This window comes from Amia ocellicauda, chromosome 12, assembly GCF_036373705.1.
Source record: "Amia ocellicauda isolate fAmiCal2 chromosome 12, fAmiCal2.hap1, whole genome shotgun sequence".
In the NCBI taxonomy this organism is placed as follows: Eukaryota; Metazoa; Chordata; class Actinopteri; order Amiiformes; family Amiidae; genus Amia; species Amia ocellicauda.
In genome coordinates this window covers 4,076,477-4,148,565 of record NC_089861.1, presented here as the reverse complement: position 1 = coordinate 4,148,565, position 72,089 = coordinate 4,076,477, and the positions used below count along the sequence as shown (strand labels likewise).

The 72,089-nt window shown below is 40.9% G+C and overlaps 2 protein-coding genes and 2 non-coding genes across 7 annotated transcripts; 3 read left to right on the top strand and 1 right to left on the bottom strand.

Moving 5' to 3' along the window:
* The first annotated feature begins 14,005 nt into the window (after positions 1-14,005).
* Positions 14,006-40,611, top strand: fam193a (family with sequence similarity 193 member A). 4 transcript variants are annotated; one of them, XM_066718122.1, is made up of 23 exons: positions 14,006-14,407; positions 22,472-22,537; positions 23,642-23,887; positions 25,179-25,345; positions 27,845-28,012; positions 30,287-30,515; positions 31,137-31,261; positions 31,425-31,572; positions 31,702-31,776; positions 32,016-32,093; positions 32,664-32,779; positions 33,436-33,678; positions 33,816-33,969; positions 34,228-34,407; positions 34,498-34,749; positions 34,943-35,150; positions 35,805-36,035; positions 36,988-37,270; positions 37,519-37,705; positions 37,910-38,140; positions 38,318-39,194; positions 39,333-39,414; positions 39,619-40,611. In XM_066718122.1, exons 1-23 carry the CDS (start codon positions 14,177-14,179, stop codon positions 39,713-39,715), a joined length of 4,674 nt encoding a protein of 1,557 aa, XP_066574219.1. In that variant the 5' UTR covers positions 14,006-14,176; the 3' UTR covers positions 39,716-40,611. The 4 variants fall into 4 exon arrangements, with proteins under 4 accessions (XP_066574219.1, XP_066574217.1, XP_066574218.1 ...); XM_066718120.1 differs by having other exon boundaries at positions 35,805-36,080; XM_066718121.1 differs by having other exon boundaries at positions 34,210-34,407.
* A 13,505-nt stretch (positions 40,612-54,116) lies between these two features.
* tnip2 (TNFAIP3 interacting protein 2) lies at positions 54,117-60,385 on the bottom strand. The gene is made up of 6 exons (XM_066718117.1): positions 59,568-60,385; positions 57,518-57,820; positions 56,972-57,061; positions 56,388-56,648; positions 55,935-56,051; positions 54,117-55,507 (listed from the first exon to the last, which is right to left on the bottom strand). Exons 1-6 carry the CDS (start codon positions 59,874-59,876, stop codon positions 55,232-55,234), a joined length of 1,356 nt encoding a protein of 451 aa, XP_066574214.1. The 5' UTR covers positions 59,877-60,385; the 3' UTR covers positions 54,117-55,231.
* A 4,149-nt stretch (positions 60,386-64,534) lies between these two features.
* On the top strand, positions 64,535-64,647 carry trnal-caa (transfer RNA leucine (anticodon CAA)). The gene is made up of 2 exons: positions 64,535-64,572; positions 64,602-64,647. It is a non-coding gene; the product is annotated as a tRNA-Leu (tRNA).
* A 3,077-nt stretch (positions 64,648-67,724) lies between these two features.
* On the top strand, positions 67,725-67,835 carry trnal-caa (transfer RNA leucine (anticodon CAA)). Its single transcript has 2 exons — positions 67,725-67,762; positions 67,790-67,835. It is a non-coding gene; the product is annotated as a tRNA-Leu (tRNA).
* The last annotated feature ends 4,254 nt before the right edge of the window (positions 67,836-72,089 follow it).

Below are 72,089 nucleotides of genomic sequence, written 5' to 3'. Positions count from 1 at the left end.
GGTTCTCACCCTAGATTTGATGGTACATGGCCCCGTCCATCGTCCCTTTGATGCGGTGCAGTTGTCCTGTCCCCTTAGCAGAAAAACACCCCCAAAGCATAATGTTTCCACCTCAATGTTTGACGGTGGGGATGGTGTTCTTGGGGTCATTCCTCCTCCTCCAAACATGGCGAGTTGAGTTGATGCCAAAGAGCTCGATTTTGGTCTCATCTGACCACAACACTTTCACCTAGTTCTCCTCTGAATCATTCAGATGTTGGCAAACTTCAGACTGGCCTGTACATGTGCTTTCTTGAACAGGGGGACCTTGCGGGCGCTGCAGGATTTCAGTGCTTCACGGCATAGTGTGTAACCAATTGTTTTCTTGGTGACTATGGTCCCAGCTGCCTTGAGATCATTAACAAGATCCTCCCGTGTAGTTCTGGGCTGATTCCTCACCGTTCTCATGATCATTGAAACTCCACGAGGTGAGATCTTGCATGGAAACCCAGACCGAGGGAGACTGACAGTTATTTTGTGTTTCTTCCATTTGCAAATAATCGCACCAGCTGTTGTCACCTTCTCACCAAGCTGCTTGGCGATGGTCTTGTAGCCCATTCCAGCCTTGTGTAGGTCTACAATCTTGTCCCCGACATCCTTGGACAGCTCTTTGGTCTTGGCCATGGTGGAGAGTTTGGAATCTGATTGATTGATTGCTTCTGTGGACAGGTGTCTTTTATACAGGTAACGAGCTGAGATTAGGAGCACTCCCTAATCTCAGCTCGTTACCTGTATAAAAGACACCTGGGAGCCAGAAATCCTGTTGATTGATAGGGGATCAAATACTTATTTCCCTCATTAACATGCAAATCAATGTTTAACTTTTTTGAAATGCGTTTTTCTGGATTTTTTTGCTGTTATTCTGTCTCTCACTGTTAAAATACATCTACCATTAAAATTATAGACTGATAATTTCTTTGTCAGTGGGCAAACGTACAAAATTAGCAGGGGATCAAATACTTTTTTCCCTCACTGTACCATGAATGCTTATTACATTAAGTACATTGTAATAATGCATACAACCTCTGTTCTTATGTTCTACTGTGTATATACACTGTAACTGGGGAGAATTATTGTAAAATGTTACCAATAAAAAATAGTAGTAAATAGTAGTACATTTACAAAGGCTTGTCCTACAGTTTGTATAACATTAACATTGATAAATACAGTACCCTTGACATAGTGAGAGGCATGTAATATCCAATAGTTGTATGATTTTTATTTTTCCAAAAACTTTTGCTGCATGACAGCTCTGCAAAAAGGGCTGTGTGCCCAAATTTAGCAGGCTACCTTTGCACAGTAATTTGGCAGTTGTACCACGGTTCAGTATACCTGTCTAGCCTTTACCTTAATTTTAAATTATTTCCATACACTTACCCTCAAATGCTTAGCAATGCATCTACATTTGAGTCTAGACTGATAAGTTCAGTAGATCTGAAGTTATTTTAAGGCATTCATGCCGTCTCCTCTCAGTGTCTCATTCGCAGTGTCTTGATGGAATAAAAATAATAATAATAATAATAATAAATTCAATGTACCTTTTATATGCTTCAGGAAGATGTTTCTAAACAGTTTACATCAAGAAGGCTGTGACAATATTTTCAGGTCCTGCTTTTCTCACAGGGTGTTTGTATGTGACTGGTTTTTGGATTAAAGAGAAAAGACGACCTCATCTGTAATCATCCAGGTAAATCGCCATGTTCGCATTTGTGTCAGTGGCGACGATCTAGAACAGGGATGTTTACAGGGGAGACTTGACACAAGCATTCAGTATTCTAATAGGATCTGACTACTACGTTAACCCAATTCATTTTATTCGTGATCCACAGGTGCACAGGGACAAAGAGGACGCAAGTGGCAGTGGAGAGGCATGAATGTTGGAAGTGAAAACAGGGAACACTTGACCCAGAGGGTCTGGAGCAAATTATGCAGCAGTGTTGCTGAAGCAGACACCCTTGGATCATATATTAAAGAGCTGGATGAAAGCCTCGGATCACTTAGGTATTAGCAAAGCAAGCAAATGAGCCAGATGGACCAAGAGCCCTTGTAACCTTGCTTGTGTTCTTTTGTAATCTGTCACTGACAGGTCTGGCCTAGCTTTAATGCTAACCTTGGACTCCTGTCACTAGTCTGTCTCTGAATGTCTCCCTCTCAGCAGGCTGGCTTTCTGGAAGGCGAATGTTTGCAGGTGGCTGAATCAATCCCCCTGCATGTTTGCATTCAAGCTTTCCTTCCTTTCTGGTGTCTGTCGAAGTCTCTACTTAGCCAAACTAATGCCACCATAGCCTGTTCAACGGCACCTGGTTACAGATACATTTTTAAGGAATTTCATCAATTTAAAAGCAGCAGCATCGAATAGCAACCCTAGCAAGTCTATGTTTTTAGTACCATGGCCCATAATGAAGAGATCATATAATACACACACAAACACACCAAACACACTGTCAAAACACACAGTCCTAACAAGATTAACAGCAAGGTTAACATTTACATACATGGAGAATCCTACGGTGTTTTATCACACAGAGGCCCACAGAGCTTCAGTGCTTCGGGCCTGGAGTCATTAAGACCATGGGCTCCACAAATAAATCTCCATCTCAGACTCATCCATCTGCAAATGATCATATAGTTCCCTGTGCATACATTCAGTTGATCATCAATCACACTTTTGTTGTGCCTCTCAAATTAAATGTATTGCAGGCGAGAAGTCATTTATGTTTTGGTGTATATTGTTGATCTCACAATAAGCTGCCATTCATATTTGAGATGAGAAGTATTTTTCCCCCAAGAAACGCAGGAATTGTCTTGGGAGAGTTCTAACAATTCCTCGATAGTATTTTAACGCTAAAGGATGCATTTGTCTGCAGCAGGCCTCAACCCACTACTTACTGCAGGATTTTCACTTTGATTATAATTCGGTTTCTTTATATTTGTTCAGAGAGAGTTCCCCCTCTCCTGTGCAGTACAAACCTAGTTTCTATTAATTAGATAACGTAATGAAACTTTGGTGGTGTAAGCCCCCTGGGTCCCCAGTGAAGAAGGGTCTCTCCACAGAGAGAGCCGAGGAGAGAATACTCGGCTCCACAAGCAGGAGCGCAGAGATAACATGGGAAAAAAATTAATTTAAAAAAAGCAGAGAGTGGAGAAAACATGAAAGAGAACGAAGCAAAGTCAACCAGACCTCACTGCCTCCTCTTGCCTCCACTGATCGCTGGTTGTTTGTGTTCATTCTTTTTGTAGTGGATCTTAAATAGATTTTTACCACTTGTTTTTATACTTTTTCTAATAAACAATAATGATTTTTCTTATCCGTCTAGCTGCTCTCTCCTACAACAGTGTTTAGATGAATGCTTTCAGTAGCCACCTCACCGGGTCCCTTGTGCTGCACGTCACTGATACATAATAAGGGAAAAAAATAGAATAACCTTACAGTCCAATTCTCTTTTTAATTTCATTTTCTTCATCCAGTGTGGCCTGCTACATATATGAAAACATGCACACAGCACATACATACATGTATGCATTCAGATATAAAGACGTTGCCTTGTGTTTTTTAAACATCCTTTCCTAATGGAAGACATGAGAGAAAAATAAACAAATATATAACTTATTAAACAAAAGGAAACAGTCCAGGCAACTTTTGGATAAAAATGCCGGAGGCGTTGTTTTGCCAGTGTTTTGTGTTCTTACCCATTTGTTAACTTGTAAAATTGAAGGGCACCATAGTTATTACATTGTTATTACATTCCATGGCAAATTCAAGTTAATTTGTATACTTTTTTGTTATATTGCAATTTTGTTCCGCCCAGTAGTTTTGTGTCTGTCTAATGTGGAGAATCTGCTACATGCATTTCTCTCCCTCTGATACAACTGATTACTGGAATGACATCATCACATGTTCCTAACAGGTTATACTGTGTATAAATCCATCTGTGTGCTTCCTGTCTGTATCACAGTCCTATCACCATATAACTACACTTTTTGCTTCCTTACATTAAATTCAGCATTGATTTTACCATTCTGCTTAAGCAATTGAACCCGTCGATGTGGCTTTAACATTTGATAGATGACCGTGACTGGAGGTATGTGTCCTGAGCCAGGCCAGGGCGCTAACGAAAGTCAAGGTCATCTGTCAAACATTACAGCCCGTATCGAGAGAGCTCCATTGCTATTAGAAAACGATCTATGTGTTTATTTTTTAATTTAGAAACTTGAAAATCTATATTTACTTTGATGTTCTGATATTCTGTCCTGTAACCTTCCATTGAGAAAAATGAGAAAAACGACATACACAAACAGAAAATTGTTATTTTTATTTGGATAAAATATATCCTTATACATTTTAATGACTATTATGTCATTCATCTTTCTTATGGTTGATCTGGACATCACCAGAGAAAGTAACATTACAGTTATTGTAGTCCCTGTATTATCTGTCGGAATGTGTTGCTGGGGGCGGGGCTTCACTCAATCGTCTGGAAGCGGATTGGCTGGAGCTGAAATGGTGCTGCAGGATGACTGGCTGCTTTTGAGGCAGACTGGCTTTTGGATCCTGCTGTGTTTAAAACTGTGGACCGACTTTGTCTTTCCTGTGGATTTGCTGTCCAGTAGTTGCAAATTAAGCTTTCATTGAGGTGTCCTGTTGAATCAAAGTCATGGGAAATTGTGACTACTACTACTCATTGATTTAAGGATTTTTTTATATATGCAACTTGATGACAGATACCGTATTTATTTATTCATTGATTCATTTACTGGAATGGATATTGATCAATCTCCACTGATTTGTTTTCTGTTTTTGTTAGTATTCTGTTGTAAAATACATTGTTTGTTTTATGTATTGCATATATTGTTGTGCTTGTATTTATTATGTTGAAAACTCAAAAACTGGCAAATAAATACCATACTTAAATGAATACATACAGTGAGGGAAAAAAGTATTTGAACCCCTGCTGATTTTGTACGTTTGCCCACTGACAAAGAAATGATCAGTCTATAATTTTAATGGTAGGTGTATTTTAACAGTGAGAGACAGAATAACAACAAAAATATCCAGAAAAACGCATTTCAAAAAAGTTATAAATTGATTTGCATGTTAATGAGTGAAATAAGTATTTGATCCCCTATCAATCAGCAAGATTTCTTGCTCCCAGGTGTCTTTTATACAGGTAACGAGCTGAGATTAGGAGCACTCTCTTAAAGGGAATTGCTCCTAATCTCAGCTCGTTACCTGTATACAAGACACCTGTCCACAGAAGCAATCAATCAATCAGATTCCAAACTCTCCACCATGGCCAAGACCAAAGAGCTGTCCAAGGATGTCAGGGACAAGATTGTAGACCTACACAAGGCTGGAATGGGCTACAAGACCATCGCCAAACAGCTTGGTGAGAAGGTGACAACAGTCGGTGCGATTATTCGCAAATGGAAGAAACACAAAATAACTGTCAGTCTCCCTCGGTCTGGGGCTCCATGCAAGATCTCACCTCGTGGAGTTTCAATGATCATGAGAACGGTGAGGAATCAGCCCAGAACTACACGGGAGGATCTTGTTAATGATCTCAAGGCAGCTGGGACCATAATCACCAAGAAAACAATTGGTAACACACTACGCCGTGAAGCACTGAAATCCTGCAGCGCCCACAAGGTCCCCCTGCTCAAGAAAGCACATGTACAGGCCCGTCTGAAGTTTGCCAACATCTGAATGATTCAGAGGAGAACTGGGTGAAAGTGTTGTGGTCAGATGAGACCAAAATTGAGCTCTTTGGCATCAACTCAACTCGCCGTGTTTGGAGGAGGAGGAATGACCCCAAGAACACCATCCCCACCGTCAAACATTGAGGTGGAAACATTATGCTTTGGGGGTGTTTTTCTGCTAAGGGGACAGGACAACTGCACCGCATCAAAGGGACGATGGACGGGGCCATGTACCATCAAATCTTGGGTGAGAACCTCCTTCCCTCAGCCAGGGCATTGAAAATGGGTCGTGGATGAGTATTCCAGCATGACAATGACCCAAAACACACAGCCAAGGCAACAAAGGAGTGGCTCAAGAAGAAGCACATTAAGGTCCTGGAGTGGCCTAGCCAGTCTCCAGACCTTAATCCCATAGAAAATCTGTGGAGGGAGCTGAAGGTTCGAGTTGCCAAATGTCAGCCTCGAAACCTTAATGACTTGGAGAGGATCTGCAAAGAGGAGTGGGACAAAATCCCTCCTGAGATGTGTGCAAACCTGGTGGCCAACTACAAGAAACGTCTGACCTCTGTGATTGCCAACAAGGGTTTTGCCACCAAGTCGAAGGGGTCAAATACTTATTTCCCTCATTAACATGCAAATCAATTTATAACTTTTTTGAAATGCGTTTTTCTGGATTTTGTTGTTGTTATTCTGTCTCTCACTGTTAAAATACACCTACCATTAAAATTATAGACTGATCATTTCTTTGTCAGTGGGCAAACGTACAAAATCAGCAGGGGATCAAATACTTTTTTCCCTCACTGTATTATAAATAATGATGAAAAAAATATGTCAGCATTCAGAAATTCAAGAGAAGAGAAGATGTATTATAGAGATCCCAGACTGAATCGCAGATCTCATTACAAATGTTACTGTATATATTCAGTCTACTTTCTAACTCAGAGGAGGGCATTTTTGTAAAAATATGTTGTCACTGTATCACACAGAACCAACAGAATACATTAATGTTGGTTCATTGGTTTGGTCTTCATTGTCTATGACACAATTGAGCATTGAGAACTTAGTTGGTTTCCTTAACGTCGTTTGAAAAGAAACACAAAGGAGCATTCCTCTCAAAACTCACTCTTGCACTTTTCAGACCTACAATTCAGACTTGATGTATTGGTTGCTAACTTTTAAGTGTTGCTGAAGCAGCACTCAACTTAATGTTTGAAGTTAGATACTTTCAAGCATCCTTAATTCCCCTCCAGACTCCATTGTTGACAGCTAAAGCATTCTGTATTATGCTGTTAGTGGAGGATGAGAGGAGATAACAAACACCGAAACTGAACAAATAAACTGTAATCCTGTAAGATGAATTTGTAAGGCGTAGACAAACAGTGTTTTTCTTGGTTTGTTTTTTAATAACGTGGTCTTAAACCCAGAGCCCATACAACAGAGATGGTAAGGACCTTTGTCATAACTCTGCCTTACCAATTTAAAATATGTCACATTTGCCATGACTGTCTATTCCCAGATAGACTACAATAATGTTCAGAACAGATGACAAATTACTGTCAATGGGTCCTTACAAATAATAAGGGGGTCATTTCCACAATATGATCAGTTATTAAGATCAGTTATAATAATAATAATAATAATAATAATAATAATAATAATAATAATAATAATGACAACAACAACAAGAATAATAGTTGATAACATTGATAACCATTTTAAAAATAAAGAAGAAAGAAAACCTTTGTTTTAGTGGACAAGTGTCATTAGTGTCTGTGTTAGTGTTGCCAGAAAATGAATTGAATTGATTAACTTATTTGTGTATGTAAGTATTTATGTATTTACTTACTCATTTATACATATATATATATTGTTCATGTTTTATACAAGGGATTTGCTTGTATATTTTTGTATTCCTTTCCAGAGATGTGGTGCCTCTGCTTGGTTGATAGCATGATGGCCTCTCACATTATACAATTGGTAATTTTAGAGAATGCTAAAACTCCCTACACATTTACTTTCCTGTATTTCCCTGATAATTTTCCACTCTGAGTCTGACACATCCAATTTGAAAGCCTTGGCTTTGGCAGACACTGCTCTTCCACACCTTTCAAATGCAATTATTATAATAATTACTGGTGTTCGGGAGAAAGCTGCAACCTGGTGCCTGGAAACCAAAAAAATCCCAGATTGAACTGTAATAATTTATTCTGCATTGCTATGTTTAAGGAACACAAGAGAGAGAAAGAGATAGAAACAGAAAGAAAGAAAGAAAGAAAGAAAGAAAGAAAGAAAGAAAGAAAGAAAGAAAGAAAGAAAGAAGGAAAAACACATGGAGATATTATTTAACAGATATTTTGTAATGCTCATACATTCATTTTATACTTACCAAATGTATAACTATTTTATGTTGGCTTTGTAAAGTGTTTAGTTATATATATGGAAATCTTTTTTATGAAATGTGGATGAAAGAACCATTACAGTTTGTGCATCCTTGTTTTATCTTCCCCCACTTCACTTCAGTGAGAACTGAGAGCAAGAGCGAGCGCAACGCTGGCCAGTTGTGACATTGAAGAAAATCGTTCACAGAGAACCTAATTATTGTAGCGAGTGAGATAGAAAGTCTGGAAGGAGAAAGCAGAAGAAGAAAAACATCAATGAAAGTTTGGGTCAATACAATGTCGGGGTTTCTTCCTGATTTCATGTTTTATTAATTACTACTGAGCAGTGTGGATACCGAGCTCCAAGGGAAAATTATGTTCAGGAACAATTCAATCTTGCGCCTCGTTTTTTGGCAGTAGAGACGTAACTGAGGATATATATCTGTAGCCAAGTAATGTTTGCAGTTGCATTATTTAGCCTTCTTACTTTTCCCACTACACTTATGTAAGTTTACCCTAGTAAATTTGCCATGGGTTTTTTGCACTTTGTACTAGGTTTCAGCATCGTTTTACAGTGGATTCCTTTTGATTCAAAATGCCTACACTTTGCTTAACTACACTGGACCATTTGAATACCATGATATGCCATGATAAATATTTCTATGGCATGTTAACTATGGTAGACTGTGTTTTATGAATGTAACTGTGGGAAAGCATTGTGAAGCCATGTTGAAACCACAGGAATCTGCTGTAAAGCTAGAATATGACCAGAGTAAAGTATCTTAATTGTATCAATTCTGTGGTAAATGAACAGGGTGAAATTGCACAAGGGCAGAATCATCCTCACCTCTTCAGCACAATTGTTTGTCCACCTATATTTGTCTATATTAAAGTCCAATTTGTTTCACCCCATTTGGAATAACCAAATCTGTCTAATTCGAGTGCAATGTGCTTTTTTTAGGCAAGACGAGCTCTGGAACACATTTGGACAAAGCCCTCTGCAATATTACCCAGAGCCCACTACTGACTACAGTAATCTCTGATCTCAAAGGACTGTTTTACAGGTACAAGGACCTGGATCTCTTTAGTCTCGTGCAGAGGCAATTATACGGGAGTTTGATTCAGGTATCTGAAATGCTCAAATGAATAGATAAAATCCACCCCCAGGACTACTTCAAATTGAATAATGAAATAAGCAAGCTGAGTTAATTCACAGTTAAAAAAAGATACAAAACATCTATTATTATTATTATTATTATTATTATTATTATTATTATTATTATTATTATTATTATTATTACTTGCTATTACACCTTTCATCAATACATATCATATAAACAACATACCATGATCATGAAAACATAGCAGTAGACTACACAATTTGAGTGTGAGCACAGCAAGGTACAGATAGTTATTATCTGTACTTTTCATTTAGCTTTTCCTTGGTTTCCTCTAAACCATTACATTATTTGTCATTTAGAAGATGCTCTTATCCAGGGCGACTTACATTTGTAAAGCAGCAGGATTGACAAGTTAGAGGATCAGTAAGGACTTTAGAAAGCGTCAGAATGTCAGTTTTAGTGTGACTGCACTGTGCTGTGATTTCTGTCCTTCGAAAGGCAGATGCTGCCACCTGTAGTTTAACTGCAGACTTGCTTTTCTCATTTGTTCTGACTAAACTAACAGGTTTTGCTTCAGTTTTCAAATACAATACCTATATATTCATGTATTTGTATTTACTTAAATAAATAAATAAATATGTTGGGAACAGATCACAAGGCATGAAAGAATTGAAAAGGAAATACAATACGTTTAGTGTTGAAACCTTAATGGTTTTCTGATTTCTGATTTTTCTTATTCTGAGTTAATTAGCTCTTGTCCAATTACCCCTTGATTAATGCTGGTCACATTCATCTATGACAATGACCACGTTTGACACAACACTGTTTCAACTACAGTTCCCAACCTTGAGCTCTGAGCTGAGGCTAATTGTAGGTAAAACCACTTCCAGAAGATTTCAAGTTATTATTGGCTTTTAGCTGTACATTTTATACATTGTTTTAAATATAACACTCGGGTGGCATCCCAAAGTTTCATAAATAAGCATCTTAAAAAGCTGATTTCAATGGTTTGAAGGGAATGTCTTACTGAGAGACTGAGGGAACTGAACCTTTTCACCCTGGAACAGAAGAGACTACATGGGGACTTGATTCAAGGAGCTTTTCCAGATCAGCAGGGACACACGCACCCGGGGACACAAATGGAAATTGGGCTTCAAGGCATTCAAAACGTAAAACAGGAGACACTTCTTCACATCTATATATATATATATATATATATATATATATATATATATATATACAGTGAGGGGGAAAAAAGTATTTGATCCCCTGCTGATTTTGTACGTTTGCCCACTGACAAAGAAATGATCAGTCTATAATTTTAATGGTAGGTGTATTTTAACAGTGAGAGACAGATTAACAACAAAAAAAATCCAAAAAAAAACGCATTTCAAAAAAGTTATAAATTGATTTGCATGTTAATGAGGGAAATAAGTATTTGACCCCTTCGACTTAGTACTTGGTGGGTTGTGCGTTTTAAAACAAAGACTCAACCATGAGCACCAATTAGTTATTTGAAAATATAATAATAATAATAATAATAATAATAATAATAATAATAATAATAATAATAAAAACTCCATAATACGTGGGAGGTGTATGGAACCACCAAGACCCTGCCTAGATCATGTCGTCCCTCCCAACTGGATGACCAAGCAAGGAGATCAGAGACTGGCCAAGACTGGTCAAATGTAACAAAAATATCCGCAAGTTTGACCTGTATGGTACCTTGAATCCAGTTTTAAGTATGTAAAAAAACACTCAGGAGAATCTGCAGCCATGTAGTAAGAAGCTTTATGGTCTGACGAAACTGAAATGGCCTCAATGTAAAGTGTTTTGTTTGGCGCAAATACAGCACAGCAACATCTAGAAAAGTCCTTGAAAAAGTCCTTTGCTACCCTCTGTAAGAAAGCTGAAACTGGGACAGAAGTTCACCATTCTGAATGACAATGACCTGAAGCACACAGCCAAAACTACACTGCAGTGGCTAAGGATCAAAATGCCCCTGAGTGACCCAGTCAGAACCCTGACTAAACTCCAACAGAAAACTTGTGGCATCAATGCTCCCCAAAGAACATGACTGACGTGAATGGTCAAATTCTGTCAAATCTAGGTGTGCAAAGTTAGTAGAGATCTATCCCAGGAGACTCACAGCTGTAATTGCTGCTTAACTCAGGGGGGTGTAGACTTACCCAATTTTGTATTTATAATATATAATTTTAATAATAACTTTTTTCACCTTAACAGTGTGGAGTATGGTGTGTAGATTAGTGGGAAAAAATCCTAATTTAAATGCATGAATCTCTGAGGCACTGACACAAGAAAATCTGAAGAAGGGTCAAGGGGGAGTAGACTTTCTATAGGCACGGTATAAGCTGCAGGTGAATTGAACTCGAAGTTGAACATCAGAACCCTTGCATTTACTTGTTTTAAATTAATTACCTAAATGCATATGTAAAATGATAAATAAATGAATAAATGAATCCACTGCTATTTTGTATTTTTTTAAGTGGATCAAAGGGGGACCATTAGACACCGACTTCAGGTCTTTTTCCTCCTATTCAATCAGACAAGAAGATCTTTCCTTTTTCAATATATTAATGAGATTAAGTATGACTTAATTATCGGTAATATCCATGATTGTAGTTATTATTATTATTATTATTATTATTATTATTATTATTATTATTATTATTATTATTATTATTTTGAATTGGAAAAGCAAGAGCATAAATTCTCTGGACACAGTCGAAAATCTCAAATCGATACTTCCATGAACTGCAATAATGCAACTGACCAGCAGAGGACGCACAGAATGTATTTATTTAATTGCAATAAAGTACTGTTTGTGGGAGGAATAATGTTACTTTAAATCTGAAAAAGATGGAATACTACACTATACTTTGAATAATAATAATAATAATAATAATAATAATAATAATAATAATAATAATAATAATAACAGAAGAAGAAGAAGAAGAAGAACTAGCGATTGGTTTGTGATATAATAGCCTAAAGCTTCAAAAACGTAATGGAAAATTAGAGGCAAAACATGTTGGGATTATTTATTTATTTCATATGATTCGGAAATCAAACAGACACATGTATATATATATATATATATACACCAATCAGCCATAACATTATGACCACCTGCCTAATATTGTGTAGGTCCCCTTTTTGCCGCCAAAACAGCCCTGACCCGTCGAGGCATGTCCAGCACATCCCACAGATGCTCGATTGGATTGAGATCTGGGGAATTTGGAGGCCAAGTCAACACCTTGAACTCGTGATTCATCAGACCAGGCCACCTTCTTCCATTGCTCCGTGGTCCAGTTCTGATGCTCACGTGCCCATTGTAGGCGCTTTCGGCAGTGGACAGGGGTCAGCATGGGCACCCTGACTGGTCTGCAGCCCCATACGCAACAAACTGCAACGCACTGTGTGTTCTGACACCTTTCTATCAGAACCAGCATTCACTTTTTCAGCAATTTGAGCTACAGTAGCTCGTCTGTTGGATCAGACCACACGGACCAGCCTTCGCTCCCCACGTGCATCAGTGAGCCTTGGCCGCCCATGACCCTGTCGCCGGTTCACCGCTTTTCCTTCCTTGGACCACTTTTGATAGGTACTGACCACTGCAGACTGGGAACACCCCACAAGAGCTGCAGTTTTGGAGATGCTCTGACCCAGTCGTGTAGCCATCACAATTTGGCCCTTGTCAAAGTCGCTCAGATCCTTACGCTGCTCATTTTTCCTGCCTCTAACACATCAACTTTGAGGACAAAATGTTCACTTGCTGCCTAATATATCCCACCCACTGACAGGTGCCATGATAACGAGATTATCAGTGTCATTCACTTCACCTGTCAGTGCTCATCATGTTATGGCTGATTGGTGTATGTATATGTATGAATGTACTTCGCCTTTTAAATTTAGATTAAATACATATAAATATTACTGTAAAGAAGACATTGATTTACTGATAATTGATACTGTTTAGCTCCTGCAATACCCAAACAAGCAAGTCATGTTCCTATTGGTACATTTCTTATTTACATTTATCCTTATGAACTGCTTGACTGTTTTCCTATTTCCTAGATGATGTTGTATAAAGTTGAGAACAGAGTAAACTTCACTCATGTGGCAAGTCACACATGTAATGTTTAGATTTGTCTTCAATAAATCACAGGAGATGTAGCCCACATTGCAGTTGAAACTACAACAATAAAGTGCATTATGCGTGGCTGGGTAAACCGGCATGGTCCTGAACGCATCATGGGTGATACAGATGTTACAGTGTGTGATCCTCAGGTTCAGCCCACAATGACACGATGTTTCCACCGGATTGCCGCTGGAGGGCGCGGTGAACCAGCTCAGAAGTTCAATATCTTAACATAATCTTTTCAAGACACCCACAGAAACTTTACAGTGTCGTTTTTTTCCTTTGAAATCTGTAAATCTGAAGATTGAAACTTTCTGGCTGTGGTTCTTGTGGGTTATTCACTACACGGCTGTATGATTGCAATACATCTCTCAAACATCGAGATATTAAAAACCGAAAGACTACAACAGTCAAGAAGGAACACTGGCTCCGAGCGATGTCAATAACCAACTGCCTTCTGGGTACTGTAGTTTTACATGCCCTCGACAATAACCGAGAATAGAGCGCAGCCTCCCCAGAAAAATACATTTCCCAGAAGCCCGCAGCGGAGCAGTGCGACGCAGACGACGCACGACGTGCCGACGCAAGCCCTACCATCCCATTCCTGTTGGGCCGGCCATATTGGAATCTGAAGTCTGGCGAGCTCTCTGGAGGTACAGAGTGACTGGTTATTTTGGATCCTGTATAACAACCTTCCCAGGGAAGAGCCGAGCCAGGCGGTGTCCCGACAGCACACTGTCCCATAGACGGCAGGTTGCCTTTGACTGGAGGGGGAGATGAGCCCGACCGACGCTAAGAGAGGAGCTAAACGCAGGAAGAACAAGCGGGGCGGTGGCAGCAGCAGTAGCTGTAGCAGTGCTGTGAGCAGCATCGCTGGCAAGGCCGGGGCTTCATCCTCGGCCCGGAGTCCCCAGGCACCCGGAACCCCGGCAGCTGCCATTAGCCTCCTGACAGCAGGGACCCCTGGGAGCGGCGGCCCCGGGAGCACCGCGGCCCTGAACGGAGAGGTGAGGCGGGCAGGGGCAGGGTGGTGACGCGGTCGTGCCCGCTGAAGTGCTGAACACACACATTGGGGCACCTTTTGAGGCCTACTGACATCCAGGACTGCGGGTCCGGGGCTGGTGGTTCCACTCCCGCGGTGGCACCGGGGTGAATGCAGGCGCTCAGGCGGGGGTTGACAGTCGCTGTAGGGTCCGTCTGCGCGGACAGCTATCGCTCTGTCTGTGTTGACAGCAGCAGACGCGCCGCGGTCGTTGAGGCCTTTGTAGAAATCACCTGCAAGTGAGGAAGTTAATAGCGATCAGGAGCCGCTGACACCTGATGGCTTTGCCTGTCGGGGACACAGACGAGTCGCTGGCTGAGGCGGCGAGTGGCCGTGAGGTCCGTGGCGGCGCTGACAGTGATTGACGGGGCTGACAGCCTGGGAGCCCCACGCTGCCCGGGGAACTTGTGTTGCCTGCGAGGAAAAGAGCAGCTCTGAGTCCCCTGTGCATGGACAACTGTTGCCCCGGTCCCTCCCATTATGCAGCCTGGCTTTTGTTCTTGTACTGACACCCGTGAGCAGAGCGTTAGTGCATTACTTTCCAGATGTGCTGATGAGGAATCACAACTTTCAGACAAGCCTGTCATATTGATATAGCATGTGTGCTTTATCCTTGACATAGCTGCTTGATTTTGTTAATTAGTATATAGAATCGTGTGTGGTAAAGCCATGAAAGTCGCCTGACGTCTATGATCATATCTATGAGATAATGACGTCTGCTAAATTATAAAAAATATGATGATAATACATATTTGCACTAAAGAGTTTAAAAAATATATTTCAAAGATTATGCATGTCTCCACAGATTAATATTTATATTTTACATATGTATAAATAGCAGACTCCAAGTTGTTACAACATATTTAGATTTCAAGATAATTACACTTCTTGTGATCTTTTGCATTTGTGGAAGAGAGGTGTGTACAGTAAAAAACACAACTTTTGAAATCTTGCATATGAACCAATAATGTGTTTAATGTCCACAGTCACCCACAAAACTATATAGATGATGTAAGTGATGTTTTATTTCATATTCAAGGCACTCCACACTGTCCAGCCATGAGCTGGAGTCAATGTCAGTGATTGAGAATTTCTCTGGGGTGAAAGGTCACAAGGTCAGATTATGACAGGTTCAAAATAGTGCAAATGATTGAGTGGTTCTTGCTGCAAGTTTTTGAGGGAGGGATGATGGGAACTAAACAATAGCTCAGTGTGTTCACCTGGTACATGTATGTGCAGTATAAAGTGTTCTGAATCTTGGGAATTGATATAGCTGTATATTTGTATGTTCTGAATGCACACTCATTGCACTTTCATTATCCTCTTACAAATCGTAATTGGAATTTAGCTGGCACTTTAAAGAGTCTAATCTGCTTAACACTGCATTGAGAGCATCCTCGTGAGTTTGTCATAAACTGACCCTCAGTACACTCTGAGGAAGTAATGTGTAATCCAAAGAAATTCTCCATACATGATGTTTATTTCTGGCCTTTACTTTTGTTTTTGCCTAAAAAAAATGCAACATCTGGCTACAGATATATTAGTCTAGTATATTGTTCCCAACATTGTGCGGGATGCACACTAAATCACCACTGAAAGCGATTTCGAAGTCTGACTCCGCCAAAATAAGTGCATCTTACACACACACTTTGCTCACACGTACTTGGCTGCTTGCTGGGAAAGGGAGTTAAAGGTGCTTTGGGATCGTGATGCCCAATCACACGCCAGTGACCAGTGACTGCAGCGATGCTCACTCATCACTGATCCACCACAAAACAACCATAACTTCACCTGCTCACCTCATCCCTCTTCCAAAAATGGCATCCCTTTTCAGACTTGGGCCACCTTCCACTCTTGGGTCACTCGCTATTACTGTATACTTTGTATCAAAGCAGTATAATCACAAGCCCCAGAAGACCCATTGCATGCAAGGCCTTACATATTGAATAACTTGGGTATTAAATATAGCATCTTTTCTCTTGACTAAGCTTATTGCCTTCAGTCCATTAAGGTAGTTTTGTGGAGTTCCCTTAAACTCTAGGACCATGTAAGGGAGAAACTTTCATTGTTTAATGCAAATGGACACAGATCATGCATGTCCATTTCCACATGAACCTATGTCTCTCTCTCTCTCTCTCTCTCTCTCTCTCTCTCTCTCTCTCTCTCTCTCTCTCTCTCTCTCTTCTCTGTCTAACAAAGCCTTGGTTGTGTGTTTCTCTCTATGGCATTGTAGAATTAATTTGTAATAATTATTCCACACATATCTGAAATATCTGTCTCATCCCTGTTCACACACAGCAGCCAGGCCTTGTTTCATCTTAGTGATACGCCGGCCTTCTAGACTCCTGTGATGTTAATGACCAGACATTTCCTAACTCAAGCAGCCCGGTCTAGCTTTCTGCACAGTCCCTCGATGGTATTACTATAGAGTCAACCATGAAGCAGCCTCGCTGTGCACTATAGCGACAGACAGCTTTATAAAACTGTTTTGCAATATTTTGCAAATATTTGCAATTACAAATATAGCCTACATTATTCCTAGTGTTTCTTTTGGATGGTTCTTTATTATTATGTTAAATTCATAGGGCATTCATTCATAGGTCTAAGTTTCCCTGTTATGTTTGAATACACACCTATTCCATTCATAAAGTTTGTCAGATACAGGGAAACTCTAGATATCTATGGCACTATGTACCATGTTTGTGTTCCATTTAATTAAAATGCACCCGACGAAGTACATTTCGAAGGGCTGAAGTTGGCGTCCACCATATTAAGGGGTCTTCCAATCCATATGCTCCCTTCAAAGTAGGGCTGCCAGAAGTGTAGAAGTGACATACACTTTTGCATAAGCAATTCTCTTTTTATAACCCACCAATCGTCGCGTTAATCCCATAAAACACTGCATCTTAAAGACAAAGCAACAAAATGGAACAAGAGAAGATGGGAGTTTCTATAAAAATGTAATTGTCAGTCATATGACATATAAATCACACTCATGTGATTATGTGTACTTGTCCTTGATAAATATGTACATAAATCAATGTTTGTGACTTAATGTATGTAGATATTTTAGCTACATAAACAAGCTTTGTTTCTCCATATATTCCAGAACATCAGAAAGCAGATCCTGTCCTCTGATGTTCATTCAGTAAAGAAAATTACAGCGATATAGCGCAACCATATGAAATGACAACATCAAAATAAAATGTTTTATTTGGACAACAATGTGAACGAGTCTCCAACAAGTGGGGATATAGGTTGGAACACAGCCCATGCAGTGTGTGTACAATGCTATAAATCCATGCGGAAACAAGTAATCGGTGACATTAGTCCGGATACAAAAATGGTTCACCACAGGGCTTCCTGCAGAAATTTGCATAGGTAAGGTGGTCTGACACTGGTTTGTCAGGCAGGGTGATTGCTGATCGGGTATTGTTGCAGCATGTGCGCTTGTGCTTCTTTTTTCCTTCGCGCATTTGTTTGTCCAGGCGGCATACATTTTTGGCCAAGCGGGATGCCCTGTACCAGTGTTGCATCAGCACTTGCAAGAAAAGAAAGAAATAAAGATGGAGTGAGCTTTTTTCTTTTCGTTCAGATGAACAAAACGGAAAGATTTGCTGAAAATATCTGCGAGTGACAGATGCACGTTTTGAGATCGAAACCAGTTCAGTCATCTGTATTGTCCGCTTTGAACGCAACACATGTGAATACTGTGTGTTGTAGAGCAATCAAAGGCCTGTAAGGTTTCTGTTTACATCAGACTGTGTGTGGCCTGTCTGTCCCCTCATGAAAGTGGCTAATATGTAATTTAATATATTTTCTGATCTGTTTATTCCAGCCATTCATGTTATAATCATATACCTTCTAAAAGTCTGTCCAATTGCAGGCTACCCAAGTCATGACATGCGAAGCCATCCTGTGGTAAAAACGAAACATCCATCATGATCTTGATTATTGCTACCCTGTGTACAACACAACTTACATACACACGTCTGCATGAAGAGTGTGTTAAAATATCTAAAGATGGTGGTTATTATATATAAATTTGTTTTGCAGCTGGCAAGTAACTGTACTCTTGGCAGCTACTGTTGGAATACATCGGGGGTATTCGTGACAACACAGAGACCTTGTTGGAATCGCAAATGTGATGCTCAAATCCAAACACATTTATTAAATATGGCACCAAAAACTGTGCAAACCGAAATAACATCTCCCACCTACACAGAAACCATTTGTAACACATTAATTGTAAAGGAATCTGAATTAATTTGTAAATAGGCTACATGCAGGCTGTATAGTATGTAAGTTCGATGGGTCAGATAAGTCAGCCTCCTTCCCATAATGGGTCCAATTTCCAAAATGTCTTCACTGATGTTTTGAGCCTAACACCGGAACCCTCGAATGGCTTTAGCGGCGAAGACTGTCTTAGCAGACTGTCTCTTCCTCATCCTCACTGTCGCTGCTGTGTGCTGCTAGCAGAAAATGGCTTGGTGTCACTAGCCATCCTTCACTCCTGTGTACGTGCTCATAAACAGACAAAGCTTTAGGCCTAAATGACAACCGATCCTTTTGTATAGGTCATTAAATGAATCCAAAGATTAAGGCCTTGTTTCAGTCTTATCTAAGTGAGCAATTCTAGTCACCAGTGACACTCTCATACATGCGGGAGTTGCTGTTTTCACACATTCACATTTTTTGCTCAATATTTTTAATGGTACACACAACAGACTCACTTAATTTGTACTGGAGCACTATCAACATGGCGCTATTGCCTTCTCTTCATTTATCTAGGATATCTATTTCTCGGGCCACGGTGATAGACTGTTTTCATTTTCACATTGTATATATGTTAATTTAATGAAGTAGGTATATGTATGTATGTGTGTGTTTACAAGTTGACAGATATCCTAAAGCCACACTTCATTAAGCTGCAGTGTGTGGTTCTGCAGTGCTGTTATTTGGAAACGATCGTTGAGCACAGTGTATACACGTTCGCCATACTTCTGTTTTCAGATATTGTGGAATTTCCATTTAGTTTACATTGTTATGTTACATTTTGACTTTCAAAGGTTTGAAAAGCATTTTTCAACCAGATTACCAATGTCCTCATTTGTTTACAAACACAAGCATCATAACATTTGAATAGGCAATATTTTTATTTTTGACAAGTAACACATTGATTCCTCATATTTGCTAACAGTTACCAAGGCTATACAAACATAATTAAATTGCATTAAAGTTACAGTAAAATTACAGAAACAAAATAAACGATCATATACATTTCTTCAGTTCCAATTCCTGTTGCAGAATTTAATTGGAATCCCCCCCCCCGACACACACACACACACACACACTCTCTCTAATAGCAAAGTAAAATGCAAGTTCATAACTCAGAAATAAAAATGCATGCTGTAGGGTTTTGATGTTCAATCTTTGTACAGAAACAGGCATTGAGCAGAAAAAAATATAGAGAATTTGATCAATGGCTAACAACACAATCATTCAATACCCTCAAATTCTCCTCTATCTCCAAGTGTAACTGGGCTTTTACTCCTCTCTCACTAGTGCTTCATATAGGCTACATGTTGCACTGGACTTCATGAAGCAGAAACAAAAAAGTATTGAAACAAATATTAAACATTAAGACAGATGATACATTTTAAAAAGCAACACAACTTATCCGTTTAGCAAGAACAAGACTAATATTAATGTGTTGCATAGTTGGTGTCTTAAGCTATGGCAAAATGCTTTCATCTACTTAAAATAATAATAATAATAAATTCTGAAGGTATGATCATTGTAATCAGTTGATTAAAGGCTTGCCATTATATATTTTCTCCATCAGAATAAGAAATGAAGCTAGCTTTCACAAAATGAACAAACAAAATATAATTATTTAATTAACACCTCTGTATTGTGAGTCATAAGACATTGATCGCCAGTTGCTGTTTGTCGCTTGTTAGGGCGTTAGTTATGAACTATCATCCACTAGTTTGCCTTAATTTAATGACTGCTACAACTAGAGAAGTTACAGTGCTTCCCACATGTTTTCTGTGGGATAGAGTTCGGGACATTGGGAAGATCGCAAAATGTTATGATTATTCCTCTTGAGCTGTGCTACTCCCCCAGCTTCTTGACACAACTGCTTGTTATTGTGTTGGTAGACTACAAGCCCTCACAGTAAGAGTCCATGTATGCTTGCTGTGCACTTTAGTCCAGAATGTCACAATTTGTAAGCTACTTCTGATCCAGGTGCCCTTCATACACACAATGCTCAACAAACACATTAATTATTCTTTACTACAAACTACAAGAAAAAACTACACCCACCTGCAACCTGGCTTCACATTTTGCAAACTCAGTACGTGTCAGCAAATCCACTTGCAGGAATGGTTTCTATTCCAGGCACTATATTAAGACAATAGGTGAAAAATAATTATTCAAAACTGAGCTCCAGAATGTGATTATTAAAAAAAATAAAAACTTAACTTGTGTATAACTTATTATTAAGATCAGTTTGATTTATTTTTAGAGTCCTGATAGTATGGGATGAGTTTTTTTCTGCAAAGATGAATATATTCGCAATACTTAAAAAAATAAATAGTTTGATTTAGAAGTTTAATGTAACAAAGTGATGTAAACTTTATTGCTCTATAATACTGTATAAATATATGATGACCACTAGGGCTGTCTCTGAAGGTTCGAACGTTTTTTATCCGCCTATCCACTTTACAGCAAAGTGTTGTGGAAACGTAAAACAAAAATGTTTTGAAAAACATCAGCTGTTTGACATTTTTTGAGCATTGGAAACAGAGCTTTAGTTATGTTTTATTCACATTTTTGGAGTAGTGCAGACAGTTAATAGGATTTAGCCATCCAGAGACTGCAAGGTTACAGTTACATTGCCCTACTAAGTCACAGTGCTGTAGTGGGGTCCCAAACCGAGGTGGTACAGCTTGATCGTTTTGCTCTTGATAACCAGCCAGTGCTTCTTTAAACACCAGTGACCCTTAATAATTAACTTGCCTTTTCTGGATTGTGCTATTTAAGGTATTTTACTGCCACTGCCACTTATAACTAAGGATAAACTATGATCAGCTGCCAGAAACTCCTTCAGGGCTGCCGTTTCCATGTGCCTGATAATTTGTTATTTCACTCTCGATTCCATCCTGTAGAAACTTGCAATGCTTATATTCTAGGAAGGGTATTTACCAAAATATTTTCTTAGTTGCGTGTTTAATTGGATCAAGTTTTGCAGACGTCTTTGTGCAAGGCTACTTGCATGGTTATGATTACATTACAAAGGCAACAACATCATTGTAAATAAATCTAAAAAGCAACTGTACATTTCCTTTGGTAAGAGCATCTGCTAATAACCTTAATGATAAATAATAGTAATCCACCTAACATAACAAGGCTTAGGATTTGCAGTCTCCTGTAGTAGGGTTTCATCTGATTTCTTCTGACAGGGCTATACATCATATACAGTAGGCCTTTATAAACATGAAATGTAATATCTGTGATGTAATTTGAGTCTGAGAGCTTGTATTGCGTCCAGTTCTATTTTCAGTCGCAAGTACTAGATCTGTGTACTGTACCCTGTGGTTCTCAAACTAATATGACAACCTACATGCAAGATGCAGCTCCCTATTTTAGGCAGATTACTTTGGCTATACTTCTGTACTGCGATACTGTATGCCAATTTCTACTGTTTGATTCTCTCGGAACTGCTCTCTCCTTGCTTTTGTTAGTGATAAGGATGGTTCTTCTCCATTCTATTTTGTGTTGAAAAGTAATCGCATAGTAATCAACCTTAGGTATTATCGATGGTATAGTATGAGTGTGGTCTTAGTCACCCTTCCTTGCACCCTGTGTGCACTGAGTGGGCTGCAGCTCCCCATGACCCTGTCCTGCAGATGTTTATTCACAATGGTTGGATGGATGCTTAGTCTTGGCAATCCATGTTAAATTGTAAATGTACTTTAAAATGGGCCTGCCATTTGTAAATGCCTTCTCTCTTGTCTTCCAGGTGTCTGTAAACGGCACGCAGTTCTCGGAGGGTCTCATGAATTCGGACTTCACGGGTGTCCTGCAGGTAATTTAACCGCTTTTGACGTATTTTCTGCACTGCTGTGGCCATTGCTTAACCTCAGACACGCAAACTGAATTTAAAGCGAACTCTTCAATCTGGTATTCCATTATTAAAAAACAAAACAAAAACTCTGAATACCTCTCCAGTAAAACCAAAGGATATTTGGTAAAGGATAAAGGATATGTAGGTTACCACCATATCCCCTACTGGTTAGTTGTGCTCCCCCATTACAGGTATCAGTTGTAGATAGATAGTAGAGTGGACAGAATTGTTTCTTGATTTGCAGGGTAATAACTTCATGGTATTTTTGTGTGTCAAGATATTTAACTCTCTGGCAAGGACCCACACAAAACGTTTCAAGACAAAATGGGCCATTAAGTCACAGACAGGGAATCAAATTTTTCTTTTTAAGTTTTATATACTAACTAGTACCCTGAAATCTAATAAAAATATACTGCCTGATACTAAAGTAGCAGATGTCATTTGATCTCATTTAGATGTGTTATTTAGTGTTATCTAATATGGATAGTGAATCAAGTTTTTTTTTTTATTTACCAGGAAGGACACTACCAGCAGGTTTCTAGTTTCTAGGTGGATGCAGTGATGTTGTTATTTTTTACTTTGTGTGACACACAGCACATGTTGTACAGTTTAAAGACCCTAATGCCACGGCAAATGATGCTGGTTAAAATTATAAGCACAACATTCAAATTTAAAATTTGTGCATAGATGATCCTTTGTTGTTGTTTTTGTAATGTTGCAGACTTGTCTGCTTATGAGAACTTCCTGTTTCTTTTTTGCAAAAAGTTGCAAAGAATCTGCTAGCTGTCACTACATACATCCAAACATTTCCGTCTGTGCTGTGCGTTTTCTCAGCAGAGTTATGGTTAAAACAAGCTGTGTGATAAATTTCTCGCTGCTTCCGTGCAGGTAAAATAAATAAATAAAAGTCATGACAGTAGAGGTATTCAAACATAAAACAAACAATGTAAAACTAACCAGCCACAACCACCTTACATAGGTCATAACAGTACCTGTATTGTGCGTGTGTGTGTGACACTAATGGTCTCTTTCTCCTCGGTCTTCTCCTCCGTTCTCTGTCTCCAGACCCCCTTCACCTTCGGCTTGGGGCAGAGGGCACCGTACACCACCGGGGAGCGCTGCCTCTTGTGCAGGAGTGAAAGGAAAGACAACTCCCTGTTGGAGACGGGGGTGTCCAGTTCCAACAAGGTCGCGCTTCCCACATCTCCAAAACCCAACAGCATGCTGCAGCTCCCTCTGTGGGTGTGCCCGGACTGCCGGCGCACGGTGGAGAAGGAAGAGCGGCACGCTGCCCTAGAGCAGTCTCTCGTGGTGAGTGCGCAAACCAGACGAGCCCATAGAGCACCAGGCGGCCAGTGACTGCCCTGGCACACTCGTCCATGTCCGGGCGGTGGGGGAGGGCGGTGCCGCTAAGTTGTAGCAGAAGTTGCTCGCTGAGATTCTGTTTACCTACAGAGACATTCTAACCCATCACAGATTTCCAGTCGCTTGTGAAAGCCCCAGTAGCTCGTTAACATGGTCATGACTTGTGTTTGGGGTCATTTAATTGTTTTTGGTCTCCTTTATTCCATTATAATTCCTGCATTAAGGAATTTGTGTAATTCATATGTTTTTCTTGCTTTTCATAGTGAGATGTAGTAATACCCTGGGTTATAGATTTTGCACTTTTTTCTATTAATTTATCAAGCTCCTACAGTAATCGTAGCCATTGTATTGTAATGTATTCTGCATTTTGTTTTTGAAAATAATGTCATTCCATGGATATTTAAAAACAATGTATTCACATATACTCGTTTGCAGTATTTGAAGTGCGGTTCAATAATGTTGGCACATTTAGTTTACGAATGTCGACTGAACCATAAAATAAACGCAACACTCAGCAGTTTCAGAGATTTTACCAAGTTACAGTTCATATATCAGTCAATTGAAAAATCACGAGGCCCTAATCTATGGATGTACCACCAAATTCTCTAAACCGACATCGGAGGCGGATTATGGTAGAGAAATGACCATTCGATTCTCTGCCAGCGGCTCTGGTGGTTATTCCTGGAGTCAGCAGCCAATCACATGCCCCCTCAAAGCCCGAGACATCTGTGGCACTCTGTTGTCAGAGAACATGTGAGTGTCCTTTTATTGTCCCCGGCACAAGGTGCACCAGTGTGATGATCATGCTGTTTAATCATCTTCTTGATGCATTGATTATCTTGGCAAAGGAGACGCACTCACTAAACAGGGATGTAAACAAATTCGTGCACAACATTTTAGAGAAATAAGCTTTTACAATTTCTGAAATTTTTCACTTCAGCCCCTGAAACACGGGACCAACACTTGACATATTGCATTTATATTTTTGTTCAGTATAAATACTTCATTATGTAATGTTTTCATTCATTAACACACGCTATCATTATTGTTATTGTCACATTTGTTTTAGCAGACTCTTCTGTCCAAGATGACTTACAGTACAAAGTTTACAAAAGTGCTGTACAACCGATGTGCAATTCTGTACTCCTAACATTACACAAGTGCATTTGCACGAAAGACGGAAAGCATGTGGAAATCTGATATTTGAGTCTGACTGATATGTGTGCTCTCTACACAGAACCAGGACTTCTTATTGCACATGCCTGTTGGGAACAGCGGGTCACTACAGGAGTCTGTGGGAGGAGGGAGGCTAGCTGTCGGAGCTCAGACTCCGCCCACCCCTGACCTCAGCGCTCCTGCCGCCACAGAAACTGTGTGCAGCTGCGAAGCATGCAACGAGCGAAGGTAACGCCCCTGCTTTTCCTGCGCTTCTGTCCACAGTGTCTGATTTCCTGCAGGCCCTTTCACACTAGCATCCTCTCCCCAGGTTCACCCAGGAAGTTACAGTTAATTCTCACCTGCATCACCTGTAAAATGTTGGAAAAAATGATTAGACAGAAAGTAGAGGTGCATCTTAATGAAAACCATATTCTTGGAGATAGTCAACATGGGTTTAGATGAGGCAGATCATGTCTCACTAATTTATTAGAGTTCTTTGAATACACAACTGCAGCTGTAGATCACATGAAAGCATATGATATGATATACTTAGATGTTGATGTATAGGAAACAGAGGGTGTCGATTAGAGGAGTCGCTTCTAACTGGAGTGAGGTTGTTAGTGGAGTTCCACAGGGATCAGTACTAGGGCCTTTGCTTTTTCAAATCTATATTAATGATCTGGACTCTGGGATAGTTAGCAAACTTAGCAGCACCGACACCTGGCAGATGAAATTCAATGTGTACATGTGTAAGGTAATACATGCGGGTAACAAAAATGTCCACTATAATTACACTATGGGAGGAATAGAACTAGATTAAGTAACACATGAGAAAGACCTAGGAGTCTATGTGGACTCCTCACTTTCTCCATCCAAACAGTGTGGGGAAGCAATAAAAAAGGCAAACAGGATGCTAGGGTATATTGTCTAAAGTGTAGAATTGAGAACAAGGGCAGTGATGTCCAGACTGTACAATGCACTAGTTAGAGCTCATCTGGATACTGTGGACAGTTCTGGGCTCCACACTTCAAGAAAGATATCGCTGCTCTAGAGGCAGTTCAGAGGAGAGCAACCAGACTTATTCCAGGTCTGAAGGGAAAGTCCTACTGAGAGACTGAGGAACTGAACCTTTTCACCCTGGAACAGAGGAGACTACGTGGGGACTTGATCCAAGTCTTCAAAATCATGAAAGACATCGACCACATCAAACCAGAGGAGCTTTTCCAGATCAGCAGGGACACACGCACCCGGGGACACAAATGGAAATTGGGCCTCAAGGCATTCAAGACAGAAAACAGGAGACGCTTCTTCACACAGAGAGGCGTCACAATCTGAACAAACTCCCCAGCGATGTGGCTGAAGAGACAATGTGGGAACATTCAAAAACAGACTGGATAGGATCCTTGATCACTTAGGTATTAATGGACACCAAACGAGCACGATGGGGCGAATGGCCTCCTGTCGATTGTAAACTTTCTTATGTTCTTATGTTATGATAAATTAGCCAATATCAAGCAGGTCTCGTGTGTGTCTGTTTATTATTGTACCCGAGGAGAAATGACAGAGGACGTTTGAAGAGCTAAAAAAGCAAAGTGTGCAACGGGGAGAGTAAGATTTGATTTATCAGCTTTTCAACCTTCGTTTGACCGACAGCACCTTTTGAATACGAACTGGAGAAGGACCACAATCGCGGACCCTGAATAACCGGTTTATGACCACGACCTCGGAGTTGCGAATCACATTGACCCTGGAAAAGCCTTGTTTCTTAGCGGTGAAAACTGTTCAAGTGACCCAAGGCCAGCTAGGGGCTTCTGTAACAAGTTCAATCAGTGCCCTCCGCCAGGGCCGGGTTTTGTTTACTGTTTTCCAGGCTTGGTAAAGGCTACTTTGAGTTTTTGCTCCTGTATCATCAAATACAAAGTCGTGCGCTAGAGTCACCAACCCTGGTGCCTGCAGACACGCAGCCCCATCCCCTCTCTGTCACAGACGTTACAACAACCAGTCAGTCTGTGGTTGAAAGCTATGTGAAACAAGGTGGGCTGTATGAGGTGACAATAACAGAGCAGGAAGAATTCCCTCTCCGTAGAGAGCACAGGAGAGCAGCACGATCTAACAGTGTGCTTTAAAGAGTTGAAACAAGTTCAGTGAATGTGTGTCGGATCAGAAATGATACTGGAAGGAAAATGAAGCAGAGCAGCTGTACTCTTGACAGCCCTAATGCATTTCTATTAATCTCCTGGATGCTGCTGGCGTTAACAACCAACCCTGGAAAGTCTTGACAGATTTAAGATCTGTGCTCTCTGCACAAACGTATCTCCTTCCCAGATGTTCTTTGGTGGGGATCCATTTCCTGTGGGAGTGATTACTCTCCTGACAACCCAGATTGTTGCAGGAGTCTGCCGTCTGATTTTTCCAAAGCTGGTAAAAGGATTTGCTCAGTAGTAAGGGCAGTGTGTATGCTTATTAGAGCTGCTATAACATACATACAGCTTCTTTTCTTACACTGTGTGTCTGCAGGGAAGCCCTCACAAACGATCATAACTTGGAAGAAATTGGATTCAAACAGCCAATGCATTATTTGGTGCATTAATCTTTTACCAGCTTTGGAAAATCAGGCCCACAGTCGTCATCACTTCCACATTCAGTCATCATATTTTTCAAGAGAAGATTCAGTCGATATAACCCGCATTTCAGAAGCCTGTTAACGCTGCATGTGCAATTCAAGCTCCGTTCACTGTGTTTCAGGGAAATTTCAGCCGAGTCGGAGAGGGAGTCTCAGCAGCTCCAGAACTACTGGTCTGAAGTGCGCTACATGGTCCGGTGCATCTATCGCCAGACTGGAACCCCTCTGGCAGAGGACCAGGACCAGCCCCTGGATCGAGACAAGGAAGGCATGAAAGAGCTGGTCGACAGGTACTGCTACCTTCACCAATCGGGTCTTGCTCCCTGATAACTGAATGTAGAATGGATAATTAATGTGATATGAGTTTGCCCATCTGTCTGAGCTGTATCTCTGCATGGTCCCTTTGATTGACTGATTTTTAATTGCTTTTTGAAATTTTGACATTTGTCACTGTATACTTGTCTGTGTGTGTATGTTTGTGTGTGTGTGTATGTATGTATATATATATACATATATACATATATATATATATATATATATATATATATATATATATATATCTGTGTATGTGTGCACGCGTATATGTGTGTGTGCGAGTATATATATGTATGTGTGTGCGCATATGTATATATCTGTGTGTGTGTGTGTGTATGTATGTGTGTGTGTGTATATATATATATATATATCTGTGTATGTGTGTGTATATTATTCTACAAAAATGTATGAAACCTGATTGAATATTATAGGTATTCAATTTGTATCTGTGCCTAATACAATTTGTTTTCTTAAGAATTAACCTGATTGTTAGCAGATAATGAAGAACTTATTGTCAGTGATGGTGAATACTAAAAAAGTAGCTTGGAGTGGGATAATAATTAGCATGACCATCTTCGGTTTCCAAAACCAGCCTATTATGCGCATTCATGTTGACAAACTGCATTGAAGATAATTTTCACTAAACATTACATTTTGAATCAGAAATCTGTTCAAACACCAATAGGGGGAGCACATAGCCTTTAGCCACCCTCTGACTGATACCCCCTGCCTGCCACATGTGGTTTTGCTCTTTGGCACAACCGTTGGCTATAGCACCACCTCCACCTCTATCCTGGGTTTGCACGCCTGGCGTTCATAACCCTGGAGCGCAGAATGGAAAGATAAGAGGTTCGACAGTTCGGATGCAGAGTGTCACATTACAGAAGTGCTTCCAACTCCATTTAAAAACAGGAGTATAACGATTAAAAAGCAATGTTTTGCTTGCTATCCCAAGTTTATTTTAAATGTTAATCGGTGGTGTTTATTTGAAATTGTATTTTGGGAGCATTAAAGTCTGCATTTTGTTTTTTTATGTGCAAAGGCTGTTGGCTGTTAGAAAAGTCTGGAATGAAGTGAATGAAAGTGAAACTCATCACCTAGGCATTGCTAAATTTAGCTTAGTTATTTTCAGTGTTTGAAAAATGCAACTCGCACTTTTCTGTCACTTTTTGAAGTGCAATAGTGTGGATTTTATGATCAAACCTTTATTGATGGATTTGCATTAAAAGACAAACAATACATGAACATCCTGCAAGTCCAGATATTTTGGGCGAATCCAGTCATAAAACCAATCTCCTTGTGAAAATGTTGACTACCTCTTGTAGTGTACAGTATAGTACAGCCTTTCATATATTAGAGTGAGACGATGACCTGATAGTGATGATTACTGTATGTCGCTTTGTAATTTATACATTTATATAATGCAAGACTTTTACAACAATGACTCGTAACATTGTATATATTTTTTCATACAAGAACTGAAACTTCACATCTGAGACATTTAAAACGGTATACAATTCACTTTATTTGCTTATCCTTTTAATACAGTTATAAACCTTCAATACAACCAGTTCTTTGCAAAACGCATTAATTTCCAGATTTGTTTGTATGGTTTTCCAAAGGACAAAGGTTGCTGTAATCTCATAATTTGCATATCACACCCCAGTCCTGCTGCTTTTGCCTTTGTCATTTTTAAACTCCTGAAGCCCCAGAAAAGTCCTTGTAATGTGGTTAAATATGCCCTCCAGTGGCCAATTAACCACTCTTCCTTCACTTGCTATGGGAAGCATTTACTATTAGTAAAATGTGATATTGGTGGCAAACATTATTTTCCATCCTTCCATCTTTCAAAATCTTTACATATTCAAAGCTATGTCAAAGGTCTGCACACTGAAAGTCTCAGACTGGTTTAAAAACCACTATATGGCACAGGGGGAAAGAAATGCATGTCCTTTGCTGGGAAAATACGAAGAGAGGAGAACAGCAGCAATGGTTTCTGTCACCTGACCATCCACAGTGCCAACAGGAGGAAGCTGTCGGGTCCTGCTTCCTGATTTGCTTTCTGGCAGCCTATTGAACCTGGAATCTGATCGAGTTGTTTAATGCTCTTCCCGTTGTGCCTGTTGCCGTTTGGTTTCACGGCTATCGTCCTGGCTCTCGTTGTTGTCACTGTGCTGTTGTGCGACTCCTGACCTTCCAGTTGTGCCGTTTCGTGCTTTCCTGCTAACTCTTCCCATGTCGTGCTGCAGGCTTTGTGAAAAGGACCCCTACCAACTGTACCAGCGGCTCGAGCAGCAGGCCCGAGAGTATGTGCTGGAGATGAAGGTCCGTCTGCTCAAGCACCTGTCTGTGGGTTCCAAGGCCGCCTCGGCCGTGCAGGGCCCCCCTCAAGCACACCAGTTCGTCTCGCTGCTCCTGGAGGAGTACAGCGCCCTCTGCCAGGCCGCCCGCACAATCAGCACCTTCCTGCTCACTCTGGTAGGACACTCGGCTTTGGATCGGCTGCTGCGGTGGATAAGTGGTTCCCAGCTCTGGGGTCATGTCTGTGTTTGGTGTTTCATCCTTAAGAAATAGGGTCACAAATTATTATTATAATTATTATTTTTTTACTAAATATTAAATAAAAAACCAATGGTTTCAAACATATGTAATGTATTTGTTATGAAATGTTTTTAAACACTTTGAATTGAGAGCATAAACAGCAATAATGTGCATTGTAATGCAATATCTATGAAGAAAAACATGTCACATCGTGTCCGCAAAGCATTCTGGGGTCACGGAAAATGTCCCGACGTTTAAAGGGGGTCTCGCCAAGTGAAATGTTAGACCCAGAGCGCTCACCTCAGTACAAGAAACTGTTATTCTGGGTGATGGAAGCTGGCACTTATTGAATTGTTATTGGTCTGAAGATTTGGTATTTAATGTTTTGCTTCAGTCAATCAGAATTTGAATTTATTGTATTTAGAATAGTATTGAGGTATTTGAAGGTGAATTAATATCTAAAGGAGAAGTGTATCACAATATTGATGATTGCTTAATGATTGATGATTAATCCCATGATCCCTGATCTTTCTGCCTTGTTTGTGTTTGTCTTTTTAGGAGAACGAGCATTTAAAGAAATTCCAGGTGACCTGGGAGTTACACAACAAGCACCTTTTTGAAAACCTTGTGTTTTCAGAGCCTCTTCTACATAACAGTTTACCAACCCTAGTTGCACAGTTAAGGTAAGTGGAGAATTCACCAACACAGCGCTGAGGTTGAGCAGCTTGATTGCACTTGCTTTTCTTGCTTCGATCATTCCAAGGAAAATACATTTAACCCTCCCTATTGAAACCAGTTTCTCATTCTCTGTGGGCCCCATGTTTTAAACCGCCTTCACGGTTGCAGGAGAGGCACCGCGTCGCACGACTCCTACAGCGAGGATATGTACAGCGGTCTGCTGCAGAGCTACCACCAGCTGGACCAGGAAATGAACGTAGTCGCTGTCAAGTGGCTGGAGTGTGAGAAACGAATAGACGACTATGTCGACGAACAGGTGAGGATGAGCGACCTGCGTGTGTGAACTGAGCTCCCGTCTGAAGACCCCTGTTAAGAACCTGCTGATATTATCCCTGTTGCAGGAATGCCACTGACATTATTACATTGTCTGTGTTGTCGTTGGCAGCTGCTTTTTAAGGTGGAAGGGCAGAACCACACAAATCAGAGGACAGAACCACACAAATCATTAATTAGCAAAAATGTAAGTACTGGATTGAAGTGAAACATCTTACCGGCCATTTCTCTTGAAGTAGAGCTTATTTTGATGCATAGCATTCCTAACACCTTAATGTATTTTTAATGTAATACTTCAGCCTGTGCATTTATTAAATTAAACGGATAAAAAGAATGAATATAGTTGGGTCCCAGAAATTCTCCATAATTTATTTGCATATGATTTCATTCATGAAAGTCATCAGTGTTTCTGCTTCCTTTTTAAAGATGTCATTAAAATCAAAGCAACGCATGCTGAAAGAGGACTGGGAGTTTTTTAAACAGCGACGGTTTATAGAAGAACAGGTAAGGATGTGAGCAGATATGTTATATAATGGCTGCTGCCCTAAACATAAAGAAACCATGATGCGGGACAGAGTGTCTCCCCGTGGTCAGCAAGCTTCTCTCGGGCAGTCTGAGGAAAAGTTACATAATCACGACAGTTAGCCTGCTTATGTAATCGTGAGGAGAGCACAGTAGTGAGGTGTAATTAGGGATAGTACAGCTGCAGTTGACACAGTAATTCGGTAAAGATGTTGAGTGTTATTTAGTTGTTAGGCTATCCTGTCTTACCTGCTGATTTGGATGTTTAAGAAACTGCAGTCAAAATCTGAGCGCTATTTTTATTGTGATAAGATTTGATTATAGATACAGTTGACGGTAGAATTAAAATTGGAAATGATGTGATACAACAGCAGCATTTTAATTGAAGCAGTTTCATCCTGGTGTCTTGCCACGGCCGTTGTGTGATGTACACCTTCTTCAGTGCTGTTGTAATTGCTAAAAATAAACTCTCTGTGCTCAAACACGCTAGATATTTTAGAGCCTGGTTTTCTTCCCGAGGTTTGATCTAATCTGTTTGTTTATCCTTTTCAGTTAACGAACAGTAAGAAATCGTTAACGGGAGACAGTAACTTCACAGACACAATGAGGCACATGCTGTCATCTAGGCTGAGCATACCAGACTGTCCTAATTGCAATTACAGACGAAGGTAAGTCAAGTTATCAGTTTGTAAATGGAAAATCTCCCAAGCATCTTAAAATATGTAATTGTGTACGTGGTGACTACAACTGTTGCTACCCATTAAAGTACGAAATCTGTGTTCAGGCAGCATATCAATACAATCCTCACACTTGGAGGTTTTCTTACGCATGATTTGGGGGGGTTATGTCTTGATTGGTGACCTTTTCAGGCAGCTGATGTCTAAAGCAGATTGTGATATTGAACCCCAATCTGCTGTCTCACTCGATTGTAATGAAACACTGCTGGAAACACCTATAGGAAATACAGAGCGGCATTAGAAGGGATTTGGCCAATTAATTGCCATATAATATTAAAAAGTAAACGGTTTGAATTTGTAAACATTACAATTAGTAAACTAGATAGTTGTTTTTTGAATGCATTGTGAATCCCAGATTCTTTATCAAAAAGAAAAGCATAATTTCAAATGTTTGCTTTAATTTTTCATTGCGCTGAAAGTAATCCATTTTACTCTTTTCCCCAAATCCAAGTATCACTTTTTATAATTAGGCTGATGTGTTTTATAAAAATATAACTGCATCCCTCATCCATATTGGTCAAAGCAATTTAAATCCTGCTCTTTACTCTAATCTGACGCCATCTGTGCTGTTCTCCCTCTGCCTGCAGGTGTACCTGTGATGACTGCAGTCTTTCGCACATCCTGACGTGTGGCATCATGGATTCCCCCATCACTAACGACCTTCACGTCACCAAATCGCCCCTGCAGGGGGAGTCCGCCCCAGACTACCTCTCCGAAGTGCACCCTCCCAGCATGTCCTCGGCCAGCTCTGGGTCGGGCTCCAGCTCTCCCATCACCATCCAGCAGCACCCGCGGCTCATCCTCGCAGACAGCGGCACGGCCCCCACCTAGTGAGAGCGCTCGCCGTGTTTTCACAGTGTTCAGGGGACAGATTTGAGTAAACGTGTAATAGAACAATAACCCAGCTCATGTCTGGACCACACTGAAACTGTCCCTTTTTTTTTTTTTTTCTCTCTCCTTCCCTCAGCGGCAGTGATGACGACGATGTGCCCCCGCTGTCAGCGAAGTTCAGTGACATTTACCCGTTGAGTAACTACGATGACGCCGAGGTAGTGGCCAGCATGAATGGGCTTCACGGCCAGCTAAATGGTGGGGGAGAAAACATGGCGCTGAAAGATGAGGTATGTCTTTAAGCTGTCTCGTTGCATTCTGTTATTTCCTCTCGTTTACTCAAAGAAAAAGATTAATAATCACAAAAACTGTCTTTGGATAGCCGAGGATCTAGCTGTCTCAGACAATCTGTGACCTTCAATCTTAACTGCTCGCCACGCATACGTTGTTTGTTATACGCTCTGCTCATGCCAAGCTCCGTCCCCACGGCCAGTCACACGCGTGTCTCTGCTGTCCCCTGATTGGTCCAGTGGTGTCTCCCCATGCAGTCTCCGAGGGGCAGCAGCAGCAGCAGCAGCAGCTCGTCGGAGGCGGACGACGAGGAGGCCGACGGAGAGAGCGGCGGGGAGCCCCCGGGGCCGCAGGACGAGCTCTCCCCGGGGAGCAGGGGCCCCACCAAGGATGTCCTGCGCTGTGACAGCCCTCCCCCGTCCTACCCCAACCAACAGGTGTGGAGCGGAAAGCGGTCTCTCTTTCTTTCCGTTTTTTTATTTATTTCCTTTCTTTTTCTTGAATACGTTTGTCCGTCTTCATTCCAGCTCAGTGACCAGGTGCAGCACGCGTGTGAATGTCACGTCTGCAAGCAGGAAGTGTCTGGCATCAACGGCACCGCCCTGTCCACCGGGAGGCTCCACCCGGGACACCAGTTCTTAACGGAGAAGACGTCGCACCCGGCTCTGCACCTGTATCCACACATCCACGGGCATCTACCACTACACACCATCTCGCATCTCCCCCGGCCTCTCCTCCACCCTACTCTCTACACTAACCCACCCTTCACACACAATAAGGTAAGGCCGCAGAATCACACTGGCGTGGTTTTGGATCTGTATCTTGTCCTACCCCGTTTTAGTGCCCTTCTCTTTATTGTGCCACTGAGAAGTGATTGTGTGGTACCTTTTTATCAGCCTGCATTTGAATGTACAACCTGCTCAAGGTCATAAACTGATCTGCTAAATAACCCGCTGCTCGTTTGCTTTCCAGACTCTCCCATCAGCCCCAACGTCTAACCATACCGGCAAACACCAAGTATTCAACGCCTCTCTCCAGGACCATATTTATCAGAACTGTTTTGGCAACACTACAGACTGGAACAGTTCGCTGCCCCCGTCCCTGAAGTTCGAAAACATCTGGGAAACGACGGTCATGGAAAACTGGAACCCGGCAATCTTCCTGCAGGAGCCTCTCTCAGGTGAGAAGAGTGTCGCAGGAAACAGTGTTCATTCCCATGTCAAAGGAAAAGGGTTCACAACTTTGGTAGTGTCTTCCTTTTATCTATGGAGTGGAAGCATACATCTTTTGTGATCGGACACATTTGTATTAGAGTATACTTAAATCTGTATTTTATAATAATAATAATATTGAATTGATACAGCTCTTTACATCCCAGTGGATTTTCGAAGCAAAATTTAAAAACCTTTTCTAACATACTCTGTCACAGATCTTGTTTAGCTTTAAAAAGAAAAGTTGTATTTGTTGAGCTCTTGTGCATTTGTTGTGCTTGGCTGTTGCGGATGTGCTAGGTTTTTTTCTTTTTCCTGCAACACGGTGCCGAATAAACGAATGAGCTCTTTGTGCCCAACTAGTTTAGGAGAGAGCAGTAACCCTGTGAGGTCAGAGGTCACAAAAACACCAGAACAAAACTAACTAGTCTTTCACCTGAGCATGAAGATGTGTGTGTGTAGTTAGGGTTCCCCTCTGGTGTCTCGTGTAAACAGACACAGCACTGAGCCATCATAGCACACCATGTGTCCTGTATGGTAAGACCTGAAGGAGCAGAATAATGTCGCTGGGCGGGGCTTGGGCAGGAGGGTGCTGTCCCTGACGTTGCCTTGTTTCAATGAAGGTGACATGCTTGGACCGGCTCTCCCGGAGATCAGGCCGGAAGCCCCCCCACCCTCCTCCCCCGGCACGGACCCCACCGCCCCTGGTACGGAACCCAAGGAGAAGAAGAACACGGCCAAGAAGAAATGCCTCTACAACTTCCAGGACGCCCTCATGGAAGCCAACAAAGTGGTGATGGCCACGTCGTCGGCCACCTCCTCCGTCTCCTGCACAGCCACCACTGTCCAGTCAAGTAATAATCAGATCAAAGTTTCATCTAAAAGACCCACTTCCTTAGGTAAAGAGGGTAGGAGGAGCACGCAGGAGTGGCTAGCCATGTCTCTCAAGGCTAATCGCGTCGATCGTACACTTGAACCAAAATGGCAGCAGGACAGAGCTCGATTGCCTGCAAATGTTAGATAACTCGGGCTGTTGCACCACACTAATTCTGCAGCATGTTTTTGCCTCATTACCACCAAACCCTTGTCAGTTGTTTATCTTTTAATAGCCTCCAAAATTGTTGTAGAAAGAATAGTTTTATTTTTAATGCTGCATGCACACACACACACACACGCTTAGTTTTTACTTTATAAACACTACACATTCACAGCATAACCTGTGCTGTAATAGAAAGCTATTGTTTATGAGAATACTAAAGTACTCTGACTGTAAACTAGAATGGATTCTTTATTTTCTTCCTTGAAGAGTAATGGAATTGTGCTTTTAACACTTTTTATTATTCTGAATGAGCTAACTTCTAACTGGCATTGCTATAGTAGAGTAATACAGGAGAGCAGAGTGTTTGATAATATGTGGAAACTTTGGGTCCGCTGGGGTTTTTGTTTGTTTAAATTACCCATGGTATCTTGATTCAAACTTACAGCTCTCTAATATGGATACTAAATGTCAAATGCAAAGTGAAATAAGTATGTGTGTGTATATGTATGTGTTCTAGATCACGAGCATCATAGGGGTAATCAAATGCAAATTAAGAAGAGTTGTGTGTGTGTGTGTGTGTGTGTGTGGACTGTCAATTTCTCCACTAATTCTGGAGATTTAGACAACCTTAATAATGCACATTCGGTAGTCCAGCACTTTCCAGTTCAAAAAATAAATAATACCTTGACAGTTAGATGCATTAAAAATAAAAACAGTAACTAACACTTTAATTTAGTTGAACACTAACCATGCTTGTTTCTTTGTAGGTGAGGTATTTCACAATATAGGTAAAGAGGACCATAGACACTCAACTCCAGTCGCACCTAGAAATAGCCCAACAGGTTTAGCCACACTTCCTCCGCTAACCGCCACAGCCCTGTCGCCGGCCCCTGGCCCTCATCTCCCCAACATCGGAGCCCAGCCCTTCCCAAAGACAGCCGCCACAGCCCCAGGCTTTGTGGACCCTCACCCAGGACTGTGGCCCTCGCCCGCTGCACCCCCTCCTGCCACCACCGAGGGCTCTCTGAGTGCCCCGCCAAGCGTCTGCAGGTTTGTCCCTCCTCCGGCATCTGGGGCCTTAGTGGGGTGCATGTGAGTGGGTGTGTCCATCGTAAGGCACTGAGCCCCGATCATATCAAGTGTTAGCAGAATAGAACACAGGTGCCAGGATGTTTAAACACACCCAGGCATTCACAGGGACAAAAGTCCCTTAAAAATGTCTGTGCATCCCCCTTTCTTCCCCATGGTCTTGAGTAATGAGCACTGTGTGGGTCGCCTGTGTGTCTGTCTGTGTGCAGCGATCCGGACTGCGAGGGGCACCGGTGTGAGGGCAGCGGCGCGTACGGCCATCAGCACTACGACGGGGAGGACAGCCAGGACGACGACAGCTGCTCTGAGCACAGCTCCAGCACCTCCACCTCCACCAACCAGAAGGAAGGGAAGTACTGCGACTGCTGCTACTGTGAATTCTTCGGCCACGGCGGGGTGAGTCCAGCTTCTCTTGTGTAGTGAAAACATGGAAGGATCCGAGAGTTTAAAAAGGACCGGACACATACTGCCAGTGCTCATATTTATATGTCACGGGCTTTGCAGTGCTGAGAACAACTCCCTACACTGGGCTGCATTGCAATAAACGTTTTCCTGTCCCCTCTCCCTTAATCGCCTTTCGCTGCCCCTTTTTGCATCCAGCCTCCAGCGGCGCCAACAAGTAGAAACTATGCAGAGATGCGTGAGAAGTTACGCCTGAGGCTAACGAAGAGGAAAGAGGAACAGCCAAAGAAGGACGACCAGCTCCCGGACAGAGAGAGCGTGGAAGACCATCGCAAGGTAGAAGACCTGCTACAGTTCATCAACAGCGCTGACTCCAAACCCGTCAACAGCTCCCGGGCGGCCAAGAGAGCGCGGCACAAACAGAAGAAGGTAACGCCGGCTGCCGTGTTTTCAGGGCTGTTTGTGTTTGTTGTAAACAGATGTTTGTACACAGATTTCAAGACATGATTCTATATTTAACACATTATCAAAGTGTGGTTATGTATGTAAGAAGAGAGAAAAATAAAGAAAGGTTTCTAAGTGCAGTCTGACCTTTTCCTCTTGCAGATGGAGGAGAAGGCCCGGTTGGAGGCGGAGGCCCGAGAGAGGGAGCGGCAGCAGCAGCTCCTGGAAGAGCAGCGGCGCCGGGAGGAGGAGACGCTCAAACAAGAGATCCTGCGGCTCCAGGAGCTGCAGCAGCTGCGGGCGGCCAAGAAGAAGAAGAAGGAGCGGGCCAGGGAGGCACAGAGGGCGGAGGCCGCGCCCCGCAGCCCGCAGCCGCTAAAGGAGAGCGCGCAGAACGCCCTGGAGAACTTCAAGAATGGGAAGCCGCCGCAGCTGCTGCACAACTTCATACACTTGCCCGGCCCCCCTGCCCGGCCGGCCAGAGCGGAGCAGCGTCCGGCCCTGGAGTTGACAGCGGCCAAACAGAGCCTCACGAACGGCAAAGACTGTAAACAGCCGCCGCCGCCCCCGCTCGATCCGGCGCCGAACCAGAGGCCTGCGAGGCTCAAGCAGGTCGAGGCCCCCGCGCCCCCGGAGCCGGCCGCCCCCGCGCACAGGGAGCTGAACGGGAAGTCCAAGGTGAGGCCGCCACTGAGCCGACTGGTCACGGAGATCGCCAAGAAGTCCGCGGAGATCGCGAAGGCTGCCGAGGGGGGCCCTGGGGAGCCCAGCGACTCCCCGGCGGAGCCCGAGCCTAAGCCCGCCACCGACGCCCCGCTTGAGGGGAAGAAGGAGGAGAAGACCGGCAGCCCCCACGGCAGGAAGCAGCTGAACCACGTGCAGGAGGAGAGGGCTCCCCTGGTGGCTGAGGCGGCCCCCCAGCCAGAGCAGCTACAGCAGAGCAGCGGCACTAAGCCCGTCACCGCCGAGTCCCCGCAGCCCAAAGGAAGAGCCAAGAAAGGCAAGAAGAAGAAGGGAGATAAGCTGAGCAACTCTATAGGTGAGCACTGCAGAGACGCACAAGCACGCGCTGCAGGCGTGGTTTCATTGTTCACCTGTGTGTGAGACGCCCCTCCAGGGAAGCTCATGTATGACCGCAGTCTAGACAGTGACCAGAACGATCTCTTTCACTCCCTAGATGATGTGTTCCTGCCCAAAGACATCGACCTGGACAGCGTGGAAATGGATGAGACGGAGAGAGAAGTGGAGTATTTCAAAAGGTAAGGACGTCTGATTTAATCCTGCTCCTTCGCTTCCCTGAGAAGAGGCGGGGGGGCGGAGGTGGAGGGCCGAGTGTGCTGTGCGTTTGCGTTGGGTGTCGTTCCGATTTCCTTGAGAAACTGATTTTCTTTACAGGGTTTTTTTTTTGGTTCAGTTATTAATCCTGCGAAATTAACGTCAATTCGAATGCTTTCTTCTTCCAGGTTTTGCTTGGATTCTGCTCGACAGACTAGACAGCGGCTCTCCATCAACTGGTCAAACTTTAGCTTGAAGAAAACCACATTTGCTGCGCACTGTTAACCGTTGGGAAAGACTTGGGCAGGAACCAATCAATGACTGCTGACTCAGCCCTGCTGTGCTCAAAGCTACTCTGGCCCCCAGGCCTCTGCTGCCTTGCCTTGTCCTTGTTGCTGCGAGGTTCTGAGAAGAACCCATTTGGCCTGATATTCTTGCAGAAATTAAAAAAACAAAAAAAAACAAAAAAAAACAAAAGCTACTTTCTACCTGAATCTGTTTGCTTGTGTGCTTGTAGTCTGTGAGCGAGACCTTTTTCTCTTGACTGTAGCCACGTCCCGACAAAAGCTAGGCCTTCAACAGAAAAAGGCGTTTCCGACTTTTACCTATTCGGTCTGGCTTTTCCTCGGCCTATAGTCATCCAGGCTGCTTCCTTTTTGTTTGGATGAAGGCCCTCCAAAAGGCAGAAAGATGGAAAAAAGCAATTACACGACAACAATGACAACAGAAACGATTTCACAATTACCGTGTCTTCTGTCACACATGCATCCAGCACTTCGCTCAGATTACTGACACGGGAAGGGGCTTGATCAGTATCCAGTCTACTTCGCTCCAGCTCCCCCCCACACACCCAAGGTTTCTTAAGAAAAGGAAGGAAGGGTAATACTTGACAATACATTTTCTTTAGTTCTGTTTCACAATCCACTGTTTAAAAAGTGTACAAGTTACGCTCTGTGTTTATTTTTCTTTTTGACTTGTAGCCAGCTTGTATCAGAATACGTGCAGAATGGAATTTAAAAAAGAAGAAGAAAAAAAAGAACAATACTCACACTATCAATCTGTTATAGAGTGTATATTGTATTAACACTGAAGCCAAACTGGCTACTTTTTTAACATATTGTTAAGTAATATTAAAAAATCTTGTCTTTCTTTTTTGAAAGATGGAATACATTAGTATGGCAGATGGATGTCTCTTGTGTCTTACATGTTTTTCTTTGTTTTCGTACAAAAAAAGGTGGTTTTCCACCAGCAATGCCAGATTATTTTATGTTTCGCTACTGGTTGAGTAAGGTTGAGTTTAGTGTTTGGCAAATAAGGTTCTTCCGTTTGAAATGGGACTACACTAACCATTTTTTCTGCAGGTTATTGCATACACAAGGTGTTAGTTTTTTTAATCTAATTTACACTGCAGTGTAATTGTGCAGACCAGGCTCTTACTTGGGCATCTAAAATAATTACAAAAGAATATGCATCTATAAAGGAGGAGGCATTTGAAGGTTAGGTCAGACACCTTTCATGTTTCACTAAACGCATTGTAGTATAAATCATAAGGACCCAGTCGCTCACATTACAGCGCAGAAAGCGGTTTTAAAACGTAGTGGGGCGATTTCCACACCAATTCCAAGTGGGAAGAAAGCAAAGCAACGCCTGTGCTGTGGAGTTCCAGGATCATCCTCAGCTGCAGGTGAAGAATGTGCTTCGTACACACCGCCTACAGCGATGCATGCTGTCCCTATAATATTTAATTTGAATAGATATTTATATCTTTGGAGCTTTATACCATCTTCTCTAGACACTTGTTGATTTACATTGAAGTGGTGGGATTTTTACACAAAGCAATTAGTGGTTTCGCCAAAAATCATTGTTTTCCGATTATTTTTGAGAGCCGTGAAAATCACTTGGAGCTGAAGTGCAACTGTATTTCGCAGGTAGAGCTGTCCTGTACTTTTCCCTTTCCCAAAGGATGGCACTAGAATATGTTACTGTAGACTAGGTATCGCACAGGGCATGTGAAATTCAACTTTAGCATGAGCTCTGAGTGAACAGAACTAGAACATTACTTTTTAGGTCATTTATTGGTTAATTTGTGTTATCTTGCAGTGTGGCTAAGTATACTAGAGGCACCGGGTGAATTATGTCAACGGCTATGTGGGGGGTTATCATTGCAAAACCTCTTTCTTCACGCAAATTAAAAATATCAATATAAATACATATATATCAACACATTTATCATTATTGTGAGTTTACGTACATAAGTAAAAGGGTGGCAATACAAATGTGACGTCTTTAATATAAATCTCAATTCATGAGTAAGATTAAATGGCCTAATGTTTTGATTGAAATAGTTTGCCCAAAGAAACCCTAGACAGTAACATGAACGGGTTTTGCTTGAGCAACTCTCGTCTAACAAAGCAATGATCGTAATATGAATTATGTCACAGCTTCCTTTTCTACATGGATTACAAGTCTATTGGGAAATGCTGTGAATTTGACTACTAACGGAAATTAGTGTTTGCTTTTGAGTTAATGACTATTAGTGGGAAGGAGTTTATATGTATAGGATTATATCCATTACATTACTAAGCTAAGGTAACCTAATTACTTTAAAAGAACAACGTGGGCAGAATGCATTTGAAAAGCAAAATCTTTGTTCTGCTATTCTCACTACGCATGTCTTTAGCTACATCATCCCCCACCACTATTTAAATAGAAGTCTCCAAAAATAATGCAGACAAATAGACCGAAAGCCGATTACTTTAAAACGTTTTAATTTAAAAGTACAACGAAAAAGAAGTGTCTGAGAATTAGATTAATTTAGCCCACCCGAAACCCCGGTAACGTCTCTTAACACTTGTCACCTGTGACCACAAGGTGGCGCGCAGTTCTTCAGATTGGCTCAAATCGTGAAAATGAACACAAACTGAATCTGTTTTTAGAGATGTGGAACGAGTATGAAGTGAAGAGAGTTTCCAAAATAAAATATCACCTTATTATCCTGAGGCTTTCGTTTGGGAAAGATTATTATTATTATTATTATTATTATTATTATTATTATTATTATTATTATTATTATTATCTTCATTGTTGTTGTTATACATTTTTTATTAATTTATATTTATTAACATCTGACTTGACTAACAGCTCAATTTACAGTTGTCCCAAAATGTACACCTTTCATGAAACATCGTTGAGTAAGAGCTTGAAAGTACAACATTCAGCTTCAGTCCTAATAGGAGTACGTGTAGTTACAAAATAGGGTGCATGACTCAATTAAGGTCATTTTAGGGGTAGTTCGAATAAGAACATAAGAAAGTGTCCAATCGAGAGGAGGCCATTCGCCCCATCGTGCTTGTTTGGTGTCCATTAATAACTAAGTGATCAAGGATCCTATCCAGTCTGTTTTTGAATGTTCCCAAATCGTCTCTTCAGCCACATCGCTGGGGAGTTTGTTCAGATTGTGACGCCTCTCTGTGTGAAGAAGCGTCTCCTGTTTTCTGTCCCTGCTGATCTGGAAAAGCTCCTCTGGTTTGATGTGGTCGATGCCTTTCATGATTTTGAAGACTTGAATCAAGTCCCCACGTAGTCTCCTCTGTTCCAGGGTGAAAAGGTTCAGGTCCTCAGTCTCTCAGTAGGACATTCCCTTCAGACCTGGAATAAGTCTGGTTGCTCTCCTCTGAACTGCCTCTAGAGCAGCGATATCTTTCTTGAAGTGTGGAGCCCAGAACTGTCCACAGTATCCAGATGAGCTCTAACTAGTGCATTGTACAGTCTGAACATCACTGCCCTTGTTCTCAATTCTACACTTTTGACAATATACCCTAACATGCTGTTTGCCTTTTTTATTGCTTCCCCACATTGTTTGGATGGAGAAAGTGAGGAGTCCTCATAGACTCCTAGGTCTTTCTCATGCGTTACTTCATCTAGTTCTATTCCTCCCATAGTGTAATTATAGTGGACATTTTTGTTCCCTGCGTGTATTACCTTGCACTTGTCCACATTGAATTTCATCTGCCAGGTGTCGGCCCACAACTGAATATTATCTAAGTCCCTCTGAATAGCCTGTGCTGCCAAGATTGTATCTGCTGAGTACAATCTCGGCAGTAAGAGCACAGTATAAGAAGACTGACGCACTTTGATGGAAACTGCAAACTGTAAAATCTGAAGATGACCTCATATTAATAACACTGTTCCACGAGGACTGTTTGACACATGGCAACATCTCTGCTGGCCTGGTGCAGTTGATGACTGAGATTGTGTGTGGTGAGAAGTGGGCTGTATCTTGCTACTCTTCCATTGTATTTCAGCCACAGGAGATACCCTGTGCTAATACCCTGTGAAGTCCTTCCCCGTTATGCAGCTATTTGTGGGGGACTGGCTTTCACACTCTACTCAAAGCTGTGAGTAAATGCTATGAGTAATGGCCAGAACACGTCAGTGGGCTGTAGTTTACTTGTCACCAGCGACACATGGAGGAGTTCTCAATGGTACTAACTCACTTTGATTTATCCGCCCTTGTAAACCTTGTTCCTCTGATGGACTTCTCTGACCAATGATGTACGTGGCAATCATGTACTTTTAACTCCTACTTCTAAATCTTCATATTATTATTTACCAACTAGTTTTTTGATACTGTTAATTCAGTTTACTGATCATTAATTCAATAGTATTTAAGACTGGCACTCCCTGCATTAATATACATGTAAGGGTATAGAAGACACCTTGCAGTATCACTTATTACGTATTTACAAATCGAGGCACTCAAGCCTGCTGTGATCGTAGTGTCAGGTTGAAACATTCAGGACTTTATTACCTTTTGTATGGCTCTAATTGCAGATCATTTGACATCCATTCATTTTCTGTTGCTCCATTGTTGTTGATTTAGTCTTACTCAGCTTGAGAAAGAAAGGATTGCAGGTTCCCATAGACCAGGGTTTCTGGATTTCATCCTAGTCAGACTGCTACATGATGTAAAGTAAGGCAGTTCCTCTCCATTTAGAGAAAAGAAAGCATTCCAGTCACTGCTACTTTCAAGAGCCGAAATTTCATTTTGACCACTGTCCTGGAGTCTCAAAGCTTACTGGATTTGAGTTTAACAGGTTAAAATAAATGTGTGTCGTCCCCACTGCCCCCAAAGAAAAATTAAATCCTAATATACAGTGAGGGAAAAAAGTATTTGATCCCCTGCTGATTTTGTACGTTTGCCCACTGACAAAGAAATGATCAGTCTATAATTTTAATGGTAGGTGTATTTTAACAGTGAGAGACAGAATAACAGCAAAAATATCCAGAAAAACGCATTTCAAAAAAGTTATAAATTGATTTGCATGTTAATGAGGGAAATAAGTATTTGACCCTTCGACTTAGTACTTGGCGGCAAAACCCTTGTTGGGTCAGAGGTCAGACGTTTCCTGTAGTTGGCCACCAGGTTTGCACACATCTCAGGAGGGATTTTGTCCCACTCCTCTTTGCAGATCCTCTCCAAGTCATTAAGGTTTCGAGGCTGACGTTTGGCAACTCGAACCTTCAGCTCCCTCCACAGATTTTCTATGGGATTAAGGTCTGGAGACTGGCTAGGCCACTCCAGGACCTTAATGTGCTTCTTCTTGAGCCACTCCTTTGTTGCCTTGGCTGTGTGTTTTGGGTCATTGTCATGCTGGAATACCCATCCACGACCCATTTTCAATGCCCTGGCTGAGGGAAGGAGGTTCTCACCCAAGATTTGACGGTACATGGCCCCGTCCATCGTCCCTTTGATGCGGTGCAGTTGTCCTGTCCCCTTAGCAGAAAAACACCCCCAAAGCATAATGTTTCCACCTCCATGTTTGACGGTGGGGATGGTGTTCCTGGGGTCATTTCTCCTCTTCTAAACACGGCGAGTTGAGTTGATGCCAAAGAGCTCGATTTTGGTCATATATGACCACAACACTTTCACCCAGTTCTCCTCTGAATCATTCAGATGTTCACTGGCAAACTTCAGACGGGCCTGTACATGTGCTTTCTTGAGCAGGGGACCTTGCGGGCGCTGCAGGATTTCAGTCCTTCACGGCGTAGTGTCTTACCAATTGTTTTCTTGGTGAATATGGTCCCAGCTGCCTTGAGATCATTAACAAGATCCTCCCGTGTAGTTCTGGGCTGATTCCTCACCGTTCTCATGATCATTGAAACTCCACGAGGTGAGATCTTGCATGGAGCCCCAGACCGAGGGAGACTTATTTTTTGTTTCTTCCATTTGCGAATAATCGCACCAACTGTTGTCACCGTCTCACCAAGCTGCTTGGCGATGGTCTTGTAGCCCATTCCAGCCTTGTGTAGGTCTACAATCTTGTCCCTGACATCCTTGGACAGCTCTTTGGTCTTGGCCATGGTGGACAGTTTGGAATCTGATTGATTGATTGCTCCTGTGGACAGGTGTCTTTTATACAGGTAACGAGCTGAGATTAGGAGCACTCCCTTTAAGAGAGTGCTCCTAATCTCAGCTCGTTACCTGTATAAAAGACACCTGGGAGCCAGAAATCTTGCTGATTGATAGGGGATCAAATACTTATTTCCCTCATTAACATGCAAATCAATTTATAACTTTTTTGAAATGCGTTTTTCTGGATATTTTTGTTGTTATTCTGTCTCTCACTGTTAAAATACACCTACCATTAAAATTATAGACTGATCATTTCTTTGTCAGTGGGCAAACGCACAAAATCAGCAGGGGATCAAATACTTTTTTCCCTCACTGTACATGCAAAGATGTTGTATACAGAGAATTTACACTAGGGTTTTGGTATTGGTTTTGGCATGGTATTAAACACGTGCTTCCATATAGTGCAACTGCTTTTCCTCTTCTTAACAAAGCGAGGGGATTATATATTTTACAGCCTACACACCTTGTAACTGTGTAGTGGTCTAACATTTTACAGTCTGTTGTGCAGTATAAGTCCATACAATACAAAATGAGTTATCTATACCTGCAACAGCCACCTAAAGAAATCTAAAGAGATTTGTGATCGCAGTGATCGTACTGGTGTTAAATTATACAACTGGAATACAGCTACTGTAATGAAGCTGTCTGGATCAGCACACTTTAATGTGTAGACCCCTACATCTACAGCGTTGTAGAAAGATTTGCATTGAAGTTACGGTGTCTTGGTCACTGACACAATTAGGAAAAATCACACGCACACACACAAACCTCGTCTCTGAGTATTTGGTCTCTAGGGTATGTAAATATTAATGACTTCTCATTCCGAAAGTTCATGAAAAGTAGGTCCCTATCGTTTACATCACGGACGAGACATGCAGCTCAAGTGTGTGTATGAGTCAGACTTCGGGGTTCCAGAAGTAACCCTTGCCAGTAAGAATTATGCAACAATTCTAGTTGGAAATCTTCAGAGGGAGAGAGAGAAAAGGTGTATGTGGTCAAAATGTTTTTTTTTTTTGTTTGTTTGTTTTTTTTTGGTGTTTTCTAATAAGTCCATTATGAAACATCCCATATCTAATACGAGAATAGACTGACTAAGGAACAAAGCAAGACACTTTGGAGATACCGGTGTTCGAAGAATGTAACAGCGAGGTCCAACCTAACCTGTCTCAACCAAATCGAAATAAAACTATCTATATGGTTTTACACTGCTGAGTGGTGACACCTACCCATTTTACAAAGGTTATCTTCCGAAAATCTCTTTGAAAGTGAAAGTGCTTTATGAAATTAGAAGGGTTTCCTGCCCCTAAAAAAAAAAAAAAAAAAAAAACCCAGTTATGAGCTTTACACGTCAAGGGATGATATCACATCCTAGCAGATTCTGGTCTCCCCCTAGAGTGTATATATGGTTAGAGATGAGGATGAATGACATGATATGTAAAAATATGATAATGATTTCTTAAACCTTTTTGTACACCTGAAATATATGTATCTATCTTTCTCTCTCTATATACTACATTATACATATACAACAATAGGTAAACAAAGTTGGAAATCAGTTAAGCAAAACCGGTTTATGACAGTGAATAAATTGGCTCCATATCTATTCAATTCATCTTTGTCAGAAGAAAGTTCTGTCCTAAACAGCTGAGGGAAAACTAAAATAAGTCAATACCCCCCCATCACCCCTAGCGTATCAAGATTAAGCTTGATAGAAATAGTAATAGGTCTTTTTAGGCTTATAGATATGCTTGCCCTGCTGTGCTCACCAGTTAAACTGCAGAGTTCAGAAAGATCACTGGAATGCTGTTACTTTTAATGTTTTGATGTATCTATATTGGTTGGTTGTTGTTAACATGTTAGCAGTGGTCTTGGTCCAGTTGTATGAAGAAGGAAAACAAAACACAAACATTTTATTTCTTAGCTTTTTTCTCTTTCTTTTTCTTGTTGTTAACATTAAAGGAGTGGGGCCCCACCAATTAAAGTAACAGGAAGACGTTCTAAAGATAGCCTACCTCACCTCTCATATCCAGTCTACAGAAACACCTACTTAAAACAAAAGGGAACTTTTTTAAGGCAGAATATCTGTAATTTTTAAACTTCCTTAGTTATTTCACACTTCCTGTCGCTCAGCCCTGCCTTTGTGTGTGGTTAGACAGCGACCTTCATGTCACAAGAAACGGTGAAGCGAGGACTTCACATACAAAAGCACTGAGGGGGAATTAAGTCTGGTACCAATTACAGGCTAAGCAACAATAAAGAAAAAAATCCAATGTAAAAAGTCCCATTTACCTTTACACACTAATCACAAGTGCGTTGTGAAGTCATTCATACAGTATGACATTCAGAGTGTGAAGGTAATTAGTTTTACATTCATTTTACGTTATGTTCCATTGGAATGCGAGGAAACTGACTAATCGAAATGTCCTTTTATCAGTTACAGCACGTCCTAAATATCTTCACAAATAATGAAAGGATTAAACTTCCCTTCCCTTTGTCTCCAGCGTGTTTTGTGACAGTGTAGGGCTTCCTACAACCGTCTAACACAGCCATTGTCTCTTTAGAGGAAGTGACTGTGGAAGTCTCCAGTAGAGGCTGGTGGTTTGAGTGTTACATTGCAAGCTTTCCGAGGCCCTGGCTATGCAGTCTTGCTGATCGTTTTCAAACAGAGAGATGGGCAACATTTGATGGTCCAACTTTACAAGAATGGGGCCCAATCTGTAATGAATTTGGCTATGAAAATGACTTCTGAGTTCTGCTGTTCATCACCTGTTTAATAAGTTCAGGTCTGCGTCAGGGTTATAGACTAGGGTTGGGGTTGGGGTTTACACATGGGATCGACACAAGACCTCAGTGGAAGTGCGTTCGTAGGCATTCATATATGATTCCTGTGGGATTCATGCATTCATACATTGTGAATCGGTGCCCATTATTTTCAAAAATGTTATAATAGGTCAACTGAGTTCATACTTGACGTAACGTGATTTCCTGTTGCTTTCCTAGTGAAGGTGCGTGAGGTAAGCATGTATTCACAAAATATTCCACTATTCTTCGTTCATATTATTCCCCTCATCCAACATGAATTAATCATCAGCCACTTACAGTAAAGTGTTGTAACTTTTTCAGAGAAAGTGAAACACAGCTAAATTGCACTTTTGAATCATTTCTACAGCTCCGAGAGTCCTCTTCTTTAATCCTGTATGTGGTTCACTGCAGATAAAATTCCACCAAGTCAATTGTAATGCTCTGGGACTATGGAGTCTAAATACTAATCTGCCTTCGTTTAAATATAAATAAAACAATTTGGGTCATTACAGTAGTGGGGGACAATTTTATTTATTAAAAACTTTCCAGTATTTTACATTTCATTACATGTTTTATTATTATTTTACTATTATTTATTTTTTAGCAGACACCCTTGTTCAGGGCGACTTACCAAACCCAAGAGCAATAATGTTTTACAGACATACTTTTTATGGTAGCCAGCACAAAATAATTGTTGTTTTGGTGTGTGAGTGTATGTGTATGTGTCTACATGATCGTTAGGGGAGAAATGTCACATCCAGCTACGATTTAAAGAAGTAGGAGTGACTTTTTGGATGGTTTGAATGTATGCATGCCTAATATATGAGCAAGAGAAAGAGTGTGTGTCAAATCACACCAGATGGTTACTCAACAGTCTCTTATGTTTTGTCTGACTGATTCACCTGTGCTATCTTTGTGATTTCCATGGAAAGTTTAAAATTGTGCCAGTCATCCTTCAAAGCAACTACTTTTCACTTGTGAGCTCTTCGGTATGCAGTCTAGACCAGGCAGTGTTGAATGTTAATGAACACACAGTTTCTTCTTCGTTAACCAAGCTGTAATGATGAGGTGAAATAATCCTGAAATCATTTCAATTTGAGTAACAAGAAACAATCATATTGACTATCTCCTGTGAAACAACCTCATTGAATTACGGAAGTAAAATGTACTTTCCCATTTAGTGCGTTCATCAGTACAACAGTACAGTTACCTTATGAAGCAAAGTGACATAAACTGGTAGTTTTATTGGGAAATACTTTTTAAAAGACAGATGTGCTCCTTAGCTGGACATTCTTTACCCAAAGCAGAATGGAAGAACAAACCAGTACATACAAGAAAGAAACACACATTAAAAGCTATTTGCAGTCCAATTTTGTGATTCAAAATTAAGTGGTTATCTTTAGCAGGTGCTGTCAGAAAAGCTTTGAATATAAAATTAACTCCTGATGGCTTTTGTTTTCCTTTTTTTAGTTTTTAGTTTTTCTCGTTTCTGGATTACAAAGTCCCGGGTGGGGACTTTGCTGTGGTGAAGTGCTCTTAAAAATACTTCTTGCAAACAGTTTTTGGACAATAGGGAAATATACTGAATGATCTGACTATTAAAGGAAAGCAAGCACATTAAATCAGAGATCAAAGAGGAGATAATAGGTAAGCATATCTGCCACGAGTTATCTTATCGTTATGGACAGCCTGGGGCACGTGAGTATTTGAATAAAACATTTTGGGAAAATCCAGATTGCCACTATAAGTGTTGCCAGCAGTAAAGCACTGTAATTGACAAAATTGTTGTGTACAGTAGAGTCAGTAGCAGCTGAAAAACCAGGTCCTTTCCTATTTAAATTAACAGACCAAATAATAATAATAATAATAATAATAATAATAATAATAATCATCATCATAACAATGTCTTCATTTCAGCCATAAAGCACTCAATGTTTATGTAGGCTGTGCAGACGGTGCTTTTAGATCTGTGGGAATTCCCTTTTTAATGGGAATTTCCCTGTATTTATGGATACACAAATGATCAAAAGTGAAATTTAGCCCCTTCGCTCTTTACTGCCTCTGCTCACAGGGGTGGGGGGTGTTTTCTCCCCCTCTTTATCCAAGTCCAAATTCACACAGAGCTGGAAGTGCAGAGAAGAGCTCTGCTGGAAGGTTGCTGTGATTCTTAATGAAAACCATATTCTTGGAGATAGTCAACATGGGTTAAGATGAGGCAGATCATGTGTTGCTACTTTATTCAAATTTTTTGAACATGTAACTGCAGCTGTAGATCATGTGAAAGCATATGATATGATATACTTAGATTTTCAGAAAGCTTTTGATAAGGTTCCACACCAAAGACGGATCCTCAAATTGGAAGCTGTAGGCATTCAGGGTAATGTAAGTAGATGGATTATGAACTGGTTGATGTATAGGAGACAGAGGGTGTCAATTAGAGGAGTTGCTTCTAACTGGAGTGAGGTTGTTAGTGGAGTTCCACAGGGATCAGTACTAGGGCCTGTGCTTTTTCTAATCTATATTAATGATCTGGACTCTGGGATAGTTAACAAACTTAGCAGCACTGGCTATTCAAAGGGACTTAGATAATATTCAGTTGTGGGCCAACACCTGGCAGATGAAATTCAATGTGGACAAGTGCAAGGTAATACATGCAGGTAACAAAAATGTCCACTATAATTACACTATGGGAGGAATAGAACAATAGAAGGAAGTATGACATGTGAAAGACCTAGGAGTCTACACTTCAAGAAAGATATCGCTGCTCTAGAGGCAGTTCAGAGGAGAGCAACCAGACTTATTCCAGGTCTGAAGGGAATGTCCTACTGAGAGACTGAGGACCTGAACCTTTTCACCCTGGAACAGAGGAGACTACGTGGGGACTTGATCCAAGTCTACAAAATCATGAAAGGCATCGACCACATCAAATCAGAGGAGCTTTTCCAGATCAGCAGGGACACACGCACCCGGGGACACAAATGGAAATTGGGCTTCAAGGCATTCAAGACAGAAAACAGGAGACACTTCTTCACACAGAGAGGCGTCACAATCTGAACAAACTCCCCAGCGATGTGGCTGAAGAGACAATTTGGGAACATTCAAAAACAGACTGGATAGGATCCTTGATCACTTAGTTATTAATGGACACCAAACGAGCACGATGGGGTGAATGGCCTCCTCTCGATTGTAAACTTTCTTATGTTTCTTCTTCCTTTAAAAGCAGCAGTAGACAAACACAAATGCAAGCTTTTCAGGATTTACCAAAACATTAAGCATCGATTTATCATATCTGGGGAGCAGTGTCTTCTGCAGGATATAGATAACATGCTCTTTTCCGAAAAGGTTTGACTGTATAACCCCTCTGCTCTCCAAGATTAGAGCACAAATTCCGAAGTTTACACAAGACTAAAAACATAGTTTTTTGGATTGGGTGGGTTCTCGGCTTTAAGTGTTCTTAATTTAACCTGAAGTTAACAGTCACTAGCTATTTTCATTTTATTAAATGTAGTTAAAATTACTTTTCAAAAATCCCTGCCTTTAATGACCTAAATTGTTCCGCTGTAGTACAATAAAGACAATACTAAGGAAAGGGGTGGGTTGCAGTAGATTATAAATGATGGGGAATCCATATTGGGCCTTACACAATAGTGCAGCTAACCACTGCTGGGGGGAATCCCTAACAACCTACACTTGTACAAGTTAATTTAGAAGGAGGCAGAATTTATTCCACATCATTTTTCATCACACTGAATTTAACCAAAAGAAAGCCACAAAAAAAGTAACCTCAAAAACTACATGTATATGCATAATTTAAATAGTATAGTCAGCACAAACTGTGTATTTTAAGGATAATGCCTAATCTTAATATCAGCTACAATATAGTAACGGAAGCCCATTTGTGTTTACTTTTCTAACCTATGAACTGGGAGTATGAAATACTTAGAAAGTTGACTTTGACTTTTCTCTCGCATGCCTTGACACATGACCAACATCAGATGGTCCCTCCAGAGAGAAATGAGTGGGCCTTCTGTATTTCCCCCTGTGAGAAAAACTTAGAGTAAGATTCATATCAAGCGGCTGCCAAAGAGGGCCTCACAAGCAGAACAAAAGCGATCCATTCTGGCATGCTTAGGGAAAATGGAAATACCAGCAAATGTCCCTATTTTTCTTTGGGTTTTTCGTGTTGAATTTTTATTTTATAAATTGTTTTGACGTAGGTGTTCTTTTGTCACAATTCAACCCACTCTCTTGGGTTGGCATGTCTGTTAAAGAAAAGGAAACAGAAATTGACTATATCATTGTGATTTAATATAACCAAGAGCAACAACAAAGAATGAACATCTTATTTTACACTTGATCAATAGCAACACACGTCTTTGTGGACTGCGGATTTTTTTGTCCTGCTCTCACATCGATTCCCTCTCTTACAGGACTGGGGTGTTTTGAGGATTCGGCAGCTTTGGTGTTCTGTAGACACAGCGTCTTCCAAGTTGAAGCCGCAAAACTATAACCAGTTGTCCGGTTAGTTTTTTATCTCATTATCTGACTTTTGACTTTCTAGCGTTGCTTTGCAGGTTCTCTTTATGCCATCACCCGTACGTATGTTTGCACCCTGTTCAATGATTAATCGAAATGAACGTGCTTTAAGTAGTGTGCCTGAAAATGTAAATGGGAAAAAAAGAGATGAACATCTGCAAAAAAAGTTTAGTTTCTTAATAAAATACAAATACCACTATTCAAATTCACATTCAGTCATTAGTATAACACTCCAGTACTAATACAGTTGTTATTGGCCTGTGTGATACAAACCAACTTTCCAATCTAGGGGCCTGCCACTGATGTCATAACTCGGCCTGAGACTGAATCATCTTCCAGCAATACAGGTCTATTGCTTCAGTACTGTACGAGACACTCTGTTATTTCCCTACAAACAAAACCTCACGTGTAATCCCTCTGCTCAAACCATGAGGAAACAAGCCCTAAGCTGCCATAACCACAAGGATAGCATTGTGGTGTACTGGGGATGTTTTTGCTCTTCTGTGGATCACCACATGTCTGGACAATGAACGCAAACTGAGCTACTCCTTATAGCCCACTTATCTTCAGTCAGTGTTTTAAAGCAGCAAGGTTATTATCAGATAAGAATTTGTACTTCGTTGCAGCAGCCATAACACAATGCAGTAAAGGATGGGAATTTCCATTAGTTGCACAACCACTTCTGCTAGGGTGTGAAATCGCAGCTTACAAGCACAGTGTCTGTGTTCATACGTTTTTCTTTCTTTAAACAGAAAACGCCTTAACCACATTAAGCACGTCTTTGAACCTGTCACAAGCCCTCCCAATGTTAAAGCCACAGCTACCTTTCTGGATAACAAAAGGGTGAAATGATAGAAGCCTGTATTATAGCAAGCATCCCTGTTTATGTGGCTGCATCAACTATCTTTGCCATCAATGAGCAAATTCCACTGCTTACAATGTTGCAACATTTTATTATAAAAATATTATTTTAAATACAATATCATGCATACATGTGGTACATTGTAAATGTAAATCAATAATTAGTTTGAGGTAAAAAAATATAAATTAAAAAGTTTAGTGCAAAAAAGGATCCAATCCATAGATCTACCAATGGTCTCAATAATACTGTTAGATTTGTTGTTCAGTATGTTTGAAATCTTTAAATTTTGCAGCTCACTTCTTTCCTATTGGTAAGTTGAATTTACAATGGAAATCACATATGCATAGACAGTTAAAAGCCAGATGCTGGCTGGTCTATTTTCTTTGTAAGAAATGAGTGAGTCAGTAACCTTACAAAAGCAAAACGCAAACTATGAAAAATGTCTGCTTTTGACAAACGCTCTCTTTGCAGAAAAGAAAATCTCCCGGAAAAATGTGTTACTATCTTACAATATTAACACAAACAGCACCAGCATTTAGAAAGGTTAAACCTAAACGAACAAGACAAAACAGCTTCTGTATACATAAAAGAAAAAATAAATAATATTGTATAATTAAACATACACTGTACAAACAAAAAGTGCAAAATAGTTTAAAAGACTTGGGTGGATAGAATGTATTTATAGAAATGAGCCAACCTGTACCAACACTAGAGTTGAATATGAGGTATATCTTGTTACAGATTGATTTTTTGAATAATTAATTAAATATCTGTCCAAGGACAGTGTCAGTTTTTTTACAATATAAAAAAAAAAAAACCCTCAGTTTTAACATTTGGGGTAAGAGAAGAATAACATACCCTTAACATAACAGACACATGTCCAACCCAACAAGAATGGCTCAAGGATAGAAAGACGTTCACGTAGAGAATGAGGTGGAAGTCCACCTGTTTGCATGAACAGACTTGCCTCCACCTTTAAGGAACAGACAAGAGACCGTGAAGAATAGAGCTGGCAGACCGGTCACAGTCCGTAGCGGAAAACGACCACCTGTCAGAGTGTCAATACTGTCTTTCCCTGGCCGCAGCAGTGTCACGGACGTCTCCCGCTGCACCAACAGCCAGTTCATGTAGTGCTTTACTCCTCTGGTTCCTTGGCCCTTCGCTGTGACAGCCGCCCTTCTTCCTGTCACAACTCGGCGCAGTCCGTACAATGCTTCAGGAACTCTGCGGTCTGGTCGTCGTTGTACGTGGTGAGGCAGCGCGGGCACTGCAGGTCAGTCATGGCTCTGCGCTCAGTCCTGACAGCGAGTGCCAAGTCTTGAGGAGCCTGGCTGTTGGGTCTGCTCGGTCCTGGCGGATCGGGGCTGCTCCGCTGCAGGGGGTCGGCCGCCTCTGTTTCCACGTGCATGACGGTCAGGTTCCCGAGCCGAATTCGGCAAGAGGCGGCTTGATCTCTCGAGTCCTAGCAAGTCAACAAAGAACCGTGTTATTATTATTATTGTTGTTCTTAATGATGCAGTTATTATTGTTTGTTTGTTTGTTGGACTTCTCTCTGTGCAAAAGTTAAAAATGGCATGTTCCGTTTTTCTTAAAATCTGAAATCGTAATCTGCCAGTGACCAATGAGCAGTACTGCATTTGGTTTCCTGTCATTTAACTCAACAATAGACCTGATTTATCAGCCTGGGGTTTAACTAAAATAAGGAACCTCAACAGTCACCTGATCTTAGTAGCATAGATAGGATTTTTGCATTTTCTTTACTTTTGCTATGCAGCGCAATTTGTAGATGTAGTCATCAGTGTTCAAATACATTTTAAAAAGCCAAGCAATAACTGAACCTTTAATAAGTGAATGCATCTGTCAACTAAACAAGTGATTTAGATTCTTACCTGTCTTCTGATCTGCAGCTGCAGGCGGAGGATCTCGTCCTGCAGGTCCTGAATCTTGCTTTGAGCCCTCTCTCGATCGGCTCGCTCAGATTTAAAGTCGTCTGCATAGATCAGCACCTGGAAAGATAAGAAAAGATTGATGTGATTGGAAAACACTAACAAGTTGGGTGACTGTAATCATCCATGCATCCATCCATCCATCCATCCATCCAAGCGTTTTCAGTTACTGCTTAATCCAGTACAGGGTTGTGGTGAGCTGGAACCTAACCAGACCGACCGAAGCAAAAACCCACGAGGCCTCGGACAGATCACAACCTCCACACAGGCAGACACACAAAGTCTGGAACCAAACTTGGACCCCAGAAGCTGCAAGGCTTCCTAACCACTGTGCTGCCCTACTATAATAAGAGGGCTCCCACTTTCCATTGCCAAAGCTCTTGACTTCATAAATACCTGCTGCTCAAGCATCTGAATCCGCTCGCTGTCCCTCTTCCTGCTCTCTTCCAGCTGCTTGCTCACACTGCTGCAGTCCTTCATCTTTTCCTCCAGGAGGCGGTTGAGTCTCCGAATCTCCTGCTGCATCAGGCTGCTGTTGGTGGGCACTGGCACTAATCCAGCCTGGGGATTTGACTGCTTCAGCTTCTGGAACAGGCCCTTCACGTACTCTTCCCGACTAGAATCGTACTTCTGCCATTTAGCATTTAGGCTCTCCACCTGTAGCAGAACAAGGATCATGGTTCACTACCTGTCCTTTACAAAGCAGAGGTTGTGCGATCTGTATACAAAATGCACCAAATCTTCCTCAAATCTAGAATATCAATGCATGATGTTGTTTTCACATTTTTTTTCAACCACACAAAACAGATGTTCAGTTATACAAAAGCTATACTATGTTAATTACAGTACTCCTTTGTTTTCAGACAGTTTCATTATAGAACTTATTTGTTTTTCTTTCATGGGGTTGGCTTGCTTTAGCATTTGCGTGTGTGAAGTCCCAAATCCCAGTAGCAAAGAGAAAGATGCAAAAATAGACTTACATAGGCCACTTTGTGTTTCAGGGATTTGTTTTCTTCTTGTAGCTCGCAAATTACTGCTTCAAGCTGAGCCATCCTGGAGGCGTCCCCACACTGCAGAGGCAGGAAACAGCAAGGTAAGACTCTCTGCAATTCACTTCCACTATCACTGCTGATTAATTCCATAGTAAGTACAGATCCTGAATGACAAAATGGCTTTCTACATCTCACAACTGCTCTTACAACATCATTTGAATGCTCTTCATCGAACAATGTTGCTTTACACCTTTGGGAGGTGGAATGAAGCCAATGGTGTTCACTACTGATCAAAAATATAACAGATGTCATTTTGAAAGAAAAAAGTGCTACAGGCTTCGAAGGCAACCTTGGAATTAATCAAAAAGACTGGATCACGGGGTTACTATGGCTAACAAAACGAACAGGACAGCTCAAAGAGACGCCTCTCAGTTGTAAACTCTCTTATATTCTAAGAAACGCAAAAACACAGCGGCTTACAGTGTAAGAGAAAGAGGGGTCGGGAGTTGAAGGGGTTACTCCCTGGAGTTTTACCTCTTTGGGGGGTTCAGAGCGAAGATGGGCCTCTTCAGAGTCTCCAAACTGTTGCCTCTGCTCCAGCTTGTGCATGAGCTGCTGACACACCCCCACCGTGGTGCCCAGCTGGGTGCGCAGCTGGTCCGCCTCCTCAGCCAGGGAGTGACACAGGACCACCCGGGTGGCCTGAACCCGGTCCCTCTCATCCACAGTGCGCCGCAGCTGCATGATCTCCAGGTCTTTCTCGTGCTGTGGCCGGCTCATCATCCTCTGGATCTCCTGCTCCTTTTCCCTCAGCTGTTGCTGCAGCGTCTGCATCTCCTGAAACACGGGGTGGAGAGTGGTTAAGACAGTCGGGACCATCGCCTGCCCAGCGTCAGAGTAAATACACACGTTCCGTTTCAAGTCTTGCTCTGTTTAGAAAGACGAAGGATGATAACACACAAACCACTTCTACATTAGAGAAATGTCTTTTGGTTATAATTATGGTGCCACTGTGTCGGTACCAAAGCATGCCTCCCCAGATGACCAATATAATTTCAATACAATGGAGATCCTGTCTGGTGCTCTTGGCTGAAATTATGTTTTTTCAAGTTACTTCTGAATTCAGCAACACCTGCCTACAAGAACCAAGCAACATGGCACCCCACACTACATCTGTGAATGGATGAGTTTTGTACAGAACAGCCCTATTTTGACAGCCTTCCTTGCAGGAAAGGCTGGGCATGACACAGGCATACACCTTATTCCCTTGCATTAGCTAGAGAATGGAAAGCAAGACCTACAGTCAAGTGAACTGATAAGTGCATCCTAGGCCTTTAGTAGAGACATTTCCTCTTACCTTTCAATATAAGGAAGAATATAAAACTTGCGGACAGGTCTTGGCACATGTGAATACCCCGTGCAAAACAGGCTGTGCCTGCCCAATACAAGGGAATTCTAGGGTGAATGCTAAGATGATAACAACAAAATCTATGATGCTGAATGAACCAGCTCTGCAAACCAGACACAGTGGCACCATGTCTACACGTGTTTTGTTTGGATGAACTCCCATAACTTAACAAATCAGATCAGTTTAATACCATTATATAGCAAGAGATCAAAACACACCCTATGCACTATGTTCACCTTTTAAGGAGTGTAATGCATTCATCTACTTCCCATTTCCTTTTGAAAAACATATTCTGTGTAAGGGCTCTGCTGCAATTCTGAAGTGAAGCATAAATAGGCTACATACAGCCTATATTGTGTAACAGCGAAGCCTACATTTGTAATATCCAAGCCACCTTGGGATGACAGACAGATCAATGCTCATTTATTTTCTTGAAATATACGACTATATGTATAGTTTTTATAATGGCATTATTACCACCGCAAATGCTGTTCAAAACACGCCGACGGTAATTAATTAATCAATCAATCAACCAACCAATCAATTCAAGAACTTTCTGTCGAGCTGTGTTTTACACATGCCTTTGTTAACGGCTGTAAATGTCGCTGATTGCAATAAGTCAAACAGACTGTAGTCTACTTAAATGCAGTACTCCAGTAATATAATGTATTAAATTGCTATTTAAATTAAACACGTAGGCTTGGTGAAACTTGGTCTTAATCTGAAAAAATCCCCCCCTTTCCCCTTACGTCACCGGGGAATTATATATATATATAAAACTTTTGTTCCGAATACCATTTAAAACTATTTCTGACATTAACAATCCTAAAATAATAGTAATACATTTGGCATTTCTGATCGCGGCTACATTATTAGTATCACTATTATTATTATTATTATTATTATTATTATTATTAATATCACCTTTCAACGTTGTAGGCTTTCATACTGTCGCTATTTTGACATCAAGTGATCATAGTGCTCCACAGGTTAATGTAGCTTCAAGTCATGATATAAAACAAATTAAATGTAACGTACTACACGTTGCAGTTTATCTCGTGTAACGCAGATCTCCGCAGCTCTGCGCGGCTCCACCAATGGGAGCGCTGGGATTGTGCAGATCTGCGCAGAACCGCGGGTATCTGCGCTAAAAGAAAGCGACCATTTTCCACTCACAAGTCTCGATGCATCCAGCTGCTGGACGGCGACCCTTTGCGCCTCTTTGTGCTGCTGTTTGAGTTTGCGGATCTCCTGGCACAAGTTTTCAAACAGGGATTTGGAGGGGCCAAACACCACGGGCTCCTCGGCGCCCGCAGACACGGCCGTGCTTTCGTATCTGCCCAGCCGCGCCGCCAGGTCCGCGATGGTGTTGTCCCTGTGGTAGAGCTGCTGCTTGAGCTGGGCCACCTCCTGGCAGGTTTCGTGGTAGAAGGTGTTCACGGCGGTGTAGCTCTGTATTTTGCCCTTCAGCCTGGGGTCGTCCATCTCAGCGCTGCGTTTAAACGAGTTGGTTAACAATATCCAGAAAGCGGCCCCTGCGGTGTTTCAGACGATCCCTGCGCCTATTCGCCCCGCATCCCAGTTGCAGCAATAATACAACTTGAGCTAGACTTGCTTTATTATTTTTTTTTACACTAACGCAGAAACATCTTCCAGCGAGGTGGTCAACGCTTTAAAAACCAGACACAAGGTTTCGAAATAATATTCCCAGGCTGGGGGGGTTTCCTTGAGGGACTTCCCCGGAGAATAGGCGGACTTTTCTTGTACTTTTCTGTCTTAGCCACTCTGGGAGACTTCAGTGACGGCTCGTTTCCGCATGGGCTCTGATTAAGCCCTTCTGGTAAATGTGTAAGTCAAAGAGATCAAGCGCTGCCTTCATCGTGACTTTTTTGACTCAATGAAACGATTCTCTCTGCTTTCCTGCGTCTCTGTCGCTCGCGTTACAATGTAGCGAGTTTAAGAGCAGACCAGGCTCCGCGCATGCGTGCTGCGTTTCCGGACCTGGACAAATGCGCTTTCTGCTCAAGAGTTTGAGCTGCTGTGGTCGCAGGTGTGCTTTCAACGTCGCACTGCTCTTTGTTCGGTTGGCTTAGTTTTCAGTTGTGCAAAGGCCTGGATTTGAGCTTTATTAGCTACACTGCAATGCACAGCTGCTCCGGGTTGCCAATAAATGATGCATTCACACACAAATATGCATTTTTTACAAAATAAAGTTATCAGTAGGGTTAACGCATCTTAAACCATCTAAGGCTGAAGAATTGGTATGGCATGTCATGTGATGGTGTCAGGGTACAGTATGGGATGCCCATTCTCAAGCTACACTAGACAGTCATAGGTTTGATATGTAGTGGTGCATATATGTTTATATCATATTAATTGTGATGGTATAACAGTAATATAGCACAATGCAACAGGCTATATAGAGGGCTTTACACAAACAAGCACATGATTGCAAATGCCAAAGGCTCTGTCATCCCATGGTTCCTGGAAGCTTATCTAAGATTACTGTATTATTTATTTTATCTTATCTCACAATGTCAGCGGTCAAATTTCCATTACCCGGGCTGAGAATAATTTAATTTCAGTGTGGTGAACTGTATTAACCATCCGTCACACACACAGATAGTCTAGCTATAGATGTTCTCCAAATATTTTAATTATTTATTGATATTATTATTTGTTTTTTGTATTATTTATTTAATTCTTAGAAGCTGCCCACACCAGGGTCACAAACTGTTATAACAAAGTATACAGATTTATTGAAACAAAGTTAAGAGCAAGAGCATACAATACACAACCTCAAATGCTATTCAAGTATTTATTATTTTTTTATATATAAAAAAATAAGAATACATGCAACCTGACCATCACAATAAACCATATTACGCATTGCAAGTGGAGAATACAATTGCAAGGCATTCCTGCCTATGCTTATATAGTCTATTGTGACCTGAAGTCTTTGTTATTGTGTTGCATTCAATTATAATAATAACCACAAGAGAACTGAGATGAATGCTTTTCTGCAGCCCTAGACTAATAGAAGCAACTTATCGTGTGGGGGAGTTAAGTGAGGAGAAGGAAATTGCAAAAAGCTACAAAAACAACCAACTTTCCTGGAAAGCATTAAGTGAAGAAAGTTCATTTAATATGTGTTTAATTATTTACTCCTTTTCTCTAATGTCTCCTTTGTTAACTAAATGTTTACATTAATACAAATGTGAATAATTTTAAATGATAATTGACAATATTTCAATATGTAAAATATAGTTTTGATGTTTAATTTGTGAATATATTTCTATTTATTATTCCAAATTGTAAACCAATGTAATAATAATGATAATGATGATAATAATAATGCTTACAACTGTTCAAATAGTTATGACTAAATAAGAAAAAAGAATAGGTTTGTGTTTTCTTAAAAGTAAAAATAAACGCCATAAACTAAAACATTGGCCACCCCTGTGAATCCCCTGCTCACACAGGAAGACGGTGAATTGTTCAAAGGGTCAGAAAACGCCCTGGACCTGCAGACAGAATCTGGCACAATCTTTCATTTGAGCACTACAGAGAGCAGTTTAATGACACCTGATCGATCCATTAATTGTTGGTTCACACACTAGACAAGCTAATTGCTCATAGTGCACCTGAAGCAAAACAGACAGTTTCAAATTAAAGGGCTTACTAACCAGAACCAAATTGTATTTTTGATCACAGTATATTCCCTGCCTGGCTCTGCTCCTTTGAAATGTCTCTCTGCTCTTTAATTAACAACCTTCTCCCATTTTCTTTGATATATTTTATGATTTAGTGTCTGTCTTAATTTGTCTGCGGTCTGTCTGTCATTTCTATATCTACACTCTGCACTCAATCTACAAATATTTCGAGCCGGAATTCTAACAAGGCAACCCAGATGTGTGTCTGTGTGTATAAATATATCTAATTCTTAAATCATTTACTCAGACCAGCGTGTTTTTGGAAGCATTCTGAGTAAAATGATATGCTGTAAGTATGTGCCAGTAAGTCCATCCAATAAACATACCTACTGCTATTACTGTATATTACATTGTTTCACAAGCTTTGGAAAATCAGGCCCTAAACATGTGTCACAAAGAACACTTCATTTCCACAGTGTAAGTATATTACAGTACTTGTCACAAGTGGCAGATTTAAAACAAAATGTTGAGAAATAGGGGACCGAAAATACTAAAATTACTGTTATTAACACAAAAAGAAAATATGTATGTGTTTGTATTATTACCTTTGTTTAAGTGATGCTTACAGAAAAACTGTCTTTATAAACTTTATAATGTGGAGGGAGCCAAACGTCGGCCTCGAAACCTTAATGACTCGGAGAGGATCTGCAAAGAGGAGTGGGACAAAATCCCTCCTGAGATGTGTGCAAACCTGGTGGCCAACTACAAGAAACGTCTGACCTCTGTGATTGCCAACAAGGGTTTTGCCACCAAGTACTAAGTCGAAGGGGTCAAATACTTATTTCCCTCATTAACATGCAAATCAATTTATAACTTTTTTGAAATGCGTTTTTCTGGATTTTTTTTGCTGTTATTCTGTCTCTCACTGTTAAAATACACCTACCATTAAAATTATAGACTGATCATTTCTTTGTCAGTGGGCAAACGTACAAAATCAGCAGGGGATCAAATACTTTTTTCCCTCACTGTATATATATATATATATATATATATATATATATATATAAGCTTCAGGAAAGAATGAAAATCACAGTATCAGCTGAACGACTCCTCCCACAGCCACTCTTTCACAACAGTTGTCAGTAATCACTGAGGAAGTTCACTGCTGGCCATTGAAGGTTGTATCTCCAAAACATCTGCAACGATAGACACTTTTCGAGATTACTCTTATTGAGAAAAAGGAAACGTGTTGAGGTCAGAAAGGTTACATCCACATGTTGTTTGTTTTAAATTGAACACTGATAGATTTAGGCACACATATAGCACTTGACCTTTGATACAAAATCATAAGCAGGAAACCATTAGTGAGAAAAGAATTTCACATTGTCTAACTGTGAGATAAGTGAGATATGTGTTGGTCCCTATAGTGTATAGTTCAAAGGACAGTCTTACAGAGACAGTGCGATGTACATGGTGGGATAACAGACAGCAATAACTAACTTAGTTACGAATTCATATCAATTGAAACAAGTGCACATATCTTGGGATCTTCATCCGAAATATAATAAATATACTGTATATACATTGCATGGATTCCGAGAGATGAAAAAGACCTAGAGGATGATCCTATTATCATAGCAACACCAGCACGATTAAATTAAACCATAACACCCTACACTCTATACTTATGGATTGATTGGAATCAATAAAGGCCTTAATTCAGCCCAAATGTTTCTGAGGGTCTCCTTTTAACAGCCATACAGTCAACTGATAATAAGAATGAGCCAATATCAATTGATAGCAGGTGACTGTATGACTATTTAAAGGAAAGGCTGAGAAACAGCTTTGACAGTTTTCAACAATTTTGATTGAGTAAACTCTGACTCGGTGTGGCGAAAGTAACTAGAGGGATGGACAAGGTGAAATACAGCTTTGTTCAAAAGTTGTAAAACACCTGATTAGCAAATCTATCTGAAGAGGACAGACTTGTCGGGCCAATGTGGGGAGTCATGGCTAACCGAGTGGTCAGGAGAGCATGAAGATGCTAACAGTCACCGGGAATGCACAAGCTGCCCTCGTTTTCTGACTTGGGATAGGTACGCCTGCAGGACTCTCTAGTGAAGCAAAATTATTGGGGAGCGGTGGTTAGGGCTCTGGACTCCAGGGCAGAGGGGCATGGGTCAATCCCAGTTTGAATCCCAGTAGATTCAGCCCTGTTGTGTTTTTACTGCTCCACAAAGGGAAAACAAATACATGTGCGCCACTGCTATCAGGACAAGTGCGCGTTGATGAGTGTGCAGCGCCATCACCCGGCAGGGAACAGAACTGATTGCTCGGGAATTAAGAGGGAACTGGTCGCAACAAGCACGTTGACAGTCATGCACAAGTTGCTAGTCCACTGTCGACACTAGGCTACATATAAATATGAAATGTAACACACCAGTCTGTGTTGTCTGTAAAAGATATGTCACAAAACATACGTACCGTGTTGTCAGGATGGCCGAGCGGTCTAAGGCGCCAGACTCAAGGACGTGTGTCTTTCCATGCAAGTTGGGGTTTCTGGTCTCCAGATGGAGGCGTGGGTTCAAATCCCACTTCTGACAAGTGTTTTTTTTTTTTTTTTTTTTAATGAAAACTTTCAACCTGTATATTCATATTAATATTATAATGAGCTACTATTGTTGTTCAAATGAATAATGTATTTTCCGTATATAGAAAACAGGATTTAATTTTATTATAGTTAGGCAATACAAAACCTTACAGTAAAAATTGGAAAATCGGTAAAAAAAATAAGAAATAGTTCGATTGCTTTGCATTTGAAAATAAATAATGAGTGAAAAAAGGATAAAATATATTGAAAATAAGCCGCGACCAATACGGAGCTCGAACCCGCGACCTTGGCGTTACGAGTATCTGACTCTAACCAGCTGAGCTAACCGCTCTGCGCGGGAAAACCGCCACATTGTAGCTGCAGAACAATAGTCTGTTAAGGGGGGTAAGAAGCGAAAATGAAGGGAAAAGAGGGGGGAAGAAAATAAAAGAGAAAAAGAGGAAAAAAGGAGGAAAAGAGAGAGAAAGGAAAGGAAAGAGAGAAATTGAGGACCCCCCTCTGTATTCCCAGTGTTAATAATGTTATGATACTGACACAGTTTCTGGAAATTGCAGAAAATGTGAATTTTGTTTATTTTGTCTGGCAGGAGAGCCGCCTCCTATGGACAATGTGTGACAAAATGAACACCTAAATAAATAAAATACGCAATATATAAGTATATAAATACATACTTTATTTCTTTCGTTATTTTAATTTCGTTATTTATTTATTACCGTTTTTAATGTAGTGTTACACAGCTATTTTAAGTTTATTATACTGTTTACAGCTGAATTGTTGGGGGAATATGGGAGGGCATTGGGTAGGGAGGTTAAAAAAAGTATAGTTTGTATTGTCTGTTTCTGTCAACAATAAAAACGACTGGTTAAAAAAAGCAACTGAAATCTCAAGGCCTTGTATAAATGCAGAAATATGTTTATTAAATAAATAACACACTACAACGATAAACTATATACACATTATATACAATATATACACATATTATATATATATATATATATATATATATATATATATATATATATATATATATACACACACACTACAAAAACTATACACACTATATACAAAAAATATATATACACTACAAAAACTATACACAAACGACTATATACACTAAAACTATGTACAAAAGACTATATACACTACAACAACTATATACAAAACCCTACAAAAAGTACATACATGACTATATGTAAACTACAAAAACTATACACACTATATACAGAATATAGGTACACTACAAAAAGTATATACACCATATACAAAAGATTATAAATGACAAAATCTATATACACACTATAAAGGACTATATATACACTGTATACGTTAGACCAGGGGTTGCCAAACTTCTTCTTCCCAAGGACCTCTTTGCCAACCAGATTCTGGCTGAGGCCCCCCACCAACAAAAAATGCCACAATGTCCTCATTATACAATGTTAATAAAAGGGAAAAATTGAGAACATAGAACTTTATTCAACTCACTACTATATACTCACTCACTAGGTCAACTCACACCTAATGAGATGGATGGGCCTGTACGTTCTTTCATAATTGATCAATTAAAATATGTATTTAAAAAAATAAAAATGAGATGTATTTTTTGGAAGAGATTTTGCCACAGACCCCCTAGCGCCCCCTCGCGGACCCCTGATGGGTCGCGGACCCCAGTTTGGGAACCTCTGCTTCTGCCCTACAGTTTTTTTATTTGCTTAAGCCACTGCTCTTTAGAAAGGGTCTCTGTGGCCGGGCAATATATTGTGCCCTTAAACTGGCTGTGCCCGGTCTCCGCTGTCCTGAACTGCCCACACTTCCGACATGTTTGCTTCCACCTTCCTTTTGTAGGCACGTGGGGCAGTGGGATGATGAGGAGGCGGTGGACCAGGCGTGCCAGAGGGTAGGAGGGCACCTTATACTTGAGGCACAACAAACACAGCGGAGGTGGGGGCAGGGTGGGGGCAGGGCGGGGGGCAAGGGTGACACGTGTGCTGGGAGCACAAGGGAGGACAGAGGCTGCTGGCGGGATGAATGCGGGAGGCTGAGGGAGCAGCTGCCTCAGGCGGTGGTGGTGGTGGTGGTAGTGGAACCACTGCAGAGGTGGCACGCCTCTTCAGTTTGGCCTGCCCTGCGGTGCTCGTGGCAGGTTGTAGGTGTGCTCCACTCCCTGGGGCCGGGGTGGAGCAACAGCAGGGTGGACGTTGGCCTGTGCGAAATGCTCGGCAGCGACAGGGAGAGGGTCAGGCAGGTTGATCCCCTGATGCATGAGAGACAGGTCCTGCTTCTTCACCCGCCCATTGTGCCACTGTGCCACTGGCAGCAGCCAATGAGAGTCGAGCACATGGACAAAAATAAAGTTACATTATTTAGAGAATTTCATTTTGATATTCATAAATACTTATTGAAATAGTTCAAATAACAATAGTTGTTTTGGGGCAGCCCACCACTTTAAATATCAGTTGGGATTTAAAAAATCGTGCAGAGTCTAGCTTTGATCACGACACTTGTCAGGACACTTTGCTAAAACGTTACACAATATAGAAAAGCAATTAATATTTATTTTCTCCACGGTTAATATAATTCACATATTGAACACATCACCTGTAGCAGTCAAACTGAATTCTGTCCCCTGAGTGACGCGGCTACGGAATTTGTCTGTTAATCTCAGGGTCGTGGGTTCGAGCCCCACGTTGGGCGCTTATTTTGTTGCTCTGGGTGGATTTACTCGTCTGCGCTGTGCGCTTTACCTGTGAGCACAATGGAGGATCATCCATGATACACTTTCAAATGAGTGCATACAGATAAGAATGACTACATAAATGAATACATGAATAAATCAATGCATCAAAAATACATGTTCAAGTAAATAATGAAATGAATACATTTTGAAATAAACGAATGAATGGACGAATAAATACATGTTAAAATAAATAGATAAATGTCCATGTATTTATTGATGTATTAACTGATTTATGTCTATATTCATTTAAGTATGTGTATTTATTTGTACATTTGGCATGGACAGTCCTCATGTCTCACTCAGAGAGGCTGGAGTGGACGGCGTCTCCCGGTTCTGTCAGGATGGCCGAGCGGTCCAAGGCGCCAGACTCAAGGACTCGTCCTTCCGAGCGGGCTGGGGTTTCTGGTCTCCAGATGGAGGCGTGGGTTCAAATCCCACTTCTGACAAGCTCTTTTCCTGCTTTTATTCCGGGCTCTCGGCGCTGTGGATGCGGCAATGCTTCGATGGGGAATGAATGGTGTAATAAACGTGTCAGACTCCACGGGCGTTTGTATAAAATGGATCAAACAGACTTGCTAAAGGAGATTTCTGGATATGCAGAAACATCTGGACCTCAGAGTGCAGAGCCCCGTGAGCCTCTGCCCCCTGATAACCATCTCACTTAAGCATGTAGCAAAAGCTGTGCATGTTCACTGCCCATTTCATTACAAAGCACACTGAACAGACGTGAATTCATTGGTCGGTCTTATAGAAATGATCAGGTGATTTATTATTTTGCAGTTGAAATCAAGTGTTTGTATGCACTTAAATCAAAATACATAAATACATCACAAACAGGACTTAGATATGGTGAACTCAATTTTATTATAGGATTAAAGGATAAAATATGATTCAGTACTTGTTGTATCATTATTTGATTAATGCAGGCTATATTTATACCAGCTACCTGTACTGGTGTGGAAAAACCTCTTGCACCCAAGCTTGATTTTGATTATAGAAATAATAATTTGAATAGATCTGAATACCTGACACATGCATACAATATCCAATGTTAATTAGTCAATGAAAAGCATATAATCATACAAATATTAAGCACAATCCTAGGTCTGACATTTCCTGATTAAAACATTACAGATTTCTCTAATGCATCCTCGGCACTGTAAAGAACAGACACATTCAAGACTAAAGAACAATCCTTCCAAGTGTTAAAATCAATCAAATTAATGTATTTTGTAAATAGTACAAGTGCAGTTGGTAGAACTACTTCTCTTCAATGCCTACTGTTTCTAGTCTAACACCACCACCACACTCCTAAATCAATATAAATGAGAACAATTAGGCTCTCCAAGATTCTTAAACACAAAACATCCAGTTAATGATATTCCTGTATTCTATAATGCTCTGATTTTTCAAAAGATATCAGAGAATAGGTCACAAATACACATTGTGTTGCTGCATGACAATCTACATTACTGATCAATAAAACTATCAAGAACAAAGCTAATTATTATATGAAAACCCAGTGGCATCCTGTGCAGTGTGTCGTTTGTTTTTTCTTCTTTCATGCAGCTGAATCGTCTGTGACACGATCGACCTCCTCCGAACCTGCTCTCTCACCTACAAAAAAAACCCAACAACAATAAAAAACACAAACATAACTTTTATATTTTCTCAACAAACATTAGTATTATTATTATTTTTACTGGTGTTGTGTTGAAGGCAGCTTAAAAGAAACAAGAGAAAATAGTTTCAATACGAATTGCTGATTTGTGCATTTGTGATTGATTATGCTTTTTAAATTCACTCCACATAATATAGATATTTTAAAGTGAGATTAATTCCTTAGTTTCTAAAATGGTCTTTCAAGGGTTCAAAGGTTTATCCAAGAATTTACTTACCATTAAAACTGTTAGAATCATAAACGTACATCTGATTATTTCACAAAAATATCAAAAAAGATCTTGTGAAATCCATGTCTTTAAACCTTCAAAATTCTAACCATGACAAACTTGGTCATCTGTTTCAGTTCACCAGGTATGGAAAATGCAAAAAGTGCAAAGCGATTCAATATAGCATTTTTTGTGAGGAATCACCTCCATCATATGATATCTGTTGGTTTATAAAAGTTTTAAAAGGTTAATGTATGACAGTCCCCTGAGTGCAGGCCTTGTTAATGGTCATGACACATCACTGCCTGGAAGACATGGACAGAAATGCTGGACAGAACCTCCCAAGGATGGACCAGATACATGTTTTACGTGTTTGGATATTTGATATTAAGAACATTCAATGGTTACAGATTGAAAAGACTGGAATGATTTACAAATGAATTATGTAAAAAGTCTCCTGATGTTGACATATTTATACTCACAAATTGTGTCTTCCAATATCAATCAGTATGCTTTGTGTATCCACTGTATTTCACACTAACATTGTAATGAACAAGAGGTCCAATAAGGAGGAAATTAAAAACTTACCCTTTATTTCTGTGAGTTCCAGTTTAAGGGAGGAAACCCACAACCCTCTGATACAACGGATCATTCTGGTCCAGATAACCCTTGTCGTTAATCCAGGTTTTAATGGCATTGTATTCGGTTTGACTCATTGCTTCCTTTGGTGCAAGTTTTTTATACCATTCATCTAGCATATCCAGATGTGACTGTTGAATCTTGTCATTGAACACTGCCAGTCTTTCTGCATTGGGTTTGTCTTTGTTGCTGTTGTTTTTGTTATTCTTTTTAGGAGGCTTCAGTACATAATCAGGAATGGCTCCAATGAAGGTCAGCTTGAAGGTATCTACAACATCATCAGCTTGAATGGTATGTGCTAAATCATTATGGAATTTCGGGGATATGGTACTGGGGAACCTGCGATGACACTTCTGAGGCATTAAAGAAGTGGGAAGATTCCAGCCATGAGATTTCTTTACTGATGGAATTTTATTTACGTCTAATGGACTTGAATCAGTTGCAACTTCCAGCATTGCTGTAGCAAGCTTACTGTTCTGGTTCAATTTGTAGGCACTGAGGATGCTGTTCACTGGGGGTTGATGGTCTGCATTGATGAATTTCCCTACCCCTTCTTTGTATATAAATGCCCTGTTCATTTTGTATTGCTTTACTTCTCCTACATGTTTTTTAAGTTTGTTTTTTGTTTCCTTCCTCTTTGCTGGTGCAGCTCCCTCAGCCATGAACCAATCTCCTCCTCTGATCTCATCTGTCCACTGCTTGCGTTTAATGAAAGAGACCCATTGGGAGGACTTAGTCAAGAGAGTTTCAGCTTCCAGTTTCCTGAGCTTGTATGCTGAAGAATAGACATGTCCATCGGGTGTATGTTGAAGCCCCTGGGCAAAAGCGTGAAACAAGCAACTTTTGTCTTCATTTTCCACCCTGACAACTCTTCCATCGAGGTAGAGGTCATAGTGGCCATGAGGGAATTGATCGCTCTTTGGCAAATAGACTAATTCAACAGTTTGAGAAGCATTGGTAGTGTTGGGGTCCACAGTCTGCATTTTGGTCAGTTTTCCCTGTTTCCCCTCAGTGAAAATGACAACCTTTGTGCCAGTTGCTTCAGCTACAACCCTGAGATCGAGTATTGTCCCTGGAGTGTCAATCTCCTTTATTTTCTGGGCATATGATTGCACAAGTTGTAGTTCATCTGCATGAAGAGTTTTATTTGATTTCATACCCACAGGATTGTTGGCTAAGTAGCTGTTATTCTGACCAGCTTTTAACTTTTCTTTTGTTCTTTCGGTTTTAAAACCAGTACTCAAATATTTACTCACATGTTTATTAATTTGTGTTTGGGCAATGTTAACAAGATGGCTGGAGAATTTATCATGAAAAACATCAACCAAAACATCTGCCAGCTCTATTGCAATTATATCAGACAGTTCTTGTTTGAATCTCTCCAATATCTGTTTGTCATTTACTGAGAGTTGTTCTTTTTTCACTTTCTCCACCACAGTATTTGTTTCAGCAAATTCTTTCAAATGTTCATAATACTTGTTTTTAAAATCCTTACAGAGACTGGTCACAGCAATAACTGCATCAGTACCCAAAGCAGCCATGTGTGTGGCTTGGATTGCAGACAAAAGTATTATTTTCCGTCCTCTAATTTCCTGTTTGGCTTCATTGATAATGCTGAAGATGGAAGAAGACAGTTTGTTCTGCCAGTCAAGGCCAATGCAGTATGGCTGCAGTACTGTCATAGATATTGACTGAAAAACCTCTTTAAGCTTTGATTTATTATCATTCTCCATTAGAAGATCCCTTATATCTTCCACATCTTCAAGCTGTGACAGTATTACACAATCTACTAAAGGTCCCAATGGGTCACTTTCCATGTCTGTTTTCACAGTTGTTTTGGCCTTGTCTCTGACTTTATTTTTTATTTCTTCAATAATGACTTCAATGATCTTTTCTTCTGCTTTGTTTACCCCATACATAATAATCTGCTGTCCAATCTCTTTGCCTGTGTATTTCATTGCATTCTTAATATTTTCCTCCATTACCCTCTGTAGGCCTTGCTTGCTTTCCTTTGAAAGGACCTTGGGCACGGACTTTAGATTTTTACCAAGACTCTTCATTGCTCCCTTGGAAGCTTTAAAGCCTTTGGCAAGCAATTTGCCAACACCAAACCCAATGAGTGAGATAGCAACAGAAATGGATTTCTCTATAGCCCATGACTTCCAGCTGAAC

Bases quoted from the DNA above. Each gene is read 5' to 3' on its own strand.
- tnip2 (XM_066718117.1), bottom strand. From the start codon at position 59,876: ATGGACGACCCCAGGCTGAAGGGCAAAATACAGAGCTACACCGCCGTG. The intron at 57,821-59,567 runs GTGAGTGGAAAA...CCCGTGTTTCAG, and splicing joins AGCTGGATGCATCGAGACTT to GAGATGCAGACGCTGCAGCA. The intron at 56,052-56,387 runs GTATTTATGAAG...TTATCTTTCCAG, and splicing joins TTCAGATGCTTGAGCAGCAG to GTGCTGATCTATGCAGACGA.
- fam193a (XM_066718119.1), top strand. From the start codon at position 14,177: ATGAGCCCGACCGACGCTAAGAGAGGAGCTAAACGCAGGAAGAACAAG. The intron at 14,408-22,471 runs GTGAGGCGGGCA...CTTGTCTTCCAG, and splicing joins CCGCGGCCCTGAACGGAGAG to GTGTCTGTAAACGGCACGCA. The intron at 38,141-38,317 runs GTAACGCCGGCT...TTCCTCTTGCAG, and splicing joins CGCGGCACAAACAGAAGAAG to ATGGAGGAGAAGGCCCGGTT.